Source organism: Cibotium barometz, chromosome 5 (assembly GCF_041138505.1).
Source record: "Cibotium barometz isolate CiBa-2024 chromosome 5, ASM4113850v1, whole genome shotgun sequence".
In the NCBI taxonomy this organism is placed as follows: domain Eukaryota; kingdom Viridiplantae; phylum Streptophyta; class Polypodiopsida; order Cyatheales; family Cibotiaceae; genus Cibotium; species Cibotium barometz.
In genome coordinates this window covers 61,228,914-61,301,002 of record NC_141050.1, presented here as the reverse complement: position 1 = coordinate 61,301,002, position 72,089 = coordinate 61,228,914, and the positions used below count along the sequence as shown (strand labels likewise).

Here is a 72,089-nt window from a genome sequence, read left to right as displayed (position 1 = left end):
AATGGCCTAATCCCGTGAGATTGCAAGGGTTTTTTTTTTTTATGTGAAGGGATATCTTGTGCAATGACCTAATCCCGTGAGATTGTAGGTTTTTTTGGCCGTGAAGGGATATTCTATGAAATGGCCTAAACCCATGAAAGTTAATCCCGTGAAATGGTGTTTCCATGAAAGTGCAGGCCATGAAGGGTAATTCTCTGAGACGGAATTCCGTGAAGGGTAATTCCATGAGATGGAATTCCGTGAAGTTGCAGTTTTTGACCCCGTAAAGTTACAGGTTTTGACCTCGATGGTTTTTTATTTTAATTGATTTTATAGATTAGCTAGGGCATGACTTACAAGCAACAGGTTCTTATGCACTTAAAGTTTTCACATCCAAAGGGGTGACAAGAGCATTGTTATTTTATCCTTGATGTGCTCATAAGTCTCCGTTTTTGCAGACGTGGGTATTGATTCTTGAATTTGTTGCTCAAATGTTATCAAGGCAGTAGGTAAGACTGGTGGTTGTTTGCTTGAACACACAAGCTCTTGTGTAGGTACTAAATGCATGAGAGTGGTTCAGTGATTTGCTTCTTATTGCTTAAGCCTCCATTCTTGTGTGGAACTTTAGGTGAAGCTGTTGGGGTTGACATCGGTGGTGAGGCTTTCTTCACATTGTTCGATTTTGGCAACCATATGATGGGATTACTATCATAGTATCCTTGTTGTTGAAGCACATGCACAGGCACCCATCTTGGATGAACATTATAAACAAGTGGTGGATGTGCTTGGTGTCAAGACTTCGTTCTTTGTGCAAGCTTAGGGGACTTTGTGATGTGCTTGGGGATCCAAACTTTGGTATTTCTTTGGTAGTACCCATGTTTTTGGTACCCGCACTTGTTGACTTGGTGGAGTTATTTGAGGAACTCGCAAAGGCTTTTGTGGACGATGTTGTGGAGTACTTTTCTTTTTCCTTGGCCTTTGAGTGCTACATTGAGGAGCAACTGTCGAGGCACCCAAATTTGATTGGCACCTTTACAGCAGTAGCCTTAAGCCATAAGTAGCTGCTTCTCCACCACATCTTTATACTTTTAAGATACCTTGATTGTGGTTGTCTTAGTAAAGTTTTCTTTTGGGTTGATGTGAAAGATTTCTAGCCCTCTTTAACTTTGGTTGGCGCGAGGCTATAGATTTGAGACTCATGGGCATTGTTGATGATGATTTGGCTAAACCCCAAGATCAAATCTGCTTCCAACACATACTCAACCACAAAAAACTTGCAAGTAAGAGAGTTTAAGCTTCCATATACATTGTATGTTTAAAATACCCCAAACATGGCATGTTTAAGTCTTGTGTAAAGGGAATTCTTTCAGGATGTGCCTGAATGTTGGTTGACCTAACAAATCCCATAGCTTGAGGGTCATGAGATTGTGTTCTCCTGTTGGATAAAGATGTGCTTAAGTTGTGGTGATTTTATTTGAAATTTCCAATCCAACAAGAATCCTAGGGATCTTTTCAGTAAGATATGTTGGAAGTTCTAGCTCCTCTATGGTCTCGTTCTCTCATAAAAGCAATTGTACAATGTCTGCAGGAGTGTTCAAGAGGTGACTATTTGCATGGATTCATCTATTGAATACAACGATTCACCTATCCAAGTTCCACCAAGGACGACATCATACACAAGGAAACTAGGGTAACATGGAATGTAAATTCCATATCTCCACCGATTGTTTGAGTAGTGTAGCTAAAGTAACCTGGAACTTCAATGATTTGTCCATTGGCTCCTTTTGCAAGACTATTGTCTGTAGGGATGAGTTTAGGTTGTCCCAATGACACCCAAGTGTCTATTGTCATGATGTTATATGACTAGCTCGAGGGCTAATCAATGTGCATTTGCGCTTAACATCATTGCCTTTAGGGAAATCCAACCAAACCATGATAGAATCTTCCAAAGAAACCATGGATGTTTCAGTTTTTGTTTCAGCTTTAGATCCCATTTTTGTTTCATATTCCCATTCACTTTCATCCTCATTTTCACTCTCACCTTTTTCAAGAGTACCGAATGTGTACACTGGCACACTTGGTCATCTTTGGAAGCTTACGAATCCTCACAGTCCTGTTCTATGGAGTTCTTTATGTCGATATAACTCATGTTGGCACACTTGGTCATCTTTGGAAGCTTACGAATCCTCACAGTCCTGTTCTATGGAGTTCTTTATGTCGATATAACTCATGTTGAGCCCTTAAAGGTGCAATCGGGTGTGCTGATGTTATGCTGAGAGAAGAGCATTCCTCCAAATGAGGTTTTGAGAGATTGCCATAATTTTGTAAGGAAATTATTGAATTCCTCAAGTGATTTCTCAAGTGTATAATTCATGAAATCTATCTCAAATGACTCTTCTGTAGAGAGTATGTCTTCCTCTTGAAAGGGGAAGTGATCCTCCTTTGGGCTTTGTATTTTGGTTACTTTTTTAGGATTGGCATTATAAGGTTCAATCACAACCGGTGATCCTATAAGACACCCAACCAAGCTAAGTATGCTCTCCTGAGCTTGCTTTTTGCATTTCGCATATGTCATGTGATCATTATTATCAATTTGGGGTGGTTAGGTAGGTTCTAGTTTCTTGATTAGTCTATGAAGGGCACTGAGTGACGAATCAGAACTTGTTTCATCCTCACTAAGTGATGTACTAGAACTTGTTTTATTTTCTGACTTTCTTTAGATTGTCAGGTTTTCTTTATGTTTGCCCATAAATGTGACAAGATTGATGTTCTCTCACAGCCCATTGCAGTCTCAAGAGGCCTGACGTTCTCTTCGTTGGGTCAACCCTAATTAGCTTAGGCGCTATACGCACACAAACCTGAGATAATTTTTTAGAAAAAGCATATGCTAGTAACTCCCCAGATGGAAGAGGAGGTCCTAAAACCTATTTTCCATCATTGTCTCAAGACGAAAAAAAAATTTTGAGAATTTTTTTCCTATTTTGCATCACATTTCTTAGGGTGTTGCAAATGAAATTTTGAAAAACTCCACATGTTTGTAGTATTTTTGGAGTACTACAACTTTGTTTCCCTAAGTTGTCCGTGATTTTGTCGTTTATACTCTAACAAAGTAGCCCGAATATGATTTGACATCATTTTGTACTTTTTTTGTGTTTTTTGTGCTTTTCGGTTGTTTTTTGCCTCGATTTCTGGGTCAAATTTTGAGGCCACTGGTCGGAGGCCAAAATGATCGATTTTGACTTTGGATGGCTAGGTCCAAAGTTAAAGAGATCAATGTCAGCTTTCCGATGAGCCCAAGAGCGCCTTCATCGGATATACGGTTTATGAGATATGGGCCTCAAACAGGGGTGTTTTTTAGAGTACCTTTTTTTAAAAAAGCCAACAAACCCTCTTTCATGTCATGAACTAGCAGAGTGCAATTCACGCCGTGAAGCGAAATTGACGAATTATATATATGTGTGTGTGTGTGTGTGTGTGTGTGTATTTGCCGTGTGAATGAAGAGTCTCACGTAGTAAACCCTTAACGGTTCACACCATGAACCGGACAGACTTCACAAAAAGTTAAATTCGATTTTTTTTTTGCCATGTGAACAAAGAGTCTCATGCCGTGAACCCTTAACGATTCACGCCATAAATCAGACTTCACGAAAAAGTTAAATTTGTTTTTTTTTTCGTGTGATGTTGAAGGGTCTCACACTGTGAACCCTTTACGGTTCACGCCATGAACGGACTTCATGAAAAAGTTAAATTCGTTTTTTTTTGCCAGCGCGTGAATGAAGGGTCTCACGCCGTGAACCGTTAAGGCAGACTTCACAAAAAAGTTAAAATCAATTTTTTATTTTTTATTTTACCACGCGAACGAAGGGTCTCATGCCGTGAACCCTTAACGGTTCACACCATAAACTGGACTTCACAAAAAAGTTAAATTCGTTTTTTTTATGCGCGGGCTCCTAGGACATGAACCCTTAGGCCATGAAGTTTTAGAAATGGTTCACGACGTGAAACATTTTTTGATTTTTTTGTCTAGTGAGAGATACAAATTTTCTTTTTTGGGAGAGATTTTTTTGAATTTAAAATTAAGGAGATATGTGTTGGATAGGTGTCATCTCCAGATGGTGTCACGCTAGTGGCACACTCTTTAGCCTCTAGGCATTTTTGGGATTTATAGCATTCATTTTCATTTTTTCCTATTTACACATTTTTGGGTGGAGGAACTTTTCTAGAGATCCGTTTATCTTGTGCCTATATATATGAGGCATTATAGTTCATTTCTAATCAAGTTGGCTAGTGGTTCATTGATGAGTTCTTGAGTACATTGTCTCTTCTCTCATCTCTTCTTTCTCACATGGTATCAGAGCAAGGTGGTGGCGCACATAGAGCCTCCTTATCCTTCTTCCTCTCTAACTCTAGTCCTCTTCAACAACCCCGCTTTCAATGGCATTTTTTTATTTTTTGATTTTCTGCTAAACGAACGCGTTTTTGAGGATTGTGCCCATGAGACCTACTGGAATCATCGTGGTCTACAACTTAGCAGAAGAAAGTTTTCGCAAATTCCTCACCGTTTTTGAGTTGTTCTTCGCAGACTGCCTACTATTTTTGCTTGTGTTTTTAGCAGAAGCCCTTACTCATCATCCTTGCACTCATTTAATGATGCAAAAGGCTTCAAACCAGCCCCTTACCATCCTCTACAAGTGTGTTTTTAAAGCACTTCAATTCGAGTCCTACAACTCTACTTACGGTGAAAACATTGCCAACTAGTTTTCCCTACATATGGTAGCATTTTTTTGGAGGCTTCTTGTGGAGAGATTTGTAGCCATTTCTTGGCTGCGTTTTCATCATCAACTTCAGCCCTCTTCATGGTGTTTTGAGGTACATATTCATCCTCTTTTCTATTCCTTTCTACCGGCTGAAAATTCCACTTTGCTACACACTTTGTGTTTGCATTTTTGTGGACAATCAACTCCTCCATACTCCTTCTACCTAAGGCTACATTCTCAGCCCTCTTTTGGTGGTTTCCACGGAGTCTATTGGTTCACATATCGGTTGCGTTTCGTGGCTACATTTTCGCACTATCTTTGTGCATATTTTGGAGATACTTCCTTGGTGGACAGCCCATCTATTGGCTGCATTTTTGGAGGTATGACACTTCTTCCCTTGTGTTTTCCCACCCTCCTCTCCCTATGGGATCTCGGAAGTCCTCTACTCCAAAAGACAAAGGCAAACTTGAAGATACTATGGATCCTACATCTCCTACGACGGTTGGATCGGCAACTACTACAACGAAAGTTGGTGCAATTCCTTCTTCGGTAGGTGCTTCTACTTTCTCTTTTCCGTCATATCCATTACCTTCTACGGATCCTTTCTCTCTTTCTTCTTTGTCCTTTATGCCTTCCTATCCACATACTTCTATGCCCTCTATGGTATATCCCCCTACATCATCTTTGCCTTTTATGGCAACTTCATCTACTATGATTCCTCCTTCTACTACTTCCACTACTACTCCTCTCCCCACTCAATCATATCAGCCCTTTAACCCATTCACTCAATCTTTGGGCCTTCCAAGTCTTTTCGATTCACAAAAGCTTATTCCAAACAACTACCACACTTGGTCCTTGTTTATGCAACTTCTTTTGGAAAGCGCCGGGGTGTGGTCTAAAGAACGATCCTCCGTATGGCCACTTCGACCACAGAAAGTGCACTCCTTTGGAAGAATCCTTTGATTTGTCCTTGTCACCTTTGGTTGAAGAATCTTTAGCATTGGAATAGTTCTTCCTTATTGGAAAACCATAAGTCTATCTCTTCATCTCAGTACACATTGGTGATGCTTCGTCTCTCCCTATGATTGGTATTGGTGATGTTTCTTTTGGAGATGCTATCTTACATGATGTTTTGCATGTGCCTAAGATGTCTGCCAATTTATTTTCTATCTCTAAGGCTACTTCTAAAGGTCTTGGGTTTTACTTTGATGATGAAGTGATTGAAATCATTGATAGACAGCCACTTTCTTGTGTGGCACATGGTTATCAAAATGTTGGGCTTTATCATATAAGCTCTTTTACAGCACAGTTGCCCACCACATGAGTCTCATCTTCATCAATTATTTGCTTCTCCTAAAGCACTTGTTTCTAATGAAGATAGTGATCTATGGCATTTCCACTTTGGCCATGTTCCTCTTACTACTTTGCAACATCTTGTCTTACATGACATGGTTACAGGTCTACCAAAGCTTCAGAAACCTCGCCATCACATTTGTTCTTCTTGTGCTTAAGGAAAGCAACATCGGGGCCACACGCATACTTGAGCTTATTCATGCTGATCTTGCAGGACCTATGGAAGTACAATCGCTTGGTGGATCCAAGTATTATGTGCTTATTGTGGATGATGATATATGCATTCTTGTGCTTATTGTGGATGATGATATATGCATTCTTGTGCTTTATGTGGATGATTTGACACTCACTGGCTCTAATTTGGACCTACTCAAATGGGTTTAAACTCAACTCATAACATCATTTGCCATGACTGATCTTGGACTACTTCACTATTTTCTTGGTTTAGAAGTGTGGCAATTTGCTTCTGGCATCTTTCTTTGTCAAAAGAAGTATACTTTAAGGTTGCTTGAGAAATATGGCATGCATGATTGTGCATCACTCACTTGTCCCATGGATCCTAATTCAAAATTATCCAAAGATGATAATTCCAGTGAGGTTGATTCTACAGAGTATCGCCAACTTATTGGTTCTCTACTTTATTTGGTTCAGATCTCTCCTATGCTATGAGTATTCTCAGCCAATTCTCTTCACAGCCTCGTCGATCTCATTGGTAGGCAGCTTTGAGGGTTCTTTGATATCTTCATGGAACTCTTGAGTATGGCATTTTTTATGCAGGTGGAGATACACTTATTGGTTACTCAGATTCTGATTGGGCAGGGTGTATTGATACTAGACGTTCCATGTCAGGCTATTGTTTTATTCTTGGTAAAGGGCTTGTTTCTTGAAAATGTCAAAAGTAGCGAATTACTTCTTCTTCATCGACATCGACAGAAGCAGAGTACAAGTCATATCTTGATGCCACTTTTGAAGCACTTTGGCTTCAGCAAATTCTGAATCACCTTGGATGTTCATCTACTCCAACACTCATCTACTCAGATTCACATAGTGCTATTGCTTTAGCCAAAAATCCAGTTATTCGAGGACGATCCAAACACATTGATGTTCATTTTCATTTTGTTCGTGATTGGATTTCTGAAGGTCGCATTCAGCTTGAGTATTGTCCTACCAAAGATAATGTTGCTGATTTGTTTACTAAGCCTCTTCCTCGACCTACCTTGGATTATCTTCAGCGCGTTGGCGTTGGTCCTCCCATCTGGACCTGAAGAGGAGGTGTTGAATAGGTGTCATCTCCAGATGGTGTCACGCTAGTGGCACACTCTTTAGCCTCTAGGCATTTTTAAGATTTATAGCATTCATTTCCATTTTTTCCTATTTACACATTTTTGGGAGGAGGAAAGGGTGGAGGAACTTTTCTAGAGATCCGTTCATCTTGTGCCTATATATATATGAGGCATTGTAGTTCATCTCTAATCAAGTTGGCTAGTGGTTCATTGATGAGTTCTTGAGTACATTGTCTCTTCTCTCATCTCTACTTTCTCACAATATGGACATTTTCCCAAAAAGATAAGTGGAAATCAAAAAAGTCAATCTTTTCATGACACCCTTTACACCCTTCATAAATGACTCCCAAAATGGACAATTTGATAACTCATTAGCATCTACTCATTGAATGCTCATTAGCCTTAATGAGTTATGTAAAAAAGTGATTAAGAATTAATCTAAAATTAATCATTTCTCTAATCTTTTTCTCTTTTACACTAATCAAAGACTCTATTTAACCACTAATTCCTAATTAATTCACACAATTGAGCATATCATTGGATAGAGCAAGGGAATGCTAATCTTTGTGCATCAACAAATGTGTAAATTAATCTAAAATAGGAGATTAATTAGACTCTTAATTGTGGTCTCCTCTTTTAAGGCAAAATTAAGCAAAGAGAGTCAAATTTCTCCAATTAATGGAAAACATTGATGTAATTAGGTATTTTGATGCATCTAGATGCTCTCAAAACTCTCAACAAAAATACTAATTTTGACTACTCATATGATCAATTTAGACCCCAATTAACACATTTTCTTAAAAAAAATTACCTCTTGAATAAGATTAGTCACCCTTAATGAAAAAGCCAAGGAATGGCTCCCCGCGGCAACGGCGCCAAAAATGTTAAGGCTCACCCTAACCCTCCCTGAAACACATCCAACAAGAGATTACCTGGTGAAGTGCAACTGTCGTGAGGATCTTTCCAATGGCCAAGCTCGTAACCCTTGAGGTCTCTAAGTAAAACAACTCCTTGAGAAGCAATTCCACTGCGCCTCCCAGAGCGTTGTTACACCGTCGCGTTGCACTATAGGTACTCGTCCCTCCTCTCACCTCACTTCATTTACACACACTCACTAGCAGGCATTAGGGAGAGAGATTAGCAAGAGCAAGACTCAATTGCACAATGGGAGAGTATGTTGTATTATGAGAGATATTCACTTATATACATGGCCATAAGTATTTACACTCCCTTAAACTATGGCCGACTAGGCACTTTAGGCTCATAAGAGGCCTAATGCTATTACAATGACTACTCTCATAATATATCCATGAAGTACATCACTTAGAACTTCATCCTATCTTGCTACATGCTCTTGAAGCGGGAATCGCCATAAATACTCCGTCTCACCATTACGGGTTCCCATCCAAGTTGTAGCTTTGGACACTATTGCTTCATATCTTGAATGTATGAACCTTTGGTGTATCTATCATGACTCTTTGATGTAAGATAATGGTGGTAGATCTTGTTAACCCTAGAATTGGGTTAACAAAGGCTGGTATAGAGATACAGCTACATGGATACACAGATGGTGATTAGGCTGGTAGTGTTGCAAATAAGAGATCTACTACCAGTGGCTTCATGTTCTCATTTGGAAGTGCTGATGTGAGTTGGAGCAGTAAGAAGCAGCCAACAGTTTCCTTGTCGAGTATAGAGGCAGAGTACAGGGGAGCTTCTATGGCAGCTTGTGGGGTAGCTTGGTTTCAGAAGCTACTTGGTGATATGGGTGAGCCCATGGATAGGGCAGTTGTCATTTATTGTGACAATATGAGTAGCATACAGTTGGCCAGTAATCCAGTATACCATCTAGAATGAAGCACATTGAGGTGCACTGTCACTTTGTGAGGGAGAAGGTTCTAGCAGCAGGTGATGTAGATGTGGTATATGTCAGCACAGAGGATCAGGTGGCTGACATCTTCACGAAGGCATTGGGGCATAGAGAAGCTCCACAAGTTTAGGAGCTTACTTGGAGTGCAGTGTGTGGTGTTGAGCTCGAGGGGGAGTGTTGAGATATCCAGCTCAATTAGTGCTACCGACGGACATTGATGACCCGCCTGGGTGATAGCTTCCACACTTATGTCACTGGCATAGTTGGTGCAATTATAGTTGATATGCTGTCAATGGATGACAGGTTGTGTGACAGCCACTTTGGAGTACTAAAGTTATGGCATAGTTATAGCTCTAGCTCATATAGTCCGGTTCACACTATAGACTGACTACTTTGTATTTTGTTATAGGAGCTTTATGTATGTACTCCTATCTTTTAGCTATATGGATATAGAGAAGACAAGAAGATAGAAGATAATTCAGCCATCCATCTCTCGTGTTTTGCACTCTCTTGTGTGTGTGTGTGTGTGTTTTACTTATAAGAAACTCAAGCTCTCTCTCTCCCCCACATTCTCTTTAGCCTGAACATCTGGTGGACTCATAAGTTTAACCCCCTTCTAGTCCTCCTAGATACAAGGATCTCTAGAAGATTGAATAATACAGGTTTAAGGAAACTAGGGGACATTTGGAATGTCTCCCAAGCTGGCAGAAAAGAACTACAGTAGATTGAGAGGGAGTTTAGATTACACAACTGAGTGAGGTTTAGATCTTGAGTTCAGCGCTGTGGATGAGGTTGACAAAAGCTGGTCTTCCACAGCATTTAATGAAGTCTCTTGGGAGGATTATCAGACCAGCCGACTTTTGTAAAACTGGTTAACTAGCATCCTAAAGGGGTATAAAAACCTAGCCATAAATTTAGTTCTACCATCTCAGTATTTACAAAGGGCTGCCGCGTTCCAAGGGCCAAGATAGCCAAGGAGAGTGCTCCAACCAAGGTGAACATTGCAGGTCAAGATTCAATGTTTATTTTATGATTTACATCATTCTAATAAAGCAAATACAACATTCGTGGTGGGGACCCTACAGAGAGTATTTGGGACCCAGTACTGTGTCATGTTCTCCCTCCCTCCCTCCCTCCCTCCCTCTCTCTCTCTCTCTCTCTCTCTCTCTCTCTCTCTCTCTCTTTTGCACATCTACTTCAGCATTGTGCGTTATTTTCATCGTGAATGATTGTTGAATTCTAAACATTAAAGTCACCCATTCGACCATGAAGCTTCCACATGTTACACCATGGGCCAGCCCAGCTAGGCGTCTTGTCCCTAGAAGGACGGTTGGTTTTCAACCTCCAAAAGTCTGCCACACACATAGTGGATGGTCAGTTTGCGCTCTGGAAAAGAAGTACCTTTTCCCACTATGGCGAGCTTCGACGACGAGAGAGAATGATGAACTTCAAAAAAAAGCACACCAAGTAGTCCTTTGAGGGCGACATACATGAGTGTGCATGATATGTTCCAGCATCAAATGATGCAAGCAATCGCAGAACAGAGCACCAAATTGGAAGAGCCAATCATTATTCTAGATTTAAATCATTCTAATATAGTAAATACACCATCATGGTGGGTCCCTATAGAGGGTATTTGGGACCCAATATTGTGTCCTCTTCTCCCTCTCTCTCTCTCTCTCTCTCTCTCTCTCTCTCTCTAGTTTCTACATGTCTTCTTCTACGTTGTGAGTTATCTTCGTCATGCATTGAAGTTACCAATTATGTCATGTGTTACATCATCATTGCCTCAGTAGAAGCATGTGGAAAAGGGGCATGAAGGTCAACCCCTTGGGGCTGACCAAGGCCTACCCATGTACAAGCATTTATCAATCTTTTTGTACCATTATATATAAATACAAAAAACCCTGACACCAATCTCTCTTCTTCTCTGTGCTCTGTCTTAATTAGGCTTAAGAGTATAGCAAGACTTTCGGGCATGCAACATTGGTATCAGAGCATTTCGGCTCAGTCACTAAGCATAGTCCCAACGAAGGTGTCACATGCACTTTGCACTATAGTGCATGGTGACAAGATGGTTCATCATCAGTACAATATTGTAAGGCAGTAGGACCCTTTAGGATAGGATTTTGTCATATGTCATTGCCCCATTGCAAGCCCCAATCCGAGATATGTTAGGCACAAGCTATGTAGGTCTTTCCTCAGCCTTAGAGTATCAGTCAGTCAGTCAAGTCAGTATCAGTCAGTCAAGTCCCTTAACCCACTTGAATGTGTGCAAATGGTATTTTTCCCAGCCCTAAAAGGGGTTTTTATTTGATTTTATTTGGGATTTTTGGTCTTGTGCTGCTGGCCGATAACCCTGCTCTGGGCCGACAACCCCATATATATGCATCGTTTCATATTTAGCACAACAAAACCACATCATAAAACAACTTCGCCATCTATTGTTGTCGGCCTGCAGTAGCCTGAACCTCATTGTTGATCTATAACAGCTTGGATCTTCATCACATCTGCGTTTTTCTCCTGCTTCACACCTTGGGACAATAGCCCTCTCTGCATCCATCACATCTGCATTTTTCTCCTATAGCACACCTCGGGAGGGAAGCCCTCTCTGCATCAATCGTGAACCTATGCATTTTTCTCCTGCACCACTCCTTGGGACAACAACCCTCTCTGCTTATCATTCTCCATTGACATTGAGACAATAGCCCTGTTTTCTCATCATCATTCGACATCGGGATAGAAGCCCTGTCTGCTCATCATCCATCAACTTGGGACAGCAGCCCTCTCTCATCACTTGATGACATCGGGATAGTAGCCCTCTCTTCTCTTCACAACCCCTCAACTTGGGACATCAGCCCTCTCTCATCACTTGATGACATCGGGATAGTAGCCCTCTCTTCTCTTCACAACCCCTCAACTTGGGACAGCAGCCCTCTCTCATCACTTGATGACATCGGGATAGTAGCCCTCTCTTCTCTTCACAACCCCTCAGGTACCACATCACCCTTGTCACCAAATCTTGCACCATTAAGGTACCACAACACCCTCGTCACCAGAGCCTGCATCACTACACCTTCTGCTGCACTATAGACATCTACCACCTCAGAGTGCCTCTGCATCCACTATCGACACGAGTCTTTGTTGTTACTGACTGTACTTGAGCTCCAACCTTGCCTTTGCTTCTTCGCCAGTCTACTACTCACATCTGAACATGATTATCTCTTATACATACACTCATTCATCCATTTCATGCTATGTTAATTTGCTTTGATCTCTCGTACATCTGGTTCTTCTTCCTTTTTCCCTCACATGGTATTAGAGCTATCGTGAGCAAAGGGATTGAAGACCTCAAGAACACACAGCAGGGTCCTCTACCCGCAATTATGGAGAACCAACCTTTCTCACCAGATGCTGATTCTCCTTACTCAGATCTAGACCACATAGGGGATGGGACTTCTTACTCATTGGAGACCCCCATTCAAGGTCTTACATTGGGAGATGATCAACCTGTTTACACCTACTCACCCTCTACACCTTTGCTATCACACGATCTTCCTCTTGGAACTTATCAGACTTCGTTTCCAAAGGGGATACATTCCTTCTACTAGTGTGCTAGTGTGGGACCATGGTATCCCATGGACCCCTTTTGGCCTAAGAAGGGGGTGTGTGAAATTGGTATTTTTCCCAGCACTAAAAGGGGTTTTTGTTTTATTTTATTTGGGATTTTTGGTGTTGTGTTGCTGTGGTGGCTAATAGCCCCTAGTCTAGGCCAAACCACATATATATGCATCGTTTCATATTCAACACAACAAAAGACATCATAAAACAACTTAACCATCTCCCTGCTCTGTTGTTGCTGCCTACTACCTCTGCAATAGCCTGAACCTCATCATTGATCTGCAGAAGCAGTCTGGATCTTGATCACATCTGTGTTTTTCTCCTACTGCACACCTGAGGACAGAAACCCTCTCTACATCCATCACATCTACGTTTTTCTTCTGTAGCACACCTCACGTTTGTAGCCCTCTCTACATCAATCACATCTACATTTTTATCGTGCAAGTAGTCCTCTTTGCTCATCATTCTCTAGCAAGATCGGGACAAACAACCCTCTTTGCTCATCATCATTCGACATCGGGACAACAACCCTCTCTGCTCATCATTCTACATCGGGACAACAACCCTCTCTCCTCATCATCCATCAACTTGGGACAACAACCCTCTCTTCTCATCATCACCTGACGACATCTCGACAAGAGCCCTCTCTGCTCTTCACCATCTCGACAAGAGCCCTCTCTGCTCTTCACCACCCCTTATGTACCGCAGCACCCTTGTCACTAGAGCCTGCACCATTGCCCCACTACACCACTCAGGTACTGTAGCACCCTTGTCACACCAGAGCCTGCATCACTACACCTTCCGCTGCCCACTACAGACATCTACTACCTCAGAGTGCCTTCGCATCCATCGATGCAAGCCTTCGCATCCATCGATGCAAGCCTTCGTCACCGATTGTGCTTCAACTCTGACCTTGTCTTTGCGTATTTTTCAGTCTACTACTTAGAGTCTCCTCACATCTGAGGGCCTCTTGTATAGAATTACATTCACCCATCATACATACACTCATTCATCCATGTCATGCTGTGTTGATTTGCTCTGATCTCTCGTACCATTCTGGTTCTTTCATCCTTTTTCCCTCACATTGAAGAGAATCATTCATGCATGTAGAAGCCTTAGGGTATGCATTAGCTTATAGTCTACATTTGTATAGGGAACATCTCTCTCTCTCTCTCTCTCTCTCTCTCTCTCTCTCTCTCTCTCGCTCTCATCGCTTAAAGTGTAAAGTGATAAAGTGGATTTCTATAACTGAGGGTAGGTACGTATACCCATAACCTCATTAAGCTCTCAGATCATTTCCAAAGGCCTAGCAACATGCATGATCAGATCCGGCAGGTGATCCACTGCTGCTGTGTCAAGGTTAAGTGTCATGTGCACGTCCGTGCCATGGATAATCTTTGGCATGAACATTATTAATCCTTGAATTAGGTAGTAGCTTAGCATCATTAGTAGCATTAGAAACATCAACATCAGCATCCATATTAGCTTCAGCATCCATCATTCTCAGCACCATCATCATCATGGAGGGTCTAGGACCCCAGTCGTCGGCAACCATTAGAGGAAACATGCCTACAGTTGACAGCCATCAAGGGGGGTCCCAGGCAGCAGGCAGCTAAGAGTAGGCAGTGGCCAATTAATGGGACATGTACTATGAAGCTCACTATTTAAAGGGATTTTATAAGAATATTTTAGGTCCAGGAAAATAAGCTGACAATTGTCCTGTACCTCTTAGCATATATATAAGTATAATTTGGAATTTAGCATTCCATCAAGTGTTCATTCACTCATTCATCTCATTAGCATTAGTCTAAGTCATCTCATGTAGAAAGGGGATAGGCTGACCATAGGCCTAAGTCATGTACCATATGAATAAAAGCAAACCCTAACACCACCCAATATCTCTCTTTTTATCTGTCTTAATCATGTTTATTTGGCATCAATGGTCTTAATCAGGCTTAGGAATGTGGATCAATACAGCAAGGCTTTCGCGCATGAAACATTAAGGGCAAGCAGACATGGGGACCAAAGTTGACTGAACATATGGTCAGCTCTTCAGCAAGAGTTGGAAGTGGAGATCAGAAGTGAAGGTGTTCAGACAAAAAATATCATTTAAAGTCAAAGTTAGTAAAGTAGAAGGTCAAAGTCAGGCAGTTCAAGTCAGTAAGCAATCTAAGAAGGAAGGATGACAAACTGTCCATCATCCCGTCATTAAGTTTAGTAGAAGGGAATGTAACGCACACGTCCGTGCCATGGCTTGACCTTTGTTCTAATCCTTGGCCAAGGGAAAAAAATAGAAATTGAATTTTGAAGAAAAAGATTCATTTCTCGCTAATAAAAAAGAGAAAATCATCTCCATTGCTAAGCAATCTAGGAAAAGCATTTGTAACGGTCTCGTATAAGCTATTTAGAGCTTTCAATTTGATTGTTTGTGGGGGAGTGTTGGGGCACTGGGAATTCACGCGAGAGTCAGCAAGGCGAAGTTGCAACGAGACGCATCATCATGAGATTAAATATATTAACCTAGCTTGTTTGAAATTGCACTCTCCTCTGCCATGCCTAGTACAACTGGAGACCTTGGATGAGAAGCGGCTTCAAGCACTTCAACATTTGGAGGGAGCACAACAACGGCACAAGGCAAGGCATGACGCTCTTACAAAGAAGAAGAAGAAACTAGAACTCAAGGAAGGAAGCTTGGTCATGAGATTTGATGGTCGTGTAGAGAAGCGGCGAGATAAGAAGCTTCTTCGACGCTGGGAGGGCACCTTTAGGATAAAGAAAAAAAATAAAAAACAACACCTATCTTTTGGAATATGCAAATGGTCAAGAGGTTCCTGGACGTGCCAATGAATACGGCTAAAGATGTTTTACCCTCGGATACCAACTTTAATGAGAATAACACTTTTGAAATAATTTCTTTATGCATCTTTCTATGCATAAAAAATAATTTAATGATCCTATTGGTTGTTCAAAAAGTTGTAGAGAGTCTGTCTACAAAAGGCCTTAGAGCCTATGAACAATATTATTTCTAACAAAACGTTCACTTTGAAAAACTATGACCTAGCTTCCATGCTATGGATAATTTCCAACCAGTTTTCAAAATGGAGATATTTAACTAAAAGACAAGTGCGCGCTTCTCAACTTATGGCAGCTTGTGGTTTTGAACTCAATCCATAATTTTTGGAGGGGTTGAGTTCATATGAGTTGTTTACTTGGTAAGCTGGCTCATACATATTACTAGTCATACGTAACTATGTACATGGAGGCCCCACCACCTGGTTAAGTATGCCTAATCTAATCTACAATAATAGTACACTTCGGTATAATGGGGCTGATAAGTAAGCAGTTGCCTTGGATCACGCAGCGCAGGTGCATAGAGTGTTGTGAAAGGTCGTGCGCGCGTGATGCTTGCCAAGAACGAAAAACCTTTTAAATAAAACAAGAACGAAACAAAACAGCAGAAAGAAGAGCGTTATTTGTGCAGTGGAATCTCGGATGGAAAAATTGTGATCGATGTATTATTTATATAAGTAAATGCAATATATATATTCACAACAAAAATGATGGATTTTATAAATGCGGTTCATGGATGACGTGGTGGAGCATGTGAGATCGAGTGATGAGCCGCCACCTGCAGTGCGTTGCCACTGCCACGGTGCCACCTGAATCCTGCTCCGCACAGCCGACAAACCTTCAACCAATAAACAATATAAACTATAATATTGTCAAAATATAGTATGTTGACACATTCGCAGTGACGGTGTTTGTTGTGGTTATTGGATTCTATCATTTAATTCTTCACGCAGCTAGTGTGACTAGCTCTCCACTCAGTACTCTGTGTGTGTGTGTTTGTTTCATCCTTGCTCGCAAAGGGCAGGCTGCTAGGATGGTATGGGGTCTCCTTCGTCTCCAAATGCTGCACCCTTTAAAACACTCTATACACCCAAGCGCTTGCAAAGCTTCAGGTCAGAATTTGTGCGCCTGTGCGCGTCGCTCTCTTTCTTTAATGTGTGTGTGTGTGTGTGTGTGTGTGTGAGAGAGAGAGAGAGAGAGAGAGAGAGAGAGAGAGAGAGAGAGACGGAGGGGGAGAGGCGTAATTTCTGACATATAGTCACTCTGGTGCAACCGGTGCTCATTTTCCAGGCGGCCTGGGAGCTCAAGGAAGGGAGAGGCGAGCCAAGTAACAGGAGATGATCGATCTGCGGACATGATGCAGGTACTGGTGCCAGGCTTCGACAGCGTGGAAGTAGCTGAAGGGGGTGCAGGAGATGCGCGGGCTGATCACGGGGGCGAGGCGATGGTAGTGAGGCCGTTTGAAAGAACCACGACGCTGATGATCTCGGCCGCCGGGCAGTGCTCCACCAAGCACATGCTTTCGGCGGAGAAGCGTGAGGCGGTGGACAATGAAGATGTGGGGGACCCCTACTCGACCAGCAACGCCGACTACTGCCACCAGTCTACTAGCTCTGCTGCTGCTATTGGCCGCAAGCTTCTGCGCTGGGCATCCTCTTTCAGCCGCGGCCTCTCAAAGCTTATCGCACGCGGGACAAGCTCTCTGCTGTGGCTTAAAAGGCAAACGCCAAGCAAGACGATCGCAGTTAGCGAGGTAACCAAAACACGCACGCGCACACATGCAAATATACCCTTCCATTTTAATCTCAAATTTTGTTTTTCTTTTCTTGTGTAGGATGTTCTAGCTACCTACCATGAATCCTTCCTGTATGGCAAGGTGGCTCTGTCTACCAAAGTAAGGGCAGGCATTCGTGGTTCTTTTTGGAGCACAGTGTTACTACTGGTATGCAATTTCGAACATTTATATATTAGCTTTTCTTTGGCTTTAACCTATTCTTAAATATCAAATTCGCTGGTTTTTTTAACAAAATAAATTTGGGCGGGTGCTTTTTCTGCAGCTAGAGTGCATTGCAGCTTCGTTGTTGATAATACTCTACGTCCGCACAACGTGAGTATCATTAAGTCTTATTTCTCGGTTTTTCTGTGCTAACCTCAATCAAAACGCATTACCAAACGCCATCGTCCATGTTAGCCAACCTGAATTCGAATTTATTACTTGCTTCATTCAGGTATACCGCCCATAACCCGTACTGGATTACTGTTGTCCAATTCTGCTGCAGTTTTTTCTTTCTGCTTGATTATCTCATCAAGCTATACAGGTAAGGCTATACAGCAGCTATATATTATTAGACTCGCGCGCGCGCACACAGAGCTGTGCTCAAATAATAATCCTCGCATTTGTTTTTGTCTTGTATTTGTATAATTTAACCCAGTGCACCAGTTCGGTTGTATTACGCCCTGTCCCTGAATGGGATCATCGACTTGATAAGCACTCTTCCGATCTATTTCATACTGAGGTAGTTGGCCTTAGTATATTGAAATTCGTAGCGCCAAATTTTGTTGAAACGCGATTATATATATATATATATATTTCAATGGTTCTCGTGATATGGCAGCGGAGTAATGGCGGACGCTGCAATACCTCAAGTTTTCTTGGTATTTCGGGTTTTAAGGTTAGTCACACACATATATATATATACATATATTTGAAAATATTAATTGTGTGGAGCGCTGTGGAAATATTTTTGATTGGGTTGATCCTGAGCAGGGCAGTGCCATTGTTGTCATCATGGGCGCTTCCTGGGGGAGCAGTCGGTCAAGAAATCTTCATGCTGATTGCATACTCCCTCGGAGTCTGTGAGTAAAAAATGATTAGTATATAATATAATGATCGTTGTTGTTATCGGTGCTTAAGCTAATTTTTTTGGGCCCCGTTGGGAAGCCCACCAATTTCAGACTTTGTGTTTTAGAAACCCACCAATTTCAGACTTTGTGCGAGAAGTGAAAATTGCGTGATTACCTTGTGGTAAAACTCTGGGAAATATTAGCTCCCTGTCAATCAATGGCACAACTTCACATATCATTCAAGTATCCCCCTTCATCTCCATCCATGTATCATCCTTCGTTGAAAGGCCTTCAACTATCTCATATCATTTTCCTCGACTTCAGTTTTGACTTTTGATTTGATTTGTTCTCTCAAATCTTCCTTGATCACCACCTTGCTTCATCTCTCGCAACATTTTTTTTCCTTATGCTCTATTTCCAAGCTTGGTTTGTTTTCATCTTGAGGCTGCTTTGGAGTTCATGAGTCACTGTGAGAGAGAGAGAGAGAGAGAGAGAGAGAGAGAGTACACTATCAGCTTCTGAGATTGGAGTATAGTTTTTTAGACTTGATCAGGCTAGTACATGTTTATATAGGGTTAAATTGAAACTAGCTTCTAGCATCGGACTGTGTGGATGCCATAACTTGAGTACTTCATAGTGACGTAACACTTCCTTGATAGAACTGGGAATGAATGGTCTTCCCTATTTTTGGAAGAAATGTATTGGTGTCTACACATTCCTCAAGGATGTGAAGGAATTTGAGCTACTCAAATATGACGACTACTCATAAAGGGGGCCTTACAACCAAGACCTTGCATGTCCTGTCAAACTCAAAGCTTCACCCCATTTCACATCTTAAATGATGAGACCTTAGTTGGATGGCAGATACTATGAGGATTTGCACATTTTAGCACTTGTTCCATCAAGTAGTGGAGCACTCTACGGTTCTATCAAGTAGTGCAGTGCTCTATAGTTGCTTTCTTCAACGAAAAAGAATTTGTGTGTGAAGCATAGTGGTGGTATTTTGCCTTCCCCAAGCAGATCGTTCGAAGGATTAGTAAGGAAATTCGGGCATTCCATTGAGCAATCTACCATAATGATTTGTTATTCATCATTCCGGCCAACTGTAAAAGCTTGCTTTTGTGTGCGTCAATTGGGGGCCTTGCTAAGGGTGCACATCGAAGTTCAATTATCTCTCAACTAGTCTTTGCATTTTGAGGACTTCAAAGAGCTAGTAGGGAGTTTTTGTGTGTGTGTGTGTATGTTGTTTGTGTGTGTGTGAGAGAGAGAGAGAGAGAGAGAAATGAAACGATATATTAACATCTCTAAGAGCCATAATGGCTTATGAGACCAAAACTGAGTACATTTGAAGTTGTGTCTCATCAAAGAGAACAACCAAATGAAACTGAAAAGTACAATAAACTGACTATATCACAGTTATAAGAACTGTAAGTAAGACTCCTAGATGATACTCAGTAGAAAATACTAGAAAATGTATATCAAGTAGATCCATGTATACTAGAGGCAGATGGCCTTTGGGACATGTTGATAATGAACAAATCAAGGACATAAAGAAGGATTTCGTGAATCATCCTTTGGATATTGAGATTAGTGATTTTTAGCTATCCCAGATTTTAAAAAAAGAAGATTCTATTATATCTAGAAGATAAAAGATAAATCTAGAGTCGATTGTATCTAGAAGATCTTTAAGAGTATTGTACCTGGAAGGATGCATAGTATCAAGAAGCATCAAGCTTCTACTGTTGTGCGTACTAAGTTTTGACAGAGTTTCCATTGAAACTGTGTTGGATGCAAGCAGCACTTTTCTCTGAGATATGGAATTTGATTGCAGTTGTCCTAGCAGCTGGAGTGTTGCAATGGGTGGAGTGGCGAGCAACTCCACTATCTGTCAGAGAATCTAGTGGTTGCCCTCCCCACGGATGCCTGAGCTTCTATGAAGCCTTTTACTTTATCATCGTGACGGTTAGTTGTTTGCAACTGCCCTCCATTTGCACTGATCTCTTAAGCTTATTGAAAGTTTCATCAACTTTGTGTGTTAATGCCAGGGTATATGATATTTCTTACGAGTCCACAGCAGCCTCGGTTCCTACCACTCAAAACACCTGAGTCGACTGGCACAAAACTTAAGTCATTTTTCTTTGTTTTGTTTGTTGTGGGCAGGTCTCGACTGTGGGGTACGGTGATATTACCTTGAAATCAGACTGGGGCCGCCTTATTGCCATTCTTGTCATCGTAGCAGCTGTCCTGTTCATTCCAGTGGAAGTTAACAAGATATTGGATCTTGCATCGAGAAGGTTTGGTAACTACGTGCCTGCGATTCAATGCTTTCTGTTCGTTTTGCTGTGCGCTCTACATTAATTGACGCAATTGTTGATGTTTGCAGGCCCTATGGAGGGAAGTATGCTGTGCAAAAGGTTATGGGGTCTCGATTCATTATTGTTAGTGGGAACCTATCCTATCGAGCCGTGGAGGACTTCCTTTCCGAATTCCATCATCCTTCCCATTCTACAGGTCTGCTATGAGCTTGGACTTATGCCCGATTTTTCTGCTTTTCAATTTTGCTACACCAACGTTCCTAAGGCCACCCCAATACTGTCGTGCAGACATGCGAGCTTTCCCTCTTCGAGTGGTCATCATGGCTCCTTTTAAGCCTTCGTAAACTCCCTATCAAGAGTTAAAACCCCTGTAATTTATCTTTGCTTTCTTGAAGCAATACAACACTTGAACATGCTTTGGCCTTTGTTGCAGGTTTGAGATGAAGGTTTTGTTGACAGAGTACAAAGGTCGTGTTGAGTTTATCGAAGGCACACCCCTGAAGGATTCTGATCTTGAACGCGTGAGTGCCAACATCGCATCAGCCTTTTTCTTGATGGCGGATCACCTCGCACAGGTCAGGCCTTCAAGCCTGTGTAAAAAACTTGGGTTGATTGGGACATATAAATCAGTGAGTATATTTGAGTTTGCAGAAGGCAACCGTGTGTGAGAGTTGATATCATGAGAGCCGCAGGATCCAGATGCCGAGGATGCAGCACAAATCATGCGTACATTGTCAGTGCATCGATACTGCGGCTCCAAGGTACGGCTGATAGTTGAAATGTTGAAACCGGAGAACCAGGATAATCCTATATGGGATGATGCAGATGGTGGCATTGAGATTGTCTGCCCAGAAGCCATATGCTATCAACTTCTCGCTCGCAGGTGATTATCTCAAAGCTCATGTGACTTAAGAATGCAAGTTGGGAGCTGATGGTGGATCAAAAACAACTAGGAACATGGTTCAGGTATTATCTAAGTGGTAATAAAGATTAAGAAAATGATTAACATAAATGGCACATTGAGAGTATATATCAAAAACACACTTCTCCATTCGATTGGGCCTCTTGGGCCTCTTTAAATAGTCTGAGAGTACGTGTAATTAGCTCAATGGCTTATCTCTAATCCTGCTTAATTAGTCTCCAAATATGCTTCTTGAGTCTAGCTACCACCTCCATGCTTAGAGGGGTCACCTGAGTTCAATAGAAGGGGTTTTTAAAATCCATTTTTGACACATTTTTTACATACTGAAAAGTACCATTTAAAGGGGGTATTTACATATTGACTAGAAAAAGGCTATGTTTTATTAATGAAAAATTTACAGATAAGGGGTTTTTTAATTAGGCCTTGAACGTACGTGATATAGAGAGTTTACATATGGTGAACTCCCGAGCCTCCATGATTGTAGCCCTCATAAATGCTAATTGAAGACTATCTAGAATCTACCATCCACTTGCACCCTCCAGGTAGATTCTTGGCTACGTAAATAATCCACTTGCTATGTTTTACATGCTACTTTTGACCTTTGGACCATGCATTATCATTTGTTTGATTCTTCTCTCCATCTACAAAGGCTATATGCATCGCCCTTGATGCACAAATGGTTGCACCCTTCATCACTTGACTTTTAACACTCCCTCTCAATGTGATGAGGGTTTGTCAACTTATATGTATACATTGAACCTACACTTCTAGTCATATGCTAGAGTGGTCTGTCATAGGCTACATGCTCCCCCTTGGTGCATAAATAGTTGCACCCTTCATCACTTGGCTTCTAACACTCCCCCTCAATGTAATGAGGTTCTCTCACCTTACATGTTTACACTGACCCCCGCACTCCTAGTCATATGCTAGAGTGGTCCGTCGTTGCCATCTCATGGACTATAAATTAGGCTTTGATTTGACACTTCACACATGCGACAATAGGATTACAACACACATAGGTGAGAGCCATGTCCTTGCACAAGCGGAGAGATGGTATCTGCAGGTTATGAGGCCAGGATGGATCCATTGTTACAGACTCTCCCCACGTGAGAGCCATTGCCACAGATTTCTTCAGCTCTCCTCATGGGTGCCCTCATATCCTCATAGGTGCTGGATGCGCGTGAGCAGGTTTGGCGATGTACGAGAGAAGTAGTCCCTCGCGCTTCTGACCCCCTTCTCATCTAAGGAGGCTATGACGGCATTACCGTTTTACAATGCTTATAAGAGTTGCTCTGGGGTGCTTCCTTCCTTGGAAACCTCGTTGTCATGTCCTCCTTTGGTCATCATGGTAGCCTTCTCGGCTCGCTTCTTGTGCCAGCAATATGTGGCCATATGTCCCACATCCTGTAGTAGTGAAACCACAATAGTGACATGTGACCCTGCTCCTAGGTACTTTGGTCCTTGGTCCTGTTGAGAAGAAATCTTTCCATGGTAGTCCTCCCTCGGATTTTCTTGTCCTCTTCCATTAATGCACCTTCTAAGTGTTGGTTCCAAAAGATTTTTGAGAGTAGTCACCAATGGACTAAATCCATTTATTATCATGCTTTTCAACAATATGGCTATGGCATCTTCTTCTTCGCATTTTACTAAGGTGTGCTAGAAAGGAATCACTATCTTTTACATCCAAGCCAAAAAATTGAATGTTTAAACTTATCTTGGATTTCTTTTGCTTAGCCCCAAACAGTTTATTAAGTTCATCCCAAGCACCCTTAGAGCTAACTTTTGATGCAATGTGGTGGATAAAGCCATCTGCCAATCCTAATGTAATTATGGCTAATACTTTTTCTTCCCTACTCGACCAAAAGTTTTTTGCATCCACATCAGCTTGTGAGCACTTCTCTGCCAACAATGTCCCAAAGCACTTCCCTCATGTTCATGTACTTGACTTTGACTTGCCAAGTATGAAATTGCTCACTATTGAATTTCTTTATGACAAATGAGGTGGCCATGATTTGCAATGAAATGGGAAGGTCGTAGCAAAGGAAGGATTCCAATGTGAGTTTCTAGTCCCTTACGATAGTGAATAATGCAAAGTCAAGTGCAATGAAACTTGATTGATCACCCAAAACCCAAGTGATTCCTGGCTGGGTAAATGCTCCACTTGCTACTACTTCGACATTTGGATTATCATTTGTCTCATTCTTCACCTTGATGCACAAATGGTTGCACCCTTCATTTCTATCATTGTGTCGTAAGACACTTACCAAGACTGATAATAGAAGAAAATATACCTATACATGTTGAAATTCAAGATTGATGCTGTGAGTAAGGCTTGGTAGGACATGTAAGTCTAGTTCATTCAACAAAACGCGGGTGTTCTCAATTCTAAAAAAGCATGCTTATCTGCTTGGCAGTTGTCAAATAAAAGGCATTTCTACACTGGTTATCAATCTTTTTAAGTCTGGATTAAAGGTGCACAATCCTGTGCCTGGGCATTGGATGCAGCAGTACTGTCATGGGCAGCAACAAGAGATATATCCTGTCATCTTACCACCCTGCTTTTATGAGCATGAATTAACCTTTGAGGAGGTAACTATTTGTCTCAGATTTTCATATGAGCGTGGCAAAACTTTTTTATATCTACCAGTGACATGTGCTCAATGCCACTGCCATGACAGGTTGCAGAGATTATTTACTGCAAATTTGAAATCATTCTCTTTGGCCTCGACATTGCAATAGACGAGGACACACGAGAGGTCGTTCTCTTCCCAAGGCAACGTCTACTACAACAGACTGACATCGGATTAGTGATTGCTGAGGACCTTACTGTAGCAGAGAAGATTTCAAGATATGGAAAGGAATCTTTGCCTGGTTGGTATACAAAGCTGTACAAGAAGTGCAACAGGAAGTTCAAAACATCCTATGATAGCGATGACTTGTTGATTCATGACGTAATGCGGAAAAGGCACAAGAGTGACAAGTTTGACAATGGGTCAGATTCCTCCGGGTCGGGGAAAAAAAGAGAGAGGCAGAGGCAAGCGTCGGGGTCCATGAGCTTTGGCATGATGAGCTCAGGGCATAGAGCAGAGCTACAAACACAGTTAAGGGAGATCGTATGTGCTTCAACCATCCATGAATTAGGTTCTGATGCAGCTGATGAAACTCTGCAAGAGGCGAGGTGCAAGGGGTGCAAGCAGCAACAGAAAAATACTGAGACACACAAGGTCTACTCATTGCAAGAAGCTGTAGATCTGATAACACAATGGCCTCCTATGAAACCTGAAAAGCCTGATCATTCCACCCTGGAGAAGAGAGCTGACATCATCCAGAAGAATTTAGAGGAGAGGACCCTGAACCTTGTAAACTTGAACAAGCCTCATGTGCTCTTATGTATGCAGGGAAAATGGCCTGCCAACCTCTTCTGCTTTGTGGCACACTTGAGGACCCCAATTCTGCCAAATCCACCGATTGTAATCATGCATCCCCACCGGCCTTCTACTGCAGACTGGGGCTGTGTTGGCATGTTCAATGATGTCTATTTTGTCCAAGGATCACCAATTTATGAGATTGATCTTGTGCGTGCTGGAGTGCTTCAAGCAGGCAAGTGTTCTGTACCTAGCTAATGAGTTCTCAGTTTAAGGTAGAAATAGCTCTTTAGTGACATGCATAGTAAGTAGAAAGGAGACTCCACTTCTTTCCCCCTTTCCCTGCCCCCTTTTTTTTTTTTTGGCAAAACTGAGACTTCTATTAAGTATGAATAAACCTTCCGAAATCATGGTTGGAAGCTAGTGCAAAGAAAACCTCATCCCAAAATGTAGGTTGATCTCAACCAATGTGGGGCACAAAGGTGCCAAGAGAGCCTTGTGGGGGGTCATTGAGAAAAAGATCCCATGATACCACTCCGTCGTGAAAACAATACATGTCATGACCCTGTGAAATTGGTGTAGCATAAGTGTGAGCATGGTGGTTGGTGAGTAAGTTATATATTTAAAGGTTCGGGACAAAAAGGAAACCCATGTGTGGACAACCCCAAGTGTGAGGGGACAAAGGAATTAAAATTTAAAAGGTTTTATAACCTTTGGTGGCCAAGAATTAAAGTTCAAACAGAGTATACAGGTGCCTACAGGATCATCTTCTTCTCTCTCCTTTGCTTTTGGCAAGAAGCTGACTGTGAGCTGAGAAGCGTGGACTGTAGGAGGGAAACACAAGGCTGGACAGCAGGTTCTCTCACAGATTTTCTCTCCCCCGGCTGCAAGACAAGACGGCAGGACTGAACCGGGCTTTTCCTCGCGTCTCTTCTCTCTTGTGAAAAGCGACACAAGGACTGTAAGTTTCTCTATCTCTTTGTGAGCAGGTGGGACTGCAGGAGGTGTCATATTGAGTCTCTCTTTTCACTGGCTCGTGGCTGTTTTGGAGTCGTTTCTCTGGCCCTTTGTGAGAGGAAGGGTTTGACAGTTCATAGGGTGGAAACAGGGCAAGATTGTGGGCTGATTTGGAAGAGTTTTGTGTACTGTTTTCATGGCTGAGTTTGTGGCTATGTGCATGGTTTAGACAGATGCATATTCAAGGCCTCATGGATGCACTGACTTAGCAGATTAGAGGAGGTAACAGTGTGGTGATCTTGGGACACAAAGTTGTGTGTAACCTCTATGTTAAGAGGTCCAGAGGATTGGCAGATTGGACTTGTAGACATACGAGCCATGAATGGCCGTGTTGTAATCATTTAAACTTTTCCACTGAAATTGAATAAAGAAATACCGAAACGCCAAGCTTTGGGGTCAATAGGTGTCGTTCTCTTTCATGTGTTGGAGCACTCTAGCTCCCATATAACTGTTTTATTGGACTACAATTGGATTGGGTGATTGCTAGTCTACCGCACTTTGGTTTCTACCAGAGGCTGGTTTCAAGGTTTTGTTGCCAGGACCATCATCAACTTTCTTAAGGGGGTGGGCTCGTGGTTGTCTCGACGAAAGCCATTGCTAAAAATTTCAACAAGATGTCGACTCTGAAGATGACTATGTTTATGATGATGAGGAAGAGCACGAGACCACTCCTATGTACTTGCTGGAGAACACGCTACAGAAGATGCACGTTATGAGGATGCAACGCAGCCAGAAGACATGCCAAGTAAAGAGGAAGATGATGCCCAGTTCAAAGCCTGTTTGGCAGGGGCAGAGGATGTGCTTATGTAGCTCACACAAAGTGAGAAGTTTGCTGAATTTATGAGAACCCCTTCTGAGACTAAGAAGAAGAAGAAGAAGGTGCGCTCTAGGAACCCACCTCAGGGCAATATTGGTGCCTTCCCACAGGATCCTGCTTTTAAACAATTTTCTAACAGGCAGAATACTTATGGTGCAATACCCACAGAGTTCCTTTTTCGGACAGCCATCTATTTTGCAGCAATCTATGCATCCAGGCTATTTTGGCGGTGGTTTCATGTTCCAATCTATGACTGGGGGTTACTCTCAGGGAGGCATGGCAATGCAAGGGAATTTTGGAGCTAATTTTCAGCCTGGTATGCAAGGCGATACGTGTGGTGGTATGCAGCCTAGAATGCAAGGAAACATGTATGGGGGCATGCAGCCCAGTATGCATATTGGTATGTTTGGAAACATGGGAGGATCAGCAGGATTGCATCGTGTGGGAACTAGTAATGTTGACCCTATGATGGGCATGAATGCAGGGGGAAGCAATCTTGTGAGGCCACTCCCTTACGATAATCTAATGCCTATGGGTAAGGCGAAGGATTATTAGGAAGGGGGAGCTGCAGTAAAATTTGACACATTCAGTGGGGCCAAAGATAGGCTCAAGGCTCTTACCTTTTGTCATGTGCATGTTTGCCCATGGACATATATCCTGAAGCTAGTCCAGAAGGGGCAGCCAGAAAAAGATGTAAGAAAATCAGAGTTTAGGAGCATGCTGCAGTTTTGGCCAGTGTTGGAGGCAGGACATAGAAGACATTGAAGGACTGTCGACTGCCCACAGGGACAGTCGACTGCTGCAGGCGCAACAAAGCTTTATGAGATCTGGTCGAGTTGGCTAGCCAGCACTCCAAGAGTCCAGAGTCTATAAATAGGCATGTATGCTCATTGTTGTGGTCATTCACTCCACTAGGGAGTGGGTCCAGCATTAGGACTATTTTGGGGTGTTTCCACCTTTTCATGGAAGGCAGCCTATGGCTGTAGAACCTAGGTACCTTTTTGTACCATATGAATATACTGAATTTTCAGCTATCTCTCTCTCTCTACTCTCTCTTCTGTCTGTGTTTTTGCATCAGCATGTTCTAAGTGGTGTTTAGGGCTGAAAGAAGACTCTCAGAGCTTCCGCGTGTTACATTGGTATCAGAGCATCAGGCTCAGTAAGGCTAAATGTTGATTCAGTCCCATATGATGGTGTACAGGTCCAAGGTACAAGAAACTGCACAGATACGAAGTCGAAGGCAAGGAACACAAGATCAGGAGGAAGAGATTCCAGGAGGTTTGTTTGTGGTGTTCCACAAAGCCCAGAGGGGATGGTAGTCCTGTGGGCCAGATAGGTTTTCGAGCAACGGTCCCAATGGAGGATGATCCTGCAAGGGCTGGAGTAAGAGTGCCAGACTCATTTCTCAGGAATGAAGACCAAGATGGTGTTCAGAGTCAGATTGGGGACTGGATGGAACATATGCATAGATCTTATTCAGAGTCTGAGTGGTTTTGGAGACTGGGCCGGGTTTTCAATGAAAAGAGTTGCCAGGGACGGATGGATGACAGAGGGACTCAGGAAACAGAATGAGATGATGTCAGTTATCCAAGAACAGGTTGGAATCCTGTCATCAAGTTTAGCAGAGGGGGATGGCTTTTTCTGTACCGAGGAGGGACATATGTCTTTCAATAGTCCCACGCATAAGTCCCAAAAGGACTCTGATACTAAAGGGGAGCCCAAGTCTAAGAAAGCAAAGCCTTTTGCAGGGTTAGTTCCTGATCTTGTTGGGTAACAGCCAGGTGGTGAGGAGATTGAGTTGTACAGGGCATGGGGAAAAGTTAGAGATCAGAATGCTTTGATTTTCTTTGACACAGGTGCTAGAGCCAATTTTATCTCACCAGATTTGGCTGGCAGATTGGGGATCCGTGCAGAGGAGATGGGGCCTTTGTATGAGGCTAATATGGCTTGTCTTGGGTATGTAAAACCCGTTACCCCTATTATTGGAAAGTTGAGGCTCCATGTGCAGGGTTATGTGGACAGTGAGGAGTTCTATATCAGTGATGTTTTGTTGGGTATGCTATGGTGTCATAGAGTACATGCGGTGGTGGATACGTACAACAAGGACTCATACAACAGGGACTCATAGAGAGAAAGAGCATATTTTGGATGTAAAGTTTAAAGGGGAATCTGTTCCTATTGTATCGGCTTCGGCCATTTCATCAGTAATGAAAAAGCATCTTTTCGCGTACTTGGTTTTTGTAAAGGATGCAAAAGATGATGAGTCTAAATCTAATTTGTCTATGTTAGATAAAGACAGGATTGATTTTCTACGTGAGTACCAAGATTGCTTTTCCGTGTCATTGCCAGGAGAACTTCCTCCGGAAAGGCCAGAAGATCATGCTATTGATCTTATTTCGGGGAGTACCCCACCAAATAGACCGCCGTACCGTATTAGTGCAGTCCAACAAGAGGAAATTATGAGCCAGGTACAGGAGTTGTTGAAAAAGGGGTTGATTCAGCCTAGCTCTTCACTCTTTTGCTCACCTGTGCTCTTAGTGCAAAAGAAAGATGGTTCTTGGCGCATGTGTATAGATTACAGGGCGCTAAACAAGAACACGATCAAGAATCGATTCCCTATTCTGAGGATCGATGTGTTAACTACCAACTTGTGCAAAAATTGAGTCTTGATACGACACTCAGCGACCATACCTATGAGGTACGTCTACCTGCGGGAAGACAAGTTTGGGATCGCAAGGTGGAGATGCTTCCAATCCAGATTCAGGACTACAAAGACACTCTGGAATGCTATATCATGCATCTGGAAAATGTAGACTTGTTATTAGGAATTGAGTGGTTTAAGACTCTTGACGTCCAGATAGATTGGTCTAGTCATATCTTTTCTTTTCAGCATAGGGACACCAAGTATAGTATTTTAGGTGATTGTATCCATCCCTCTCAGGGACCTCTTGTAAATACTATTGATTTTGGAAATATAATGGATTCTTCTTTGTACACCGCTTTCCATTGTGTCTTGATTCCACTTTCTTCTTTTCTCATCCCTTCCTTGGATGTGAATGAATTAAGTGTGTTTGAAAGCAAAGAATTATAGAAGATACTTGATTCGTTTCAAGATGTATTTCCTAAGGAATTGCCATCGGGTTTACCACCTGAACGGGCAGTAGATCATCGTATTGACTTGATCCCTGGTGCTCATCCTGTGAGTATTCCACCTTATAGGATGAGCCAAGCTGAGGAAGATGAGTTGGCTAAACAACTCGAAGATTATTTGAGGATGGGCCAGATCCGTCCAAGTAAATCACCTTGGGGTGCACCTGTGTTGCTTAGGAGAAAGAAGGACAATACTTGGAGAATGTGTATAGATTACAAGAGATTGAACAAGCTGACCATTAAGAACCGTTATCCTCTCCCTAGATCAGATGACCTGATTGACCGGTTAGCAGGAGCGAAATATTTCACGAAGATAGATTTACGTACTGGCTATCACCAGATATGTATTCATGAAAGGCATGTCGAAAGAACCGCCTTTTGGACTAGGTATGGCCATTACGAGTTTCTCGTATTACCTTTTGGCTTACCCAATGCTCAAGCCACTTTCCAGCAAATGATGAACGATCTTTTTCGTGAACATTTGGGGAAATTTGTGGTGGTGCTGGATGATATTTTGATTTATAGTCGTATTCTTGAGGATCATGTCAGACACCTCACGATTGTCTTATCTATTTTAAGACAGAATCGACTATATGCTAAATTGAGTAAATGTGAGTTCTTTATGACCGACATCATTTACTTGGGACACAAGATCCCTAGAGATGGATTGAGCATTGACTATGACCGCATTCAGAAGGTTTTGGACTGGCCTATACCGCGAACAGTGAAACAACTTCGTTCTTTTCTCGGTTTTGTAGTTGTGGTATTGACTGATCATCAGTCAATTAAGTATGTATCTGATGCGGATGATTAGAGAGGAAGGAAAGCTCGTTGGGCAGAGTTAATGCAAGATTTTGATTTTGAGATCCGTTATCGGAAAGGGTCCATGAATAGTATTACAGATGCGCTTAGTCGGATTAGAGAGGTGAATACTTTGTCGTTCACCGAGATTTCTACTGACTTATTTCAGTCATTGAGAGGGCTTTGCATGACTGATAGTTATTTTGGTCCATTTTGGCAGAAGATCCACGACGGGAGCTCATTGATTGACCAAGACTCGGTGACTGAGCAGTCTACTATTCAGGCTGCAAGAGGCCAGTGGATGATTCGGAATGGTTTGCTATTCCGTAATGACAAAATTTGTGTACCACAGATCCCGGACATTAGGTCCAAGATTCGTAAGGAGTGTCACGACACCCCTTCTGCTGGACACCCTGAGGTACACAAGACACTATCATTAGTGAAACACACTTTTTATTGGCCGAAGATGAAAGGGTATGTAGAAGATTATGTTCTCAACTGTCAGATTTGTCAGGCAAATAAAGCTGAACGCTTTAGACAGGCTGGGTTGTTGCATCCTTTGCAAATCCCAGGTAATAAATGGGAAAGTATTTCCATGGATTTTATTACCGGATTGCCAAGAACACATCAAGGCCACGATTCTATTTGGGTTGTGGTAGATCGAAAGATGGCTAGATTTTTACCGACCCGGAAGACTATTACAGCTACGCAATTAGCTCGGTAGTTTATTGAGCAATTGTTTAGACTGTACGGGTTACCGCAGGACATAGTCAGTGATAGGGTAGTTTACGAGTGACTTTTGGAAACTTGTTTTTGAGAAGTTGGAAACAACTTTGAATTTGAGTTCCTCTGATCATCCTCAATCTGATGGCCAGACTGAAAGAGTGAATCAGATTTTGGAGGATATGCTTCGAGCATATGTATCCAAAAGACAGAGTTCATGGGAGGATTATCTTCCTATGTTAGAATTTGCATATAACAGTACTAAGCATACGAGTACAGGGTTTAGTCCTTTCATGCTTATGTATGGTTTTTAACCTAGATCACCTGTTATAGTAGGATTCTCAGGACTTCAGCATGATGCAGCACGTAATTTTTTGCAAGATATGCAGGAAATGTTACAAGTTGCAAAGGAATCTATTAGAAGTGCTCAAGACCGAGACAGGTTTTATTCTAATAGACATCGTTCACCGAGAGAGTTCTCTGAAGGAACGATGGTGTATTTGTGAGTTCCGAAAGATTCCGAGACTTTACGGACAGGTAGATCTCCGAAATTATCCCCTAGATACTGTGGACCATTTCGTGTTACACGACGGATTGGTTCAGTTCAATATGAATTGGATTTGCCTTCTCATGTGAAAGTTCATCCTGTATTTCATGTCAGTAGACTTAAGGAAGTACTGGGTGGAGCAGATCAGTTAGTTACTCCTCAAGAAATTATAGATGTCCAGGACATGACATTTGTTCCGCACGAACCTGAAAAGATTCTTGGCTTTCGTGAACGAAGATTGCGTCATACGCTTATCACGGAATACAAGATCAAGTGGAAGAAGGATCGTGTTGAGGAGGACGCTACATGGGAGACATTGACTTCTCTTCAGAGAGATTACCCTGGCTTTTTAGTGAGCTCAGGAGTGAGCTCTTAGAGGAAGGGGAGTATGTCATGTGCACAGTGGGTATCTACCGTGTGCTATACGCATGCAAGACTAGTTTCGAGGTTTGGGGAAGCTTGGAACTAGGCAGGCTGATTGACGAGCTGAGTTAGGGAAATACTAACGGGCGAGCACCCAAGTATGGACGGACGGGCGGCCAAGTGTGGACGCCCGATGACCGGCCAAGAGCCTATAAAAGGGTGGCCAAGGTTAGTTATTGTATTATAGAGAGTCTCGCGAGTTTGTGAGAGCTCTATCGTCTTGGAGCCTGGATCTAGTGCAAACGTGCACCTGGTTTATGCAGCTGAGGCCGACAACAGTCTCGAGGCCGCCTTTGTGGCGGTATGGGACGTCGCGAGGAGGAGATTGGTCGGTATGTCAACTTAGTTAGCTCAGCTCGTGGCTCGGTGGGGACAGCCAAGACTGTGGGCTTGCCCACGGCTGTCATGGTTGGGAGGTGAGTCAGGCCTGCACCCCCTTGCTTGTTTGTTTGTTCGTTTGTTTGCAGGATTCCAGTTTCGAACCAAGGTCGATCACGAGGGGATCCGTGGGGATTTGACACAGATGGTGTAGAACATATGATGAAGAAGGGACATCACTGCAGAAAACACTGATCCAGCAGTGAAGAAATTGCAGCCACCTTCAAACTCCAAAAACGAAGTGCCACGAGGTACAAAAATGCGCATTTGGGCAGCTAGGTACCTAGGTGTCAGGTACCAGCCACGAGGAAAAAAGCACCTGGAAAAACATTGGAGGAGGAGGTCCTAAACTCTCATGAACACTATTGTAAACACAGCAACCAGCCACCTCACCAAGGTGGAAAGGTAGGGTATGGTAAGGTATGCATTCAAGTACGGGTTGAGATTTTGAGGTACGTTAAATACGTAAAGGTACGTAAAAATATAAAAAATATACTATATAGTAGTCTACATATATATACAGAAAATGAATGAAAAAACAATTCAATTTTGAACATTCAACAACAACACAATTACCAAAATGAGAGCTATCAGTAGACAACAGCATAAATAGGTTTCACAAAATGGAATCACTCAAACGTTCAGTAGCCATGACTCAAATGCCACGGGTTACATACTATAAGCATTGAGCAATCAATCAAAATTTAATAGTTAAAAGAGAGTTTACTATCTAGAGAAGCTAAAAAATAATAGTTCTAGATTGCCTAGGACCAAGTAGTCCTGGGTTCAAAAACCCGCTTGGTGCTTCCTGTGGCGGTATCGTATCCCTAGGGGTGGATAAATAAGCGCCTATGGCGGCGAAATTTGGTAAACTATGGGAGGATCCTGGCCAAAGGTCAGTTGAAAAATAAATAAATAAATAAATATAGTAGTTCTAGTCAGTAGTGTCACTATCATTGCACATTGCAAAGCGCTCAATGATCAATCCACTTCCTTACCATCAAATGATGAAGATCTAAGACAGGGTTGCATCTGTATGTCCTGTCATGTGCAAGAATTGCCATGGACATTTTAAGAAGATAATCCAGAAGGGGCAGCCAGAAAAAGAGCATTAGAACCAGAAGTTGGAGCATAAGGTGCTGAAGTGGCAAGTTTGGACTTGGAGAAAGACTTGGGTGCTGTCGGCTGCATGTCACGGTGTTGTCGGCTGCTTACAGGAGGCGTCAGCTATACCAGACGGCAAGGCGGCTGAAAGAGCATCATGACATGGCAAGAAGACCAGACGGCACTGCTTTATGGAGAAGACAAGCCAGTCGGCTGGCCGACCAACAGTCAGCCAACACTCCAAGGGGTTCAAGAGCCTATAAATAGCACATGTGCTCAAGGATAGATTCATTCAACTCCTTTGAGTTGGGTCCTTAGAGTAGGACAGATTTTGGTGTATCCCACCTTTTATGTAAGGCAGCCTATGGCTGTAGATTAGGGTACCTTTTTGTACCATATGAATATACTGAATTTCCAACATATCTCTCTCTCTCTACTCTCCCTTCTATCTGCGTTTTTGCATCAGCATGTTCTCAATGGTGTTTAGGGCTGAAAGAAGACCCCCAGAGCTTCCGCATGTTACAGTGGTATTAGAGCCTACTTCAAGTGCAAAGATTCAGCAAAGAAACCAGAATTTTTTCTCGCTCGTGTGGTTGGTTTTCAAACGCCGGTGGACTACCCCTTTCAGAGTGACTCCTATCCCTCGAAGGATGGTTGGTTTTCAACCTCTGGAAGTCTCCCACACACACAGTGGATGGTCAAATTGCACTCTGGAAAGGAAGTGCGTTTTCTTGCTATGGCGAGCTTCGACGACGAGAGAGACCAAGAACCTTGGGACCAAAGTGCACCGGGCAGCCCAGCTAGGGCACCAGGCTTGAGTGTTACAAATATGTTCCAGTAGATGATGCCAGCAATCGCAGACCGGACAACCAAGTTGGAAGAACAGAAGGCGCAGATCCTGACTCTGGAAGAGCGTACCCGTTCTCCCATGACTTGGCAAACATATATGAGCATCATGTATATGACGGGCTACTCCAGATGGATCCCCTATCACCTCTAGACACACTCACCACCCAGCTGTCATCTCTACTACATACAGCCGCCACCCGCAGCTTCCCCCATCATACACACATTGCACACACAGATAGATCTGGGAGCATGCCCCAGAATCGGTGGTATGATGATGAGTGCAAAGAGCTATATAGACACCTCCGTGCCCAAAGAGCATTGGGGACCATTACACAGAGACAAGCGAGCCGACAGATGAGGACCCTCACATGCCGTAAGAGGCGTGCATATGAGGCACAATACTAGGATATATACAACCTACTCATGAGCAGAGATGCAGCCACTGCATGGCGCAGGATGAGAGAGTCTCGCCCTCGTACCCCGATTGAGGATCCACACACATGGCACGCATATGCAAAGAGCCTCTACCATATCCCTCAACAGCCGCCCATACCACAGCCACAGGAGTCCCACCCTACCACCTCTATTTCCTTTACCGCCTTGATGGTAGAGAGAGCTCTCCGTCAGTTACAGCATGGAAGATCAGCTGACCACACAAGTATACAGAGTGAGCATCTTATTTATGCAATTGATACACTGGGACCCTTTGTTGCTCACCTCTTTAATAGGGCACTAGTGGAGGGCCTACCAGCTGAGTGGACTATGCACACCATCGTGCCTCTCCACAAAGCGAGAGACATGCTAGACCCCAGCAACTACAGGACTATCATGATTGGTCATACATTGGCCAAACGTTATGGCACAGTGCTCGAGGCAGAGTTGAGCTCATATGCAGAGAAGGAGGGACTCGAGCACCAGGGCAGGCTGGATTCCGACGAGCTTTCTCCACTATTGACCATATATTCACTATGAGATGTCTGATTGACTAGGCTAGGGCATGGGAGAAGAGATTATACTGCTGCTTTGTGGATTTCCGCAAAGCATTTGACACGGTGCCACGAGAGAGACTCTTCCAACGCCTACAATCATTGGGGATCCCATCAGAGATGGTTTGGGGCATCTATGCTTTATATGAGCAGGTCCTTGGGCGCATACGATGCCCCGGGGGGCTATCTGATGTTATTGCTAGCACCATAGGTGTGAACCAAGGATGCCCACTCTCTCCTACACTATTTGGGCTATACGTCGATGAGGTGGCTGACTTCATTGGTCAGGGTGGTGGGGACGGGGTAGACATCTCAGGTACCACAGTCCACATTATGCTATATGCATATGATATTATTATGGTCTCTGAGTCGCGGATGGGACTACAGCACCGTCTCCATGCATTCGACGACTTTTGCACACAGAGGGGCCTTACAGTGAACCTTGGGAAAACCAAGCCCATGATTTTCCACACCTCAGGGCCGGTTTGACGACAGGCCATCTTCACACTAGCAGGAGGACAGGTAGAGGTGGTAGACTCATATGTGTACCTGGGGATTACATTTACGACTCCGCCAAGAAGATTTACTATGGCACAGGCAGTCAAGGATAGACTCACACGAGGGTATGCAGCTCTGGCCATGCTAGAGAGACAGTGTCACTGGGCACACTTCTAGGAGCCCCGCATGAAGGGGTGGTTGTTTGACACACTAGTCACCCCTGCTTTGATGTATGCTGCAACAGTATGGGCACCTGGGCTAACAGTCATCACTTGTCTGTACACTACATCAGGGCCACTGTTGTGGGTGTGCCCGCCCGTTTTTATTGTTTCACCATTTTTCCTCACTCTCCATGTATTTTCCCTTTTTTTTTTGAGGTGTGGAGGACTGTCGACTGTCTTCTGATGCTGGCCGACAGCTGTTCTGATACCCAACCTGTTCAAGCGTCCTTGCTGACTTCAGGCACTTGGCCGACTAGCTCTTTAGTTGGTCGTGAGCTTGTGCTGTTGTCGGCCTGTTTTAGGCTGGCCAACTAGCAACCTAGGGCTATATAAAATGGCCCCTTGCCCCCCACACTTCCCACTTGTGTATTCCAGGATTTTCTTGAGTGTATATAACAAAGTTACACAGCTTCTCTCTCTCTCTCTTTCATCTACAGTTGTCTTCATTTCCATTGTGCATTCTGACATGGTATCAGAGCCCCAGGTGGCTTGAAGCTTGGAGACAGTGGGACGTCAAGGGTTTGTTGATTTGAGGTGCTGATTGGAGATTGTTTGGGCTGTTCGGGACTTGGAGATCGGGTAGAAGGCGGCCATCACCGTTGCAAAGCCACCTTGCATATTACTTGCAACCTCTTCTTCTTCGTTTTTCCCACCCACCCTCCCTTCACGAGACCTTGTGAACCCTTGGGATGGCAGACTTCCTTGAGATGGCTCAGAAGCACGTGAAGATACCAACACTCCTCACGTTCCCAGTGGACCGACAGTTGGACGGGAACAACTATGGCATATGGAAGGTAATGATGGAGTCCGTTTTGGAGTCTTATGAATTGGATGATTTCATTGTTGTTGGTGTTCTATGGCCGGAGTTGGAAGACGAGAAGTTACCCTCTATACGGAAGGAACGGGAGGCTCAGGCACAATTATGGGATCGTGTCACTACCCGCGTCCGTTCTTTCATCTTCCTAAAGTGCACACCACAGGTGATCAATCACATAAAGCATATGACGCTGGCCATAGAAATTTGGCAGCATTTGGCTTCTCTATACAATAGGGTATGACCCATGAAGAGGATCTCCTTGGAAGTTCCGATGCGGGTGATGAATCCTGATCAGGAGCACATCAACAAGTTGCAAGCTCTTTAGTAGGAGGTTCTCCAGGCAGGGAAAGAGACATCGTCAGAGGATATGGCCATCATGTTGTTGTCTCATTTTCCCTCTCAGTACTCAGCTTTTACTCTATAATCACTAGTGGGCAGGCTCAGCACCATCACGTGGGAAGGAGCTTGTGCCAATGGTCTTGGACCAGGAAGAGGGATTTACTAACCCTCCACAGGGCGGAGGTTCTAAGGCCTTCTACCTTGGCTACATCATCGGTGCCATAGAGTAGGACATACAATGTTTTTAGAGGATAGGTTTAGAGCTAGAGGCATCTTGAAGCACATTTTCTGCACAAAGTGATTGTATTCCATATAGTTATTTTCTTGATTATGTTTGGAGTAGCAATGTTCTTCCAAGTTCTCAATCCTTCCACAAGAATCTTGACCGATTCCTTAAGTGACATTTGATGTGCTTTTGAGTTTAGATTCGTGCTATAAAGTAGTGAAGACTAAACTTCAGTTAGATTTTTATCGACATTTTTTAGCCATAGGTGCGGAGAACTTTCTTTTATGCTTGTTCCCCTGCTCGGTAACTGGTTTCGACTTGGAAGAGACCATCGTATCATCATAGATACGAGCTGAATGAATGGCCTCGTCCAAAGTTTTACATTTGTTATTTTTAACCTGTAATCGGTACGAGTCTGGTAAACCAGCTACGAAAAACCCCAAAAGAGTAGTGGGATCCATCTTTGTAGCTTTCATCTGCAAGTCACGAAATTTCAGGAGGTAGACCTCATAAGTGAGGTGCTGCGAGGTCATGGTCAAAGCTGAAAACCGGGCAACAACATCGTAATCATCCTCTTTCTTGAGGAATTCTTTCTTGAAAATATCTTCAAATTGTGCCCAAGTCGTTGGCTTAGGGTTCAGTTCCTTCCACCAAAGCAAAGCTTTGCCAGATAGGAAACCTGCTGTTAACTGTTTCTTCTTTCCATCATCATATGGATGAAACTGAAAGTGAACTTGCCACTTGTGTAGCCACGTGTCCACGATCTCCTTGGTTCACTGCTTTTGCTTGCCCCTGAACGGTTCCGGAGTAATATTGGGACCTAAAGCTGAAGCCAAGGTATCCATACCCGAGAAAGTAGAGAGGTTAGTGGTCAATAGAGCGATGGAGTTCTGCAAAGCTTGCATCTGAACTGTGATTTGTGCCTGACGTTCCGTCGAAGAAGCTTCGAGAGCTACTTTGAACTCTTGGAAATCTGATTTTGACACAAAATCGTCAAAAAGATCGGCATCGGTTCCTTCCGTAGCCGGCAAGCCTTCGCGTTCCACGAGAGGCTCCATCTCTGATTCTTGGGTCGACATCTTGAAGAGGGTACGTGGAGAGAAAATTCGATCTTTGCACAACAAAAGTGCGAGCGAACTTGAGAGCTTGAGAGCTTGAAAACTTGAGAACTTGAGAAAAGCACTAAAACGAATGCTTTCCTTGCGTGTTGTTTTTTCGCTCCCCTCCTGGATTAGCCCGACGCTGTCTGTTGACGTGGAGAGCTGCCGTCAACCCGGCCGTCGCTGCTGTCGTCATTGCTGTCGGCGCCAGAACTTTCGCACCAGCCTGCGTGTGCGCCTGCGCCAGCCGGATGCGATACCTGCGCTGGGCCGCCTACAGGGCCTGGCTGGGCGCCTGCGTAGGCCTGGGCGCAGCCCGCCTGGCCTGGGCACCAGCCCCCGCCTGGCGTAGCCTAGGCGCCTGCGTAGGCCTGGGCGCAGCCCACCTGGCCTAGGCACCAACCCGCCTGGTGTAGCCTAGGCGCCTACGTGGCTTGGCTGCCTGGCCGCCTGGCGTAGGCCTGGGTTCGTCTGGCTACGCGGGCCTGCTGGCCGCCTGCAACTAGAGCCTAAGACGCCTGCCATCACGGCTGCCCTCGCACGCTGACTGCCAGCTTTATCGACTGCAGACTCGACTACCAATCGCCTGCTCACCAACGTTCGACCAGCATGCCACAACCGCTTCTCTCTCTCTCTCTCTCTCTCGTTCAATCAACGAAAAGCAAACTTGCTTTTTTCGTTTTTCTGTTTCTCTCCCTGCAGTTCATGCGTATGACTGCACACACAAACAAGCCTCTTCTCTGCAAAGCTATCAACCCTACTTAGACTACCACCTCCCCCATCAACATGGGTGTCTTAGATGAAGGAAAAACACATACTAATCTGAAAACTGCAGTATGCACAGAAAAAACAGTAAGCTTTTTTAACACATACCGTTCTTCGACCTCTTCTTCTCTACCTACCGACTTGCTCGTTCACGAGGTATGCTCTGATACCACTGTCAAATCCCCACGGATCCCCTCGTGATCGACCTTGGTTCGAAACTCGAATCCTGCAAACAAACGAACAAACAAACAAGCAAGGGGGTGCAGGCCTGACTCACCTCCCAACCATGACAGCCGTGGGCAAACCCACAGTCTTGGCTGTCTCCACCGAGCCACGAGCTGAGCTAACTAGGTTGACGTACCGACCAATCTCCTCCTGGCGACGTCCCATACCGCCACGAAGATGCCCTCGCGGGCCTCGAGACTGCTGTCGGCCTCGGCTGCATAAAGCAGGTGCACGTCTGCACTAGATCCAGGCTCCAAGACCATAGAGCTCTCACAAACTCGTGAGACTCTCTATAATACAATAACTAACCTTGGCCACCCTTTTATAGGCTCTTGGCCGGTCATCGGGCGTCCACACTTGGCCGCCCGCCCGTCCATACTTGGGTGCCCGCCCGTTAGTATTTCCCTAACTCAGCTCGTCAATCAGCTTGCCTAGTTCCAAGCTTCCCCAAACCTCGAAACTAGTCTTGCATGCGTATAGCACACGGTAGATACCCACTGTGCACATGACAATCTGCTGGCTGGTATTGCCATTGTAAAGCCTCATGCTATAATAAGATGATGTTCTGATATCTCTCTCTCTCTCTCTCTGCATCTCTCCCTCTCTACTATGTTTTTTCCTTTCACATTGTGATACTTTATGAATTCTTGCCTTCAAAAAATCTTTGTGGACAAGACTGAGTGAGTCAAGCAGTAGAGCCCCAAGTAACATAAATGGTCTCTCTCCTCAGTTTGGAGTCTGCACATAAGCTGAGCTATAGGACACTAAGTCCTCTACATAGCTCTACACCCGCAAACACAATGTTGCACCGTCTCAGAAGCTACTTGGCATCTCGGGGCAAGTGGGGTGTACTCCAAAAATAGCCCTCCACTGATTAGTGAGAAGGCCACCATCTAAGAATAACCAAAAGAAGTGTGAGAGATCTAGCTCCTCCTGTATGAGTGGCAAAATCTCTTTTGAATCGATAGGGTAATGTTATAGCTTTCCTAGTGCGGCTTGAGAGTAGTCATCCTTTGAATTTGACCAAGTAGAAGGAGCCTAGCATTACGGACAGTTTAGCTGAAAAAGGGTTACTCTTCATGAAATTTATTGCATCAATCCACTCCCACTCACTAGTATCCCAATGAAGATATTTGATAGTACATCCACCATACAACCATGAGCACCAAGACCCGTGGGTCACAATATTAGGCAGAGGGTCAACATGCCACTGCTTTCCTTAGCGGCTAACTACTCTCGCTGGATGAAGGGCAGTGCCAAGAATAATCTCCAACATGTCACACTTCAACAACCTCCACGTTCCGACGAAGAAGCTTCGAGAGCTACTTTGAACTCTTGGAAATCTGATTTTGACACAAAATCGTCAAAAAGATCGGCATCGGTACCCTCCGTAGCCGGCAAGCCTTCGCGTTCCACAAGGGCTCCAACTCTGATTCTTGGGTCGACATCGTGAAGAGGATACGTGGAGAGAAAATTTGATCTTTGCACAACAAAAGTGCGTGTGAACCTGAGAGCTTGAGAGCTTGAAAACTTGAGAGATGTGTGGCAAGAAGCCCACTTAAGGGGTTTATAAAGATAGCCCCAAAAGCTAAAAATCCCCAAAGCTATCCCTTTGCTTTTGCTTTTGCTTTTGTGTATTTTTTTTAATATATATATATATATATATGTATATATATATATATATTAATATATATATATATATTAATATATATATATATATGGATATATATATTCTAGTTTCTTAAAAAAATAAAACACCTTGAAACCTTAGAGGAGAGGTTTTTAAACTTTAAAAAAAAATTAAACTAAAAAAAAAAACGAAAGCTCCAAAAAAAAACGTGGGCTTCCCCTTTTTTTTTTCTTTCCTCCTGGATTAACCACCGGCGTGCTGTCTGCAGACGTCATTTGCTACCGTCGCCTGATGTGGTGCCGGCGCTTGTATGTGTCACACGTGCAGCTGTCGGTCAGTGCTGCCTGCGCCAGCCTCACGTAGGCCTGCCGCGTTGGCCTGGGCGCCTGCGCTAGGCTGGTCGCCTGGCTGCGTAGGCCAAGGCGCCTGCTGCCTGGCTACGCAGGTCTGGCCGCCTGTCTATATAGCCTTAGGCGCCCGCCAGCAGGGCTGCCTTCGAACGCTCCGCCGGCTGCCAGCTTTCGATAGCCAACGTCAACACCTGCCAGCGCACAAACCCGCCAGCGCCTCCTCCTCACAAACGCTATGGGTGCAGCCTGGATGACTGGAGCATGTTATGGTTGGGAGAGACATCATACTTCTGACAGAGACACATCAGAGCCCAGAGAGAGGGCTACCTCGAGTAGAGGGATTCCAGTGGGAGTCACCATACAGGAGGACCACACGCCAGGGTACCTCGAGAGGGTCGGGGGGAGTAGCAGTCCTATTCAGACGGGAGCTACAGGGGAGACTGAGAGTGGTAGCACAGGATCCAGAGGCCAGATACATGTGGATCAGCTTACAGCTCTCACAGGACAGGGTTATATACATAGCTCTATGCTACTTTTCTCCATCAGGATCCTCCTATGTCATTACAGAGGACATGCCACAGGAGGAGGAGACAGGAGCCTCGCCATACACTTGTCTGTCAGAGGAGATTATGCATTATTCTACACTAGGGGAAGTATTTCTTACAGGCGACTTCAATGCCCACACACAGAGCAGACAGTGTGAGGTGTATGACTATGATGACATGGAGATCCTCCACCCTGTGGATCCAGAGGAGATAGGGGCTAGTCGGGCACCAGAGGACACTGGACCAGACAGAGGACATTATGGGGACCACTTACTAGAGTTGGGAGCCAAGCATCATCGCGTTATTTATAACGGGATGCTACAGTGGCCGGGATCAGGAGGGCTGACATGCTTCCCACATGGGAGCCAAGCATCATCGCGTTATTTATAACGGGATGCTACAGTGGCCGGGATCAGGAGGGCTGACATGCTTCCCATATGGGGGTCATACACGGACCGGAGGCACGGTGGTAGACTACATTATGGGGTCTTTGGAGGCATCACAGCTTGTCACCTCATTCTCCATTCCACCTCGTCCTATTGGGGCAGATCATACATACTTGGCATTTTCACTAGCCGGATCACCAGTATCACCAGCCCCCCACATACCGACGCCACACACTACCATCTACTTCACACATGACATGGCAGACATATACACTGGCAGAGTAGAGGATGGGCTCCTACTCATGGATCCCCTGGCATCTATGGATACCATTACAGCCCAGCTGGCATCACTCCTACACACGGCTGCATTACAGAGCTTCCCACATCGTGTACACTCAGGAGAGCCTGCGAGACCTGGGACTATGCCCGAGAACAGATGGTATGATGACGAGTGCAGAGCCCTATACTCACGGCTCCGCATACAGAGAGCCTTGGGAAACATCACAGAGCAGGAGTCGAGGAGAGAGATGAGGAGACTTACTCGCCGCAAAAGGCGGGCCTTCGCAGAGATACAGGAGCTAGAGATCTTTCATTTCTTCATGAGTAGAGATAGCCCTGTCTCATGGCGGCACTTCAGAGAGCCCCGGACCCCGACACCTATTGCAGACCCACAGACATGGCACACATATGCAGAGGGTCTATACCATGCCCCACAACAGCCACCTATACCCCCACAGGAGCCTCGACCTACCACAGCTAGCTTCTTTACCCACTCGATGGTACAGGAAGCTATCCGCCGCCTACAGCATGGACGGGCCGTCGACCATATGGGCCTGCAGGGTGAGCATCTCATATATGCAGTAGATTCTTTAGCTCCTTTTCTTGCACACCTGTTTAACAGGGCACTAGCAGAGGGTTTGCCTACGGAGTGGACGATGCACACCATTGTGCCGATTCACAAAACAGGGGATATGCTCGATCCGAGCAACTACAGGACGGTTATGGTTGGCCACGTGCTGGTCAAACTATATTGTGCAGTGCTGGAGCAAGAGCTTAGCTTATATGCTGAGCGAGCAGGTTTACGCTCGTCAGGGCAGGCAGGCTTCAGGAGAGCTTTCTCTACCACTGACCATGTATTCACTTTGAGATGTATGATTGATCAGGCCAGAGTGAGGAAGAGAAAGCTCTATTGCTGCTTTGTGGATTTCCGCAAGGCATTTGACACAGTACCACGAGAGAGGCTCTTTTAGTGCCTGCTGTCACGATTGTGACTTAGTTCATTATACACAGTCTCCTCATGGTTGCAGATACTGAAGTGACATGATTACAGAGGACCCCTACACTCGGATGGTCACGACTATTCGCTCTAGAGACATGCCTCTTCATCAAGAGCCACACTCCTTCGACGACTGGTCACACCCCTTCGCTCTAGGGTTGCAACTCTTCACCCAATGGTTGCAGCTATTCGTCCAAAGGATGTGTCTCTTCGCCTAGAGTCATGACTGTTGGTCATGGGATGTGTCTTTTCATTCGTGTCTCTTGAACTCCTATATAAGGAGCCTGTTGTATCACAGTTTCAATCAATCAATCAAACATCTGTGGATGAAATACTAAGTAATAACAGTAATCCTCACAGTGGTATCAGAGCAAATTTTTTCCTACCCGTGGGTTGTGAAGCCCTCACCCTCTCCGCGGTACTCCCTCATCCATCTCTCCTCTCCTCTCGGTGTTGTATGGAAGAAGCAGAGCGATGGTGGACTTGGCGTGAATCCTTGCTCGCAGTAATGTAAACAAGCACACAAGGTCTCACACCCATATACACGTATTGTGTGTATAGCAAAGAGGGACCCCTGCTGTATTTCCGGAATACCCTCCCTCCCTGCTGACCGGTGGTGTTCGGCGTTCGCAACATGGCAGGAACTGCCCCCTTTCGTTGTTGAATATGGAGCCCCCCCCTCTCTTCGCCTTGGTTGCTGCCAACGTGCGCTCTTGTTTGCTGAGAGTGGCTGCCGGTTGTGAGCCTCCTTAATACATGCAGCGACTGCTGGTGGCACACTGTTCGAAGAGGCGCTGTTCGAAGAGGCGCTGTTCGAAGAGTCGGCAACGCGTCCTGGCCTTCGAAGCGGCGCATTCCTTCCAGTCGGCGAAGCGTCAACCATCAAAAAAAAAAACAATACACAACATTAATACGTGCATTGCCACGTGGATCATCTAAAAAATAAAAAAAACAAGCAGCCTTATAACTTAAGGCTTATAATTAAGCCTTATTATATACGTACGTGAAGCGCCAGCACCGAACGGCCACCCGCCAGCGCAAGGAAACCCAGCCGCCACTGACCAGCGCACACTTTAAAAAAAAAGAAGAAGAAGAGACGGCGAGCCAGCGACCTGCGCATTAAGAAAAAAAAGAAGAAAAAAAAAAGACAGAACCCGACGGCCAGACTTCAGCGCATTTAAAAAAAAAAAAACCCATACACTTACGGGTTCTTACGAAATGGCGCCTGCCTTGGTCTTCTGCGCGCCAACTTGCTGCCGCCTCCCTTCCTCGAAAACAGCCTTCTTCATTGCTAGGCTCCTGCGGTCTATGATGGTGTTTTCCGCGGCTTGACGACTACGACCTTGGTGCTTCTTCTCCAGCAAAACTATTTATTATGACATTCACAGCAACAAGTTGCATTCCAGTGGTTTGAAGCCATGTTCCATCAACAACCAAAAGATTCTCATACTTTCGGTAAAGATGAGACAAGTTGCAGATGCAGTTAATATTCAGTTTGGTATATGCAAGATTGTTATGGTCAACAATAATGCCATGACATGGGATCTAGCAGCTAGAGCTTTGGATGCACAAGCAATTCAATCATTTCCCTTCTTCCAGAGTCTCAACAACTACCCTTGGAGTCTTATTTTAAGTGGGAGGGAATGTCACGATTGTGACTTAGTTCATTATACACAGTCTCCTCATGGTTACGGATACTGAAGTGACATGATTACAGAGGACCCCTACACTCGGATGGTCACGACTATTCGCTCTAGAGACATGCCTCTTCATCAAGAGCCACACTCCTTTGACGACTGGTCACACCCCTTCGCTCTAGGGTTGCAACTCTTCACCCAATGGTTGCAGCTATTCGTCCAAAGGATGTGTCTCTTCGCCTAGAGTCATGACTATTGGTCATGGGATGTGTCTTTTCATTCGTGTCTCTTGAACTCCTATATAAGGAGCCTGTTGTATCACAGTTTCAATCAATCAATCAAACATCTGTGTTCAAGTCCACTTTCAGTTTTAGTCTTAAATACACAGATAAGTGAATGAAATACTAAGTAATAACAGTAATCCTCACACCTGCAGTCTCTTGGCATACCAGCAGATATGACATGGGGCATCTATGCATTATATGAGCAGGTTTTTGGGCGAGCCAGATGTCCAGGAGGTATGTCCGAGACTATTGCTAGCACCATTGGTGTGAAGCAAGGATGCCCACTTTCCCCCACGCTATTTGGGTTATACATTGATGAGGTGGCTGACTTCATTACACGGGGAGGCGGAGATGGAGTTGATTTAGCAGGTACCTCAGTACATATTATGCTCTATGCTGATGATATTGTATTAGTGTCTAAGTCCCCAGGTGGTCTACAGCAGCATCTACATGCACTCAATGATTTCTGCACACAGAGGGGTCTTACTGTGAACCTTGGGAAAACCAAGGTTATGGTCTTTCATACATCGAGACAGGGCAGGAGTCAGCTGACATTCACTCTCGCAGGATGCCAGGTGGAGGTGGTGACATCATACGTGTACCTAGGGGTTACCTTCTCTGCAGCAGCCACACGCTTCACCATGGGTTCAGCAGCCAGAGCTAGATTGACACGGGGATATGCAGCATTGGCTATGCTAGAGAGACAGTGCCACCGGGCGCATTTTCAGGAGCCCCGGACGAAGGGGTGGCTATTTGACACATTAGTCACACCGGCATTGATGTATGGAGCAGCAGTATGGGCGCCAGGCCTTGCTACCCATTGGTGGACACAGATAGAGAGACCACAGGCCCTCATGATGGCACGCATGATATGCAGCAAACCGTCAGTACCTCATGACATTATCAGAGCAGAGTTTGCTGCGCCTCCTATGATGGTAGAGGCCATATTTCAGACTATATGCCTGCTAGACAGATTCAGAGAGATGCCACAGGACAGATTATCATACAGAGCTTTTGAGGCATCTAGACAGTTGGCTGAGGCAGGAGACAGAGGATCATGGTATGCACAGGTCACACGTTGGTTCTCACAGCATGGCCTAGACATGGATCATCTACCACCATTCCAGTATGACAGGGATGCACCACATATCCGTCTCTCTCATAGTGAGAGGAACAGAGTATTGAGACAGGATCTATGGCAGCTCTATACACGAGAGACATGGATATCGCCTACACAGCCTCTTCCACCGAAGATGCTATACTACAGAGATCACTTCATGAGTATCACTGATGATGGATTTATAGAGAGGCCTAGATACATGGAGGGCTTTTTACCACACGGCTCCCGAGTGGCTATTGGTCAGCTCAGAGTTTCATCACACCGATTGGAGATTGAGACTGGCAGAGCAGCACGGATCCCCCGAGAGGAGAGGGTATGCAGATTGTGCAGAGAGGAGGTGAAGAGTGAGGAGCATTATGTATGCAGATGTAGAGCATATACAGCCATCAGAGAGAGAGATTCCATTTTATTCAGAGAGCCACATTCCCTACGCCAGATCTTTGAGGCAACAGACCAGCGCATACTGGGGAGATACATTCTAGACATACAGCGCCACAGAGAGACATTATTACAAGCTCAGACAGCTCCAGAGGGGGGGCGACAGACACAGATTACTACATTTTTTCAGAGATCCATCCCCCTCCCAGCCCCTACACGGCAGGGAATTACTCTCCAGAGAGCAGAGACACTTAGAGCCCGCAGGAGACAGAGGACACCTGGCTTTCGGACATCACGCCTATACCAGAGAGAGATGACAGAGATCAGAGCTCAGTTTCACAGAGAGGGTGCGGAGCGACTGGCTCGCTTCAGAGCACACCCAGGCATGTTCTTCAGGGAGCTGTGGACACTCCCTTCACTGATGTATACCATTTTATACCCCCAGTATGGTACAGGATGGAGCTAGCTAGGTTGCATATCATGATTGTATACTCCATGCATATAGCTTTGCATTCTCCTAGTAGTAGAGCTCCATCCCCTGCACACCCAGATTCAGCTTTTTTTTGTTCAGTACTTTTTCATTTTGTTGGGATGACAGAGGATACCCCATACAGGTACTCCGATTTGTCTCATAGGCCGAGTTCGGTCTTTTGGAAGACGTTAATAAAATCTTTCTTTCTTTCTTTCTTTCTCTCTCTCTCAATCGTTCAACGAAAAACAAACGTATTTTTTTTTTCTGTTTCTCTCCCTGCAGTTCATGCGACTGCACAAACGACTTCCGTACTTCTTGCAAAGCAATCAACCCTTCCTAAACTACCACCTCCCATCAATATGGGTTTCTTTGATGAAGAAAAAACACATACTGAATCTGAAAACAGCAGTATGCACAGAAAAAACAGCAAGCTTTTTAACACATTCCTTTCTTCGACCTCTACCGACTTGCTCGTTCACGAGGTATGCTCTGATACCACTGTCAAATCCCCACGGATCTCCTCGTGATCGTTCTCGGTTTGAGACTCGAATCCTGCAAACAAACGAACAAACAAACAAGGGGGTGCAGGCCTGACTCACCATCCAACCATGACAGCCGTGGGCAAGCCCACAGTCTTGGCTGTCCCCACCGAGCCACGAGCTGAGCTAACTAGGATGACGTACCGACCAATCTCCTCCTCGCGACGTCCCATACTGCCACGAAGCTGCCCTCGCGGGCCTCGAGATTGCTGTCGGCCTCGGCTGCGTAAAGCAGGTGCACGTCTGCACTAGATCCAGGCTCCAAGACCATAGAGCTCTCACAAACTCGCGAGACTCTCTATCTCCCAATAACTAACCTTGGCCACCCTTTTATAGGCTCTTGGCCGGTCATCGAGCATCCACACTTGGGCGCCCGCCCGTCCATACTTGGGTGCCCGCCCGTTAGTATATCCCTAACTCAACTCATCAATCAGCCTGCCTAGCTCCAAGCTTCCCCAAGCCTCGAAACTAGTCTTGCGTGCGTGTAGCACACGGTACATACACACTGTGCACATGACAAAAATGCTGTACTGAGAGGGCAAATGCGACAGCAACGTTATGGCCATGTCCTCTGAGGATATCTCCTTCCCAGCTTGAAGAACTTCTTGCTGAAGAGCCTGCAGCTTGTTAATATGCTCCCGTATCGTCGACGACTTTGCAGGGCTCATAACCTGCATCTGTACTTTCAAGGAAAACTTCTTCATGGGCGATACCTTGTTGTAAAAAGAGGCCAAATGCTGCCATATACCTTTGGCCAGCGTCATATGCTTTACATGATTGATTACTTGCGGTGTGCAGGTGAGGAAGATAAACGAACAGATCCTGGCGTTGACACAATCCCACATTTGTGCCTGTGCCTGCCGGTCCCTTGGGATTGACGGTAACTCCCCTTCCTCTACTTCCGCATGTGGAACCCCAACAACGACGAAATCAGCGAGGTCGTAAGACTCCAGAACAGATTTCATCATAACCTTCCATATGCCGTAATTGTTCCCGTCCAACTGACGGTCCATCGGGAACGTGAGGAGTGTAGGGATCTTCACATGCCTCTCGGCCATCTCTAACAAATTTGCCATTGCGGGGATGTACTCTGAAAAGGGTGGGTGGGTGGGAACAAAGAAGAACTTACACCTGCAAGTGGCTGTCCAGCAAATCAGCCCGCCGTCCTCTTGCTTCTCCTCTTCCCAAACAGTCCCGAACAATCCACCAATCAGCAACACAATAGTATCCCTCTTACACAAATCCCAAGCTCTATCTAGAGCCTAGGCTCTGATACCATGTCAGAATACGCAGGGGAGATGATGACCAGATGTGGGAACACAAGAGCAAAACGCAATGCAGAAAATAACAGCACAAGAGAGAGAGAGAGATAGAGGCGTGTAACTCTTGCCATATATACACAAGAAGAATCCCGGAATGATACAAAATGGAATGGGGGCCATGGGACCATTTTATATGGCCCCAAATACCCAGTCGGCATGTGCTAAAGGCAGCCGACTGCCTCACGACTGGTGTCATCCAGTCGGCCATCAGAGAGGTCCACGACCTGTATCATCCAGTCGGCCTGGTCTAGAAGGTGAACACGTGCACACTAGTGCAGTCGGCCAGCCACTCGGTCATCCTACCATCATTGGGCAGCCACCCAAACCATGGAAAAATAGGAAAAAATGGGGAAAAAATATGGAGAGGGGAAAAATGAGAACAACAACTACAAGGGCGGGCACACCCACAACAAAGGCCCTAGTGTCTATAGAAAGACAGGAGGTGACTTCTAACATCCCTATCTAGTGTACTGGCACATCATAGCAGGCAAACACACGAGAACACGTCATGCGAAAACAAGGTTATGCAAGCAAACATAAATGCATGTGCACATGTAATGGACGAAATCTCTCTTTCATGAAACTTGTACAAAGATTTCTTGTCGGGCACAAAACTGGCGCGACAGAAATGTGAAGTCCTGGTTTTCCTATCGAGTGACAATCCCATAGACAAGGTCGGCACAAATTTTAGTCCTACCATGGAGTGACAGTCCCATGGATAAGACGCAATCCCGTTCATACACGGGTGGCAACAAAGAGGCTCCCGTCCATATGGCACAAAACTGGTCACACATGGATGATATACAATTGGTTCCCGTCCATGTGACACCAAATGACTGACTCTTTCACATGAGGCATTGGCCTGGCCACATGTGCACATGGTACAAATCTGGCCGCTTTATGGAGTGACAGTCCCATAGAAGTGGCTCCAGAAATGGAGATGGACCAAATGGTGACATCCCCCCGGCTTCTAAACTGTTGACCTCAACTAAGAAGCCTCAAGATATGTCTGCAAAAGCTGCGGGTAATCAACAAAGTAATCCTCATCTACCCACTTTGCATCAAAGGGTAAGTAGTTCTTAAATTTCACAAGGTATCTCTTGGAAAGCTTCCCATGTGGTAACTTTCTTTCCTTGTGAAATACAATTTACTCTGGCTAGAGGATCTCCTCAAGCTCATCAATCTCGGGTGGATCTTCTGTGACAGGCTCTTCCGGATCTGGCCCCACATACTTCCGCAAAAGACTCATGTGAAAAGCATTGTGAATCTTCGAATGATTGGGTAAAGCAAGCCTGTAGGACACCTCATTGATCTTGTCAACCACTTTGAAAGGTCCATAATATCGAGTAGAAAGCTTTAAATATGATCCCTCTCGTCCTGGCCTCTTCCAAAGCCTAGCTTTCTCAAATTCCAGAAAGACCTAATCATCTTCCTTGACTTGCATGTCCCTTCTATGCTTGTCAACAACCCTCTTATGCGTGTCTTGCGACTTTGCATTGACTGTCCGCACCTGAGTAAAGGCTACATCCAAGTCACGCACATACTCATTGGCTGCAAAAATCTCATCCTTTGTAGGAAGGATGGGTGGCAAGACTACTCTGCGTCTGGCCAATTCTGAATGGTTTCAATTTTAGCAGGATCCATTCTTACACCCTCTTTGGATACGATGTGCCCCAAATAGTGTATCTCTGAGAGGAAGAACTCACTTTTCTTAGCATTTATGAAGAGTTTATGCTTTCGCAACTCTTCAAACACTCTATTCAAATGAGTCTTATGCTCCTCCTCATTCTTGGAGAAAACAAAGATATCATCAAAGAATACACTTGTAAACTTACGATGGAGTTGAAATATCCTGTCCATCATACGGTTGAATGTTGCCGGGGCATTGGTAAGGCCAAAAGGCATTACCAAGAATTCATACAATCCAAAAGTTGTCCTGAATGCAGTTTTATGCACATCCTTGGGTACCACACGAATCTGGTGGTAACCACTCTTCAAATCTGTACGGCTGAAGCAAGCCGAACCAGCAAGCTTATCTAAGATGTCATCTGTGTGGGATTGGGAACCTGTTCTTCATGGTGAACTTGTTTAGAGCGTTGATAATTGACGCATATGCGGTAAGATCTATCCTTCTTTTGCACAAGGAGCACGGGAGAACAAAAGGGTGAGGAGCTTGGCTGAACCAAAACCTTTTCTAAAATTTCATTAACCTGCTTCAAGATCTCCTCTTGTTGTGTGGCACTCACACGATATGCGGGTTTGTTAGGTGGGGAACTACATGGCACAAGATCTATGCGATGATCCACGGGCCTCTCAGATGGGTAGTTCTCCTGGCAATGCATCAACAAAACAATCTTCATATGCATTTAGAAAATTCAGCCTATTTTGAGTCAATACATCCACATTCACATTACTTTGTTCAATGTTGTCACGAATGAAAACCAAGTACGCAAAAAGACTCTTTTTCATTGCCTTCTTATTAATTTGGATGTGAGAGAAAATTGGGATAGAATCCCCTTCCTTGCAATAGGCATACGGCCCCTATGCATAAAGGTGATCCTGTTCGTTTTATATTCTTTGCGAGGCTAAATCCTATGATGCCAAGGCTTGCCAAGTAATACATCACATCCATTAAGTGGGGCAATCAAGAAATGTTCATGATCCAAATAACCGTGTATATGACTGTGCAACTTTCCAATTAGAGGAGTGACTTGCATCTCTTTGCCAACAAAAGTTTCCTCTGCTTCAATTTGGAGTCCATGTCCCCAATCTCTATGTCCAAGGCGGTTGCCATCTATGTAGACATGAAGTTATCTGTTGCACAATCATCAAACATAAATAAGGCGGGCTGATCCTGGATCTGTCCCCAAGCTTTGCATACCACTCTCTCTTTGCCATCATGCTCAGTGGTACCTTGCATAACGAATTTTAGACTTCTCAGTGGAAGTCCTTATCACTAAAAGCAATGTCAAACTGTGTCACAAAAGCAAGCACCTTATAGACATCATACTCTCCATGAAAGGCATCAAATTTCACGGACTTGTCCTATGCCTTGAACTCCTTGAGCTTTTTGGGATGTGATACATGTTCTTCTCTCTTTCTCTTCCCCTTATTCAACGGGGCAGCCCTCTCTGCATGGGCTTCATGGGCAACCAAAGATGTTTCAAGAGGTACGATGGCATGTGAATTATGAATCTGTGGCCCAAATGCATGTGACCTCCCCAAAGGATGCAATGTCTCACCACGAGACAACTCAATAGGCAGAGTCTTTCGGCTTGCATGTCACTCTCTCCATGATATACATCCTTTGAATCCACAAGGCCATCATGTCGCCGACTAGTTCCAACATGCACATACTTGTTGCCTCCTGTCCCATGAGGAGTAGATGCATGGCGAGAAGTGACTGATACCTCTTCCTTGTGTATAAAAGACCTCAACCGTTAAGATGCTCATGAGCCATGGACTCAAAGGTTATATCCACCATAGCATCAGCTTTCCTTGCTTCAATGACACTTTGTACATGGGGATCTTCATGCAAAAATTTCAGCTCTTGCTCCTTTGCCTGCAAAAGCCTCTTCATGTGCTCCAATTGAGCCCTCGATGCATTTGGCTCATCCTCATGCAGAGGCTTTTTTCCACGGGATGGCTGTCCTATCAAAGCACTGTCATAACCTCTCTCAAGAGGCTTATGCCTTCCAAGCAATGCATCGGAATCACGAGAAGCACTGGACTGGCTGCTTGATTTGGCACTACTAAAGGGTTGTGTTGGCTGTCCATTGAGTCAAGTGTCTGTGTTTGCTTCCGATCTCAAAACACCGTGTCTACTCTTGAGAAAGAGAGACAACCGGGCTCTGATACCAATGTAATCACTCTCTATGGGAGGCTTACAAATCAGAAGACAAAATATACATCTTTTAGATCACTTAACTAACACAAACAATGGACATTATTAGCAACATTAAAACTGAAAAATGACAAAGAACACTTGACACCATAACTGATGCCAGAAAGCCCCCCCTCCCCCTCCCAATACAGTTTGTATTTCTTGGAGTATATATATGTACAAGAGTTCACGGGCCTCAAGGCTAGATTTCTCCATAACATGGAGTGAATACAACTGAAAAAAAAACAGTAAAATTTTATCGATGAAGAATCAGATGTCGGAGTAGATCAAATCACAAGCAATCTCCCACCTTCATTGGATGCACACCTGCCCTCATTGGTCTTCCGGGACCGTGCACCAACAGGCACGCCCATATTAACACCTGGCAAACTGAAGCACTGCGCGGTGTGGAGGAGAAATAAAGCAACGAGGACCAACAAGTGGGAACGAGAGCATTTCGGTGGAGTCCTTTGGATCCCTTCGGAAGTTCCAAAGGATACTCGACGGACGGTGGGGCCGGAACAAGAGCGTTTTGGTGGTGGGACCTCTTTGAAAGGATTGTTTAAGTGTTGGTCCCGGGAGTCTTCCACCCATCCTAGCGCATTTTTGCTTGCTGAAGGGCGTTAGCCAACCGAGGTTCTGACCGAACTTGACCTTCTTTCATCTTGGGACCCGACCTGCTTTATTTCTCTTTGAGGGCTACCGTTATCTTAACCCATGGGTTGTTCCATTTACTGAATAAGCTCCCAAGTCAGCTTTGCTCCCAGTTTTCCTCATACCCACATGACCTTCACTGGCTCCTCTAAACGAGAGGGCACGGTCAGGGTAATCATAGGAAAAAGTCACTATCCCGGTGGCCTTCCATGGTGAAGGCAACTAGGAGTGATGTTTGTCTACACACAACTTGTAAAAACAACATTTATTTTATCTGAATTTGAAAAGAATATAGAAGCAAGTACTTGGCAAAGATTTCAATTCAGATCTTAGGAGAGAAGTTCATTCCCCTTTTAATGTACTCCTAATTGGTGCAAGCAGTAAGTACAAACAGGTACTGCAGGTACAGCAAGTACAGCAGGTACTACTGGTACAGATGTCGGTACAATAGATACAGTAAGTACAAGTACTGTTGGTACAGTAAGTACAGCAAGTACTGCTGGTACAGATGCAAGTACAGCAGGTACTACTGGTAGAGATGCAGGTACAAAAGGTACAGTAGGTATTGCTGGTATAGATGCAGGTACAGTAAGTACAGCAGGCGGGTAAAGTTCTGCAGCACGTACAGCAGGCGGGTACAGTGTTGGTACAGTACAATAGCAAGTGGGTACACTTCTGCAGCAAGTACTGTACAGCAGCAGCCGGGTGCAAGGACAGTAGGTGAGTACAATTTCTGCAGCAAGTATAGTGCTTGCAGGTGGGTACAAACAGGTGGGTGCAATTGATACATGTGTAGAACAAACAGGGGGTACAAACACTATATATGAAGATGAGTACAGTTGATAGTAACAAGTTGGGTACTTTCCTTCAATTACACTTCCATCAACTCTCTACGTGTGGGGGAAAAGAATTACCTCATGCAATAATAACTATAATGTTATTAATAATGTTGGGCACCCACATGAGAGCAAATGTCCAGCGAATATTAAAATGTGTGTGAACACACAACCTTATAATTATTAAGGTTGACAATACTTCAAGGATTTTACATTTGAAAAGGCCAAAAAGGGCAATACTTACCACCTATTTACACGCCACAACAACTCGTCAGTAGACAGCACACCCATGGTACACTGGGGGCATCCCCGTCCAGTGTACTGGCACGTCATAGCAGGCAAATACACGAGAACACGTCATGCGAAAACAAGTTTATGCAAGCAAACATAAATGCATGTGCACATGTAATGGATGAAATCTCCCTTTCATAAAACTTGTACTAAGATTTCTTGTCGGACTTCAAAGATTTTACATTTGAAAAGGCCAAAAAGGGCAATACTTACCACCTATTTACACGCCACAACAACTCGTCAGTAGACAGCACACCCATGGTACACTGGGGGCATCCCCATCCAGTGTACTGGCACGTCATAGCAGGCAAATACACGAGAACACGTCATGCGAAAACAAGTTTATGCAAGCAAACATAAATGCATGTGCACATGTAATGGATGAAATCTCCCTTTCATGAAACTTGTATTTCTTGTCGGAGACAAACTGGCGCGACAGAAATGTGAAGTCGTGGCAGTCCCATAGGCAAAACACAAATCCTGGCATGGGCCTTCCTATGGAGTGACAGTCCAATGGATAAGACACAATCCTGTTCATACATGGGTGGCATTATATTGGCTTCCGTCCATATGGCACAAAACTGGTCAGACACGGATGATGCACAGCTGGTTTCCATCCATGTGACACCAAATGACTCACCCTTTCACATGGGGCACTGTCCTGGCCACATGTGAATATGGTACAAATCTGGCTGCTTTATGGAGTGATAGTCCAATAGAAGTGGCTCCAGAAATGGAGATGGACCAAATGGTGAGATCGGGACCCAAAGTTTGCATCTCACTTCTGGCGAGCTCTGTTCGATAACTTTGGTACCAAATTGCAATTGTCTAGTGCATTCCTTTCTCAAACCGATGGCCAAACCGAGATTTACAATCAATTGGCTTTTGATGTGCCTAAAGCGTACTGGCATGATCAACAATCGAAGTGGGAGCTTCATCTCCCGTTGGTACAGGCGATTCTCAATGACAGTCACTTATCCAGTGTTGGCAGAACTACGTACGAGGCAGCCTTTGGTTGAAGATTTTCATCTCTTCTCACGTGGATGATCTCTCCTTCCTTGGAAGCCAAGAAGATGACAAACTTTTTCAGTCGTCATTGAGTGTTTTAAAGGATCATGAAGCAAAGACTCAAGCAAGTGGACAAGCGCTGTCCAATGTTGTCATTTAGAAGTTTTGGTCCTTTTCCCATCATAAAGAAGATAAGCGATGTCGCCATGCAAGTCGGATTGCCAGCAGACAGTTGGAAAATGCACAATGTCTTTCACGTATCTTGGTTAACGCCTTATATTGGACCTTCATTGCAGAATGTTCTAGAAGAGCAGCAGCCACAAATGGTTGATGACGCAGAAGTGATAGATCCTAAGCAGATCCTTCTACACCGTTGGAAGCATGGTTCTAGACGACGTTTTCGCCAATTTTACACCAAGTTCAAAGATCGAGGGAGCCATGAAGCCGTTTGGCTAGATGAATAAATTTTCCTTGAGTATCCACAATTATTGGCGGACTACCTCGAAGCTATGAACCTACCGCCAAGCTAAGCAGGAGGAATGTCACGTGCACCTATGCACTATGGTACACGGTGACAAATTGTCTCATCAACACTACAAGATTCATGTACAAAAGTAGTACCTTTTAGGGTTTATTTGTCATATGCGGTGACCCCTTTGTGAGCCTAGTCTGGGACATGTTAGACATGAGCTACGTAGGTCAGTCTCCCAGCCTTGTCAGGTTAGTCCTCTTAACCCACTATGGAGAATTGCGTAAACATTCATGTTTCAGGAGCATGTAGAGGTCAGCCATATTAGTAGATTACATTAGGAGCATGTAGTTGCATATCATTTAGAAGGGGGCGAGCCCCGAGGCAGCCCCAAGAGGTGGCTAGCCTTGCACGGGGTAACGAAACCCCTTAGCCATTCTGTAGGCTCAACCGACCAGCCATTGGGAGGCTTTGGAGCAGTCGGCCAGACCAAATGAGGTCAGCCAGGACTGGTAGCCACTCGACCATGCTCCAGTAGCCAACTCAGCATTAGATGCTAATTGTAATCATTTACAACCATCGACTCAGCATTAGATGCTAGTTGGGTTTAGTTGCACCAACCGACCAATAATTAGGACATTTTAATGCCAACATCAGCCAGTCATGAGCATTATTTGCAGGCCGACAGCCTCTTCAGGCAGCCGACCAGCACCTATAGACCATATAAAAAGGCAAGAAGCAGTTCAGTCCAACATTCCCAACTTCATGTTAAATGCCCTAAATGCTCTTAATGATGTGGGTGCTGAAACAGTCTCTTACACATGTTGCACATGATGATATATATGCTGAAAATGCCTGGTAATACTTGATGTTACTGAATGCTATCTGCTAAATGCTTATAAATGCTCTGATATGCCATGTCACTTGGACACCTTCTGGGTGTGCACATGACACCTCTCTTCCTTGTCAATGTCTTTCCTTCATGTCTTCAAGGCTTTCCATTGTGGATCGAAGAGAGAGTGTCCAAAAGAAGCCCTTTTCTACCTAGGTTACACCTAGGCTAAGTTTTTTGCAGATCCTACCCTACATGCAACCTATGCTACATGCAAAAATGGGTTGAAACCCTATAAACAGAAACACTTACTTGGTTTTTCCACTTTCCACATTGAATCTAGGGCTGAACTCATGCAAAATACGAAAACCCTAATTTTGGCCTACAAACCCTTTAGTGTGCATAAAACGTAAGCTAAGGACTGTCCTACGACAACTTAGCTTTGATACCAATATGACATGCGTTGCGAAAGTGTGTTCTTGATTAACGTTAAGCAAAGAAGATTAATGCTAATCCTATGTTTAGCAAAGACACAGAAGAGAAGGAGAGAGAGACCTAATCTACTATATACTGCCAAAATATGCTATATATGCAATGATCTTGCTGTTTCACAGCTTTATGATGCATAATAAAGATCCTTGACGCCCTCTACTTGCAATTGGACACGAGAAGCTACTGCTGATCCACCATTGTGTCCTTGTTGCCTTGTAGACTATAATAAATGGATCCTCTTGATCTTTGAATGATCATTCTAATGAATGCCATTGGCTAGTGTAAGATGGTGTGTATCAAAAGGTTGTGGGCTCAAAACTTATGTGTAACATACACACTCTTACACACACTGGTTGGCATTACACTCCATTTTCGGCATCTACTTTAGAAAAAATTCAGTGTAAGGGTGGGAGATGTGTATGTGTGTAGGACTGTGTGCCTTCAAAAGCATCTGGTTGGTGTGGTCCTCTACCATGTTTCACATAAGACAAAGAGAGGAGCTTGAGATCTATTAAAGGCCACCCATGAGAAGGTGTAGGGGTTGGTTGATGCTGTTGCTGGGCCTACGCCGTTTGCATGTATGCCTATTCTGCTTTTGCTACAAGTTTTTCTCACCAGCAACAAGCCTGTTAAGACTCTCAAGCACTCTGTCACGTGTGACCTCAATCACCATTCCAATTGCCCCTCCAATGGTGACGGGAACAGGAAAGTAGACTTTTGTATTTAAGTTTTCTGAGTTGATTAGGAAGCATGTCACACCTGGCTACTGCATAATCAATGAAGGTACACATCAGAGCACCAGGATGGGCATTCTGAGTACATAATTTAATAGTCAAAAAGCTTGATACATGGAACTTCTTGCTAATGTCATGTTCGTGAATTTACTTCCGAACACTAGAAATGCTGATGTGCTTTACACATGAATGTGACAGAGAAGGTGGTGGTTTTGTCACAAAGAGTTAGGGATGATGGGGGTAAAGGCCCCACAAGCGAGGACAGTGGGTTGACACCGTCATCATCTATTTTATTGGATGTGGACAATGTACTGATCACAGCCACAGTAGAGAGGTTGCTACACCCTGTGCGGGATCACATCATTGTGGAGCTTCATCGTGAGATCGAGATCCACTATTTGCGCCCAAAATTCCGCATCAACCCGCAACGCTTTGATCCCCTACTCTACAACCGCAATCGATCAGCAACATTCCTGTTTGCCCCGGCATATGTGGAAGGCAAAGGCTTTTGTGCAGCCACTCTCACCTTCTTGCTGTAAGTTTTACAATGCCCAGGAGCTCAAGAATTCTTACTTTAAATACCAGTAGCATTGTAAGTTTTACAATGCCCAGGAGCTCAAGAATTCTTACTTTACATACTAGTAGCATGAGAGGCATATGTGCAAGACCAGCATTGAATGCACCATTGATGTTTGATTGTGAGGCAGGCTATTGATTAAGCAGCTAAAAGCTTGTAGTGTGTTGAACACCCTTGCATTGAATGCTTGTCATAGCTGCTGAGAACTTATGCCTATGGCGTATTTCTTTTTCCAAACATTCAATATCCAACGCTTTCAATTTATGAAATATACATGCCTTGGTGGAGTGATGGACCTTACTGGTTGCATGTAGGTACGCGCTCTTCTTCAACCGGAACACAGTGACCATAACTGAGAAGCTGATATCGGGCGGAGAGGCGGTAGAGACGGCGGATGGGGAGAAAGTGTTGGGGTCAAGGCTGGAGCAGGTGGCGTTGCCCAAGTTGTACGAGGGGCGCACCTTCGAGGAATTGGTGGTTGGGATGCTGCGGGAGGAACAGTCGCTGCCGCTGGGGCTGTATCGCCCCGTCGGCTCCTGGAACTCCATCGTCTCCTACGTCTACACCAACCCCCCGCGCGGGGAAATCCTTCTTGCCGGAGACCTTCTCTACGTGCTGCGCTGATGTATTTTATATCAGTTATTTAGGCTGAGATTTTCAGTAGCACTTCTTTTAAGGAACGATTTCTCGTTATAAAATTGGCATATTGTAGAGATTTTGAAACAACAATCGGATAGATTTAAGATTTGTCTTTATTTTTTTTAGTTGAAAAATATCTTTTTTTCCAAGTGAGCACAACCTCTTTTAACACACTAGAATGTTGTATCATTTTTAATGACTTTAAAGAAATTATTTTGCTAACCATTATCATAACTAAGTTATGTTGTTTTTAGAGTAGAGGTGAAGTTATTACAATGTTCAATTGAAAGCACACTTGCTAAATTTTGAGAGTAACTATCTCAAATTTCGAGAGTAATTGTCTTGAACAAGGCAGATGCTCCAATCATTTGAATACAGCATAATCATCTCATAGACTCCTTGCACTTGTTAACAAACATGGTACTTATGTGGTGGGCATGCTTAAAATTGTTGTAGAGCGCTCTTCTTGCTCCATCTTATAATAGCTTAGAATTTTGCTTGTATTGTATATATTTATCATGTGCAATCTGTTTTGTTGATTCAAATGAAAACAAGATCAAGCTTGATGAGCGTAGTGAGTATAAACGATTTGTATGACAATGGTTACACCAAGAATTTAGAGCATTGTGTAGTGATTTATGATGCCCTCATAATGTTTTACATTTTAGCAATGCTTGATAAAACTAATGATGATAATATGTATGTTATTCCATTGTTTGACCTAATGCTTAATCTAGATGGTATCACCACCACACTATGACATGGCCTTGCTGGTAGAAAAAGTCCACACCTTGTGGTGGAATGATTGTCAAGACCACCATGAATGATTTGCATGGGTAGATGTGGGTTTGGATCTTCGTGGCACCATGACATGAGATTATGTCTCAATGTCACAAGGTGATGCTAAGATATGAGGCATCTTCGTGGCCAATAAGCGAGGTGGTGTTGGTGTGTTGAATTGGAGTCGAAGCAAGTTATATGCATTGAACCGCTTAGGAGGTACTTGCAAGGTTGAGGTAGAAGGCCGTACCATGGGCTAGGCTTGTGTTCCCCCATCTAAACATTTACTTAAAGGAATTGCATTGATGAGGTTAGTTATAGGTGTATGCATTTGTGTGTGATCTGTGAGATACGAGAAGTGAAAAAATTATGATTGAAGTGTATTTCATTCACAGATAGATGGTGAGATAGAAATTTATAATTAGTTGGTCTTTGATGTTCCCAAATCCTATTGCCATGATACGCAGTCGAAATGGGAACATTATCTTCCTTTGCTGTAGGCTGTCCTTAATGACACTCTTGTCACGTGCATCTAGCACTTGGTGGATGCCATGTGGACATATCTGTACAATAGGTATAGTATCTTAGAGTGGTTATTGGTCCCTTGTGAGCCCTTGTTCGGGACGAGTTAGCTAGGAGTCCACTAGAGAGTCATTAATTAACTTCTCCAAGGTACTATTGATACCACGATGACCCCCAACAAGAGAATCATTGGTATCATGAAGAAGTGCTTGTCTTCTCTCCCTTAGCACACATAGCTAGTTGGTTCTTATACCAATGTAATATGCTAATTATGCAGAAGTGTGATTAATGATGGTTAACACTAAGCAATAAAGATTAACGTTAATGACGTGCAATGATGAGTAGAGAGCAAAAGAGAGACTCTTTACCTAACCTACTCCTAATGTATATTTACTAAATGAATGAGTAATTACAATGATTGCAGGTCACAAATTTGACTCTTAAATACTATTCATAAACTAAATGCTTATTGTCCTCCTCTATGTGTTACTAGAAAACGCTAATGTGGAGGTGTACTTGGTTGATTCTGATGTTGTGGCTACATGGCCTTGGTCTTGGCTATGAAGCTTCTGCCTTTAAATGCCCACAAATGACCCATGAGTTGCCTTTTTATAGGGATATTGATAGCATGTCATATTCAGGTCAGTTTTTCCTTTTTGTTCTACATAATAATGTCCAAAATGTCATATTTAGCCTCCAAACTATACCCAAAAGGTATCCCAACTATTGGTCCATGTCCTAGGCACCCTCGGGCACTATTTAAGCTCCCAAAACTGCAATTGCCATTATATGGCCTTTAACTTTGCCCTTTAGGTGGCTGCAAGAAATAATCATGTCTACGTGCTCTCTACGTGGCACATCAAAAGGTATGCACGTGACATTCCCTTCTACTAAACTTTTACTAAACTTGGAGTACTGGGGCAAACCATGTACCTTTGCTTCTTTCTTGACTTGGTCTTTTTGTAGGCTTACCTCTAAAATTCTTGCCACTGTGACCTCCATTGGAACATCCACTGGAACTCTGGCACATGGATGTTCTTCTGACATGGGAGACTCCTTTGTTCCCTTGGAATCTATTGTGGCACTATTCTCATCCTCCTCTATTGTGGATTCAAAGAGACATACTTGAATGGTATGCATTACTCGGATTTGTCACATGCCCCCATGCATTGAGGTGCCATGTGACACACTGGCTCGTCCGCCAATGCTATACTTGTTCATATTTAGTATCTTTTTAGGATAATTCGTCGTACGGCATGATCCCATTATGAGCCCTAGAACAAGGACATGTCAGTCCACGAGCTATGTGAAATATATAGGTGGTATGCATGGGTAATTGGCAGAAGGAGCACCCATGTGGGTGCACTTCTCCAACCCAATTACTTTTTCGACTCTATTTATTTCTTTCTTTGACATTTACTTGACCTCTTTTTTGGGGGAGTCAAAATCGTTAGATTTTTTGAGGCATGGCAACGGATTTGCACATGGATTTTCTCAGCTGTAATAGAGATGGGCAGCCTTGTTGGCTAAAGAGATTTGGCATTGTTGAGCACTTAGGATAAAGGCAGTTCGGTGGTGTGGTCAAAGACGAGGCCATGAAAGATTTTTGATGATTTAAGGAAGGTCCAGACGATGGGTTATACGATGGGCTAGGCTTACACACCTGCCATTTCCTCCCCGTCACAAGGAATGCACTTGGATGGCTATCAGGATGAGGCTCAATGCAGGTTTTCATGAAAGAACAATGTCTGTGTCTAATATATGATGTAGAGGTTATGTACATATATACGAGTGGCGTGCATGGGATTTGGGCAAAAGTGGGCTCTTTCAAATGGGACAAGGATGGTTACCTTGTATCATACTCTCTAGAGAAGAAAAATAATTTTCCACCTATGGCTCATGTCAACATGGTTAGAGAGGATGTGACGACGATTCATTCAAGAAAGAGAGTAATCCGATCCAGACTATTTGGATGAAGGTAAGATTTCTACTCATGCTTTGAGAATTTAAGGAAAAATAAAAAGAAACAAATCTCTATTTTTCATGATGATGGTAGTTCTCATGATTTCTGTTGGAGTTAGGGTTGCAGGAAAGCACACAAAGCTTGGAGAAGAAGAAGCAAGAATGCACACAACACACAGTGTATTAGATTGTGTCAATGTACAAAAGATAAGTTAGCCCTAGAATGATGGGCGTATATACAAGCTGGGGGAAAAAACCTCCTAAGGAGGGAAAAAGTGCCCCGACGGTCCTAAGTGTGTTCACACACATCACTGCCTATATATATGGCAACAAATCTCCCCTGGGAGTGATGGTGTGAACGAGAGTTGGCACTCATGTATTGGGAAGTGCCATGCCCAAAGTAGATCAGTCCACAAAGGGGAGCAAGCCCAAAGCTTTGCGGAAAGCTTCAAACTTCTCACAAGGACGAGCCTTTGTGAAAAGATCGGCGAGGTTGTCCTATGTTGGCACATATGCCAAGCTGATCTCTCCTACTGAGAGTCTCTCCCTGACATAGTGATAATGCACCTCAATGTGCTTTGTGCGAGCATGAAAAACTGGGTTTCTCGCAACTGCCAATGCGCTTTGACTATCACTGTAGATAGAGGTGGCAGACTCCTGTCCAACACCCAAGTCAACCATAAGCCGTCTGACCCACACACTCTCAACCGTAGCTGTGAAAGCTGCCCTGTACTCAGCTTCACAACTAGAAGTGGCCACAGTAGGTTGCTTCTTGCTCAACCAAGATATGCATGAGCTACCGAGCATGAAACAAAAACCACTTGTGGACACTCTTGTGTCATAGCAACCAGCCCAATCTGAGTCCGAAAAAGCATGTAAATCTGGCGGCAACGATCCCCCCTGGGATAAAACAACCCAAGATGTATGGTGCCACTCAAGTAGCGAAAGATGCATTTAACTGCCTTCCACTGCTGAGACCCTAGGCTATGCATAAACGTGCTCACCTGTGAGACTGCAAACTGAATGTCCGGCCTCGTAATGCATACATAAATGAGGCAACCAACAGCTGCCTGATAGAGTGTGACATCAAAGTGATCTCCAGCATCATGAAGACTCAACTTCAAACCTGCCTCCATTGGAGTAGCAATAGGCTTGCAGTCTTCAAGGCCGAATCTCCGCAACAATATCTCAATATACTTTGTCTGACACAAAGCAATACCTCCATCACACTGCTTAAATTGTATCCCCAAATAATGATGCAAATGCCCCAAATCTGACATCTCAGAAGAGGCATTCAAATCAGCCTTAAAATCAGCAATATAACTCATTTGGTCCTATGAGCAGCATGTCATCGACATAGAGAGAAATGATTAGATGTACATCATCCACACGTTTAACATACAAAGTGCTTTCTGTTGGACTATTCTGAAAACCATGTGCGGTCAAATATGCATGTATCTTTTCATACCAAGCTCCTGGAGCTTGCTTTAAGCCATACAAAGCCCCCTCTTTGAACAAAACCACGAGGCTGCGATACATACACCTCCTCATGCAAATCTCCATTCAAGAATGCAGTCTTTATGTCCAATTGATGTACATTCCAACCATTATGAGCTACCAATGCACAAACGCTACGAATGGTAGTCATACGACAAGTGGGAGTAAAGGTCTCATCAAAATCAATGCCCTTTTCTTGATCATAACCCTTTGCAACAAGTCTAGCCTTATAGCGATCAACACTGCCATCTAGCTTTCGTTTCAACTTAAAAACCCACTTACATCCAATGACCTTTTTACCAATAGGCAAATTACACAAAGACCATGTACCATTCTTCATTATAGCATCATATTCACTTTGCATTGCATCCAACCAATTTTTTGATTTTTGTGTCTCGTCAAATGAAAGAGGTTCTTCCTCTTCACACACACTAGAGACACATCCAAAGCATAACAATCTGATGCATAAGAGGCATGCTGAAAACCTGAACGAGTACGACTAGACATAGGTGCATCAATTTTACTATCACGCAAGGTTTGCATCAGCCATTTAGGCATACCTCTAGCCTGCTCATTTTCAGTCCTATCCTCATAAATTACATCCTCTGTAAATCTGCATCAGAAATAGGCTGATGTATGATGCTGTTTGAAATCTGCAGAGGCTGAATATTTACTTCATTAGGACTTACATTTGAATTCCCACCTGTAAACAGAGGCAACAACATATCAAATACATCCTGTGAGCTCACACCTGTCTCTTTGGTACATAATAACAAAGGCTACACAGCATCTTCCACAAAAACAACATCTCGACTAATCAAGATATGCTTTGACTGCGGATGATACAATCTATAACCCTTGCTCTCAGCACTATAACCAACAAAAATGCATTTGACAGCCTTATCATCCTATTTTCTACGTTGTTGCATAGGCACTAAAACATAGCCCAAGCAACCAAAGACACACAAGTGACCAATAGAAGGCTTCCTACCATGCCAAGCTTTGTACGGAGTAACAGAGTGCAAGGCCTTAGTGGGACACCTATTGAGTACATATGCAGCACACATGACAGCCTCAAGCCAAAACACGTGGCAAAGCTTGGCTTTTGACCATACATCGTGCCACCTCCATAAGTGACTTGTTTTTCCTCTCAGTAACACCATTTTGCTGAGGGGTATACGGCACTGTACATTGGTGTTTTATCCCACGACTAGCCAGAAATGCATCAAACTCTTTAGACATGTACTCCCCCCCTCGATCAGAACGGAGGGTGTCCACAGTACAATTGGATACATTTTCAACCATAAGCAAAAACTGTTTGAAGCACAAAAACACTTCGGACTTTGCCTTCAGTGGATATACCCATGCATGTCTTGAGTAATCATCAATGAAAGTCACGAAGTACAAGTGTTTACCAAATGACGAAGTTGCATAGGCCACATACATCACTATGTACAAGTTGCCATTTGCGAGTGACCCGCACAGAACCATCCTTTGGAAACGGAGAATGCTGCATTTTGCCCAAAATACAACCTTCACAAACATGTTTTAATGGTGCCTCAAGAGGGGCAATGAAGCAACCATATCAAATTTCTGCAAACGCAGCAAACTAGCAAAGTTCAGATGACCAAAACGAGCATGCCATAGTTTTGCATCTGAAACTGCCTTTTCATCAGAAACTGCATTTGCTGAATCTTCCACACACTTGTCATAAGAATTGAGCCGATACAGTCCACGAAACAACGTGCCAGATGCAATAATCGTATCACCAGAAGTCAAATCATGAATAGTACATCTGTCATCCACAAATCTGACTACAAGTCCAAGTCTAGCAAGCGCAGAGACAAACAATAGATTCTTCTTTATCCCTGGCACATACAAAGCATCTGAAAGTGTGAAAGCGCTGCCATTTGTAGCAGTAAGCATAATTTTACCAACGTCCCATTGGGTAAGAAGCATTATTGGCACATGTGACAATATTCCCATTAGGGACAACCTCAAGACAAGTGAATATATCACGATGTGAGGTAATGTGCTTTTGTAGCACCACTGTCAAAATACCATACATCAGAGTCAACAGAAACTGCCAAACATGCATCATGTACAGATGGGTCAAACTGGCAATACACGCTAAACGCCCATTCTGTATCCTGCACAACATTTGTAGAATCTGCATTTGTAGAAGCATCCGCTATTGTGGCTGCGTTTGACTCTTTCTTCTTTGCCTCTTTAGCCTTTAGCTTAGGGCAATTCTTAATGACATGATCAGTTGCCTTACAATAGTTGTACCTAATTTTTTTCTTGCCTTTATCAAGAGCCTTCTCAGACCTATTGTTCCTACCTGTGGAAGGAGAAGAAGTTGCAGACCTACTAATAGGAGAAGAAACAATGGAAGGGGCTGCCTTACCACTTCTTCTCTGTTGGGCAGCAACAAATGCCTGATTTCGATTCTAACTCTTTACGCAGGTAAGAGATTTTTGCCTCGTTACGACTTGCATACAAACCAGCTAGAATATCCTAAGCCTGTTTTGCTGTTTTAGCTGAACGAATATGTGGAGTGATGTTACGTTTGACAGAAAGTGCAATCAAGGCATGAGCCTACGCATCTTTACCATCCCAACGAGCTTGTTCAGCAGTGGGTAAAACAGCAGCAACAGTAGAGCTGCTAGAACCTGCAACATCCTCAACAGATCCTACATCCACAGAACGTGGACGTACATGCATACCCTGCACAATGTTTCACACTCCTTTTGCAACCAAAACATGCTACATCATGTATGCCCAAAGTGGGTAGTTGCTATCTCCATCCAATTTGTCATCAACAAACAACATGCAAAATACATCATTGTTGTTTCAGCCATGGCCACCTGACTGAAACTGATGCAAAAGCTACCTGTAATGAAGCAAAGACTGAACAGAAAACAACTCGTGCTATGTAGCATGGTCCACAATAGAATACGTATGCCTGTTTTGCAGAAAACTGCACTATCAAAATTTTTGCACAAATGACGAAAACACCTGTACAGAACTTGTAACCCAAAAATGGAGCCCGAAACGACCTCAGATGCAATTTCTGAGAACACAAAGCCCTACGACTCTATCTGTAGAGTATAGGGACCTGCAAGCGCTCGTGAAAGCTCACCTCAATCGGAGAATGTGAATCGTGTCAATTTTGAGGCTTCATTATTTGGCGACATTCAAATGCTTATTGTTACAATGCATTTAATGTGGAGGCAATGTTTGTGAGTGTAAATGTGGAGGCAATGTTTGTGGAGTGTAAAAGTGTAGGGTTATAATTTTTTGCCATTGAGACACTCCTTGTGGCCTAGCAAATTTCCCATTGAGCTGCTATCATCTAGGTCTATCCAAGAACGACGTGTTCTTTTAAAGTTCATATAGGCATGACCAGAAAGCTACCAACCAAGTTCCTACTATCACCATAGATGATAGTTCTAAGGAAACCAAGTACTTTGGTATTTTTGGCACTTACACTTTATTCTAATGTTTCACTTTTCAAGTTGAGGTTTACCCAAGTGATTCAATGTAGCAAAGGAGAGTACATTGTGACTAGCATTTGTGTCAAGCATAGCACTATAGAACACTTTACTATAGGGGCTAGGCAATTCAATGGGCATTCTGAGAGTTGAGATGTGATCATCCATGTTGTCGATTACTCTCCAACATGAGCTTGTACAGTAGGTCCAAGGTTTTATTCCTGACGTTGTTGAAGTTTTGTCCATCTTTCCCTTGCCTCCTGTTGGGCTTGGATTTTCTTTTGAGTGTCCTTTACATGGTGGCTTTCTTGTCATGAGAAGCATGTAAGGATTCCTTGGTAAGGGGTCCATAGTATTTTTTAAACTTAAGGAAATCGATAGTTTCAACTCCGTCAAGAGTCTCAACACATATAATACCTTATGGAGTAACTTCAGAAGCCCTATATGGTCTCAACACATATAATACCTTATGGAGTAACTTCAAAAGCCCTATATGGTCCTTTTGTAGTATATTTGGGATTTTTCTTTCACTACTATGGACCCGATATATAAGTACAAGTTCTCCTACCTTGATCTCCTTGTCCTTGAGATTTTGGTCAAACCACTTCTTTCTTCAGTCCTTTTCTATTAGCATGTTTTGCACTGCAATTTGTCTTTCCTCTATGAGTTGTTCTAAAATAAATAACTAGTCAGCCAATTCATTACTATCAAGCTTTTCCTTTACAACTACCCTTAAGCTAGGGATTATGAACTCCCAAGGTATTACTACCTCAAGTCCATACACTATCTTAAATGGCATGTGATCAATTGAGGATCAATTTGCAGCTTTATATGATGTGCGATAGGCCCAAAAAGATGTTGTGAGCTTAGAATCCCAATCAGTGTGTTGAGCATCAATAGTATTTGTCAATATCGAAATAAGAATCTTGTTGGTGCTCTCTACTTGGCCATTCTCTTGTGGATAATATAGCATTGACCTACGATGTGCGATCATGAATGTGTTAGTGAGATTTTTGATAACATTGTTGATGAAATGATTACCTTGGGAGAGAGAGCTTTGATGGAGGGAGAGGTGAAGGGACTTGGGTGGGAGGAAGAGTTATTACATCCATCATCCTAGCATGTGTAGCAAAGGGGGGTTAGAGAAAGGAATCACATTGGTGGCGATTTAGGCAAGAGTCTCAGTTTGTAAGTCGCTACTCAGCAGTAGAGCAAAATTTTGCTGCCATACAAAGATATTTTTCTTTGCTGGGGCATCATTATTTTTCTCTGCTGATGAGCAGCACGCTGCCTAGCAATGAAACTGTGGGCAACTTTCCACCTAGCAATTCTGGATAGCTCATGTCTTTTTATACTAATACATATTTAGTTTTGGCTTGATTTTAGATGTATGACAGCGATCAACGGCTGGATGTTGGTTCTGAAGCATGGTTGAGAGAAAAAATTCATTGTATGTGTGATTGATGTAAGGGCCAATATATACGACAACATCGTATAACAATTGAGACATATGGTTTCATGAGGCATTGGCATGACCAAGTGCAGATGATGACATGGAGGATTTCTCATATTGAGCATGCCATGGCACATCCCTTTTGCATGTATATGGATGGATCTCTAGGAAAGACTCTGGTGTGAACCCACTGACATGTCAACATGAATTTATGTCTTTTGTAGGTATGTGGATGGATCCCCAGGAAGAACTCTGGTGTGAGCCCATTGACATGGATAAATAACATGTGTGGCTCATGAAGCCTGACATGACTAGACATGTGGCTTATGAAGCCTAGCGGCATAACGGAACATGTGTGGCATATGAGGCTTGACATGACAGAACATGTATGGATTATGAAGCCTTACATGATAGAACATGTGTGACTTATGAGGTTTGACATTACAGAACATGTGTGGCTTAAGAAGCCTGACATGACAGAAAATGTGTGGCTTATGAGGCTTGACCATGACAGAACATGTGTGGGTTATGGAGCCTAACATGACAACATGTGTGGCTTATGAGGCTTGACATGACAAAACATGTGTGGCTTATGAAGCTTGACATGAGAGAACATGTGTGGCTTATGAAGGCTTGACATGACAAAACATGTGTGGCTTGTGAAGCCTGACATGGTGTGTTTTTCTTAGAGTTAATGCTCACTGCTCTCATTGACGAGGTAGATTTGGGAGGATATGGCCAAGAGAAGTGAACGAACGTGTGGTGGCTAAGGAGCATACGACCGTATATATGAGAAGTGAATGGGGATATCATGGGGGTCACTCTGTTAACCCCCTATGTAGCATGTGCTTTCCAGGGGTATTAAACAAAACCCTTACTTACAGATTTTTGAATTTTAAAAACACCCCTTCTATTATACTTTTTACAATAAAAGTACCCCTTCTGTACCAAAATTTCTACCATTTCAATTAAAAATCCCTTATGTATGTAAATTTTATGTAACTCCACATGAGAAATAAACCCCTTCTGTTGAACTCACGTGCTAGCTTACATATTTTTGAGTGACCCCCCCAAGACGGCCATTCACTTCTCAAAGAGACTGACCAAAACAGAATGTGCCTAGTTTTCCTTTTGAAATCTCTGTGATTTTGGCCCTATCTTGATGTTTTTTAATGATTTTCTTTTGATGGATGGCTTGGTCTAACCCCAAGTTGTCCACCCAATGATGAGGTTTGTGCTTCTCTCCCTCTCGACTTCATTCTTTTCTTCTTTTCTCTCAAGCTTTTATGGAAAGCTTCATTCCTTTCATGTTTTCCAAGCTTTCGTGGTGGAAAGCTTCAACCATACTCTCTATGTGAGCTTTTGTTTTCCTTCCCCTCTCTTTCCTTTCTCTTTCTCCCCTCTTTTTGCCTTGCCCTAACCCTAGATCTATGCATAGAAGTATTGATAGAGAGCTTTGATAGAGATCTCTCCATCAAAGCTCTCTATTATGCTTTCTATGTAGAAGCTAGGGTTAGGGCAACATAAACCACAAGATTTTAATTATTAATGAATCAAGATTAGGTTAAAGAAACTCACCTTATTTTTCTCCTCTTCTCCTTCTCCTCTTCTCCTTCTCCTCTTTCACTTGTCTTGCTTTCACGCTCCAGCCATATAGTAGCACTCCTTGAGATGTGCTTTATTGTATCGTGCCTCTTATGTCCTATCACCCCTTGAGACGTGCTTTATTGTATCGTGCCTCTTATGTCCTATCCAGCCATATAGTAGCACTCCTTGAGATGTGCTTTATTGTATCGTGCCTCTTATGTCCTATCACCCCCCGGATCCAACATATGTTAAAATGAAGTATAATTTTTTATTTTTTAAAAAAATTTTGTTTATTTTT

At 43.8% G+C, this 72,089-nt stretch overlaps 1 protein-coding gene across 2 annotated transcripts; it reads left to right on the top strand.

Moving 5' to 3' along the window:
* The first annotated feature begins 16,599 nt into the window (after positions 1 to 16,599).
* On the top strand, positions 16,600 to 60,640 carry LOC147638727 (uncharacterized). Of its 2 annotated transcripts, XM_086798699.1 has the most exons (18): positions 16,600 to 16,822; positions 17,001 to 17,463; positions 17,545 to 17,652; positions 17,768 to 17,817; positions 17,939 to 18,028; positions 18,143 to 18,226; positions 18,326 to 18,382; positions 18,478 to 18,566; positions 20,386 to 20,516; positions 20,715 to 20,848; positions 20,938 to 21,065; positions 21,158 to 21,209; positions 21,303 to 21,444; positions 21,562 to 21,752; positions 24,206 to 24,380; positions 24,470 to 25,391; positions 59,479 to 59,815; positions 60,172 to 60,640. In XM_086798699.1, the coding sequence occupies exons 1-18, from the start codon at positions 16,749 to 16,751 to the stop codon at positions 60,479 to 60,481; spliced, it is 3,537 nt and encodes a 1,178-aa protein (XP_086654825.1). In that variant the 5' UTR covers positions 16,600 to 16,748; the 3' UTR covers positions 60,482 to 60,640. The 2 variants fall into 2 exon arrangements, with proteins under 2 accessions (XP_086654825.1, XP_086654826.1); XM_086798700.1 differs by lacking the exon at positions 59,479 to 59,815.
* The last annotated feature ends 11,449 nt before the right edge of the window (positions 60,641 to 72,089 follow it).

Excerpts from the sequence above, each read along its gene's own strand:
- LOC147638727 (XM_086798699.1), top strand. The coding sequence starts at position 16,749 with ATGGGGTCTCCTTCGTCTCCAAATGCTGCACCCTTTAAAACACTCTAT. Across the intron at positions 16,823-17,000 it reads AAGCGCTTGCAAAGCTTCAG|GCGGCCTGGGAGCTCAAGGA; the intron begins GTCAGAATTTGT and ends CTCATTTTCCAG. Across the intron at positions 18,227-18,325 it reads CCGATCTATTTCATACTGAG|CGGAGTAATGGCGGACGCTG; the intron begins GTAGTTGGCCTT and ends GTGATATGGCAG.